Source organism: Argentina silus (assembly GCF_951799395.1).
Source record: "Argentina silus genome assembly, chromosome: 10".
Classification (NCBI taxonomy): Eukaryota; Metazoa; Chordata; class Actinopteri; order Argentiniformes; family Argentinidae; genus Argentina; species Argentina silus.
In genome coordinates, this window is record NC_139664.1 from 20,755,245 (window position 1) to 20,827,333 (window position 72,089).

General features: G+C 42.8%; 3 protein-coding genes and 1 pseudogene across 6 annotated transcripts in view; 1 reads left to right on the forward strand and 3 right to left on the reverse strand.

Moving 5' to 3' along the window:
* Window positions 1–4,136: 4,136 nt before the first annotated feature.
* On the reverse strand, window positions 4,137–34,087 carry gon4lb (gon-4 like b). Of its 3 annotated transcripts, none has more exons than XM_083678287.1 (31): window positions 34,026–34,087; window positions 32,998–33,254; window positions 32,019–32,120; window positions 31,585–31,817; window positions 31,343–31,417; window positions 29,491–29,541; window positions 29,194–29,244; window positions 28,860–28,958; window positions 28,478–28,600; window positions 28,045–28,221; window positions 27,551–27,761; window positions 26,379–26,483; window positions 26,066–26,106; window positions 25,730–25,839; window positions 23,164–23,383; window positions 22,686–22,772; window positions 22,219–22,405; window positions 21,835–21,985; window positions 21,132–21,282; window positions 20,242–20,358; window positions 9,952–12,120; window positions 9,431–9,704; window positions 8,835–8,998; window positions 8,375–8,572; window positions 8,014–8,157; window positions 7,548–7,856; window positions 7,348–7,458; window positions 6,240–6,465; window positions 5,570–5,942; window positions 5,148–5,250; window positions 4,137–4,980 (listed from the first exon to the last, which is right to left on the reverse strand). In XM_083678287.1, exons 1-31 carry the CDS (start codon window positions 34,037–34,039, stop codon window positions 4,861–4,863), a joined length of 6,753 nt encoding a protein of 2,250 aa, XP_083534413.1. In that variant the 5' UTR covers window positions 34,040–34,087; the 3' UTR covers window positions 4,137–4,860. The 3 variants fall into 3 exon arrangements, with proteins under 3 accessions (XP_083534413.1, XP_083534412.1, XP_083534411.1); XM_083678286.1 differs by having other exon boundaries at window positions 5,570–5,939; window positions 8,796–8,998; XM_083678285.1 differs by having other exon boundaries at window positions 8,796–8,998.
* Window positions 34,088–41,810: 7,723 nt separating this feature from the next.
* LOC310811346 (up-regulator of cell proliferation-like) lies at window positions 41,811–42,554 on the reverse strand (annotated as a pseudogene). Its single transcript has one exon. The product of its transcript is annotated as an up-regulator of cell proliferation-like (transcript).
* An 8,420-nt stretch (window positions 42,555–50,974) lies between these two features.
* LOC310810484 (cornifelin homolog) lies at window positions 50,975–55,951 on the forward strand. The gene is made up of 4 exons (XM_083678260.1): window positions 50,975–51,108; window positions 52,916–53,011; window positions 54,582–54,730; window positions 55,238–55,951. Exons 2-4 carry the CDS (start codon window positions 52,918–52,920, stop codon window positions 55,364–55,366), a joined length of 372 nt encoding a protein of 123 aa, XP_083534386.1. The 5' UTR covers window positions 50,975–51,108; window positions 52,916–52,917; the 3' UTR covers window positions 55,367–55,951.
* An 11,805-nt stretch (window positions 55,952–67,756) lies between these two features.
* The window catches only part of LOC310810889 (atrial natriuretic peptide receptor 1-like), a 76,822-nt gene continuing 72,489 nt past the window's right edge, over window positions 67,757–72,089 (reverse strand). Inside the window, exon 22 of the mRNA XM_083678782.1 lies at window positions 67,757–69,329. Coding sequence (XP_083534908.1) covers window positions 69,181–69,329 — 149 coding nt within the window. The 3' untranslated portion in view covers window positions 67,757–69,180. The remainder of the gene's footprint in view (window positions 69,330–72,089) is intronic.

Consider the following 72,089-nt stretch of genomic DNA (forward strand, 5'->3'; position numbering starts at 1 on the left):
ATGCAATGTTCTGTTATGTGGAGGACACATGCCTTGCTGGGGAGGTGCAGATCGACCAAGTTCCCTTAACTCCAACCATTGTTGTGTGTGGTAAGTTAACTTTTCTTTCCTTTTTTGGACTTTCTTTCATTCTATCTTTTGAATATCTCTATTTTTTCTTCTGTTTCCTTCTCAGTTTTGTGTTTATTTGGACACAAATTCATGTTGTATAATGTTTTTTTTGTGTTATGTTGTTTTGTGAAACATCTCATGAAAACAAGCACTGTTTTTAATTGAGATAAAATGTTTTCTTTTGTTTCTGTTTGTTTCTTAAGGACAATCCTGCTACTCTTCAAGACGCTTCATGCTGAGTGTGGATCGAACCGTTGTACATGACAACATCCACTCCTTCGCTTCTGCCCTGTGCATCCATTACTCATCAGAGCTGGCGTCAACCCTGGAGTTTCTGCAGAGGTGTGTCTTTTTGGATTATTTTATTTAACTGAAACTAATATAAAGTAGCTGCTACGGTGATTTAGGGGATTTGTCATCTCACCTATTACCATTGGCTTTAAAATAATAGCTAAAATAAGAATAATTATGGTTTTTTTTTGTGTGTGTGTTTGTAATTAAGCTATTTTATTATTAATACAGTCTATTTTCTTCAATTTCCCAAGGTGTTTCTTCTCTATCAACCCAGAGAAGGGCACAAAAGTGGAGAGGACAAGCACATCCCGTTTTCATGTGAACCCCAGAGTCCTGACCTTGATTCAGGATCTTTCTGATCATGAGTGGCGTGATGTCTGAATATTGACTAAAGGCAGTAAGATTTCATGATGTTTTTGACTGCAGTTTGACCATTAGTTTCATCTCTCAATTTTGTTTATATTCAATATTCAGAGTGTTATTGCTTTTGTATTGAGCTTTTACTTAAGGCATTGCCTTTCTTTCCTACAGTTTCTCTCCATATTGTTTTTTATAAAGTTGTTATGATTGATAATTGACAGATGTTTTTGTCTACGCCTTTGTGGCTAATAAATTCTTGGAAAGACAAGTTTGTATTGGATTTTTTTACAAATATTTCAGTATAGTAACTTTTAAGGGGACAGTGTTCGTGTAGCCATAGCGTTAGCGGGCTACTAGTTTAGGTGTAGTAGAGTATTACCCCCCTCTCCTGCAACACTGGTGACACTAACAGCTAATGCAAATTAAGATTTATATTAGAAAGAAGTCATAGAACAAGATTTAATGCCTTTAGTTTTACATGAAATTGCAGTATTTGGATGTTGCCTTTACTGTAAACATTTGTTATAATTGCATCAAAATACAGTAAATTATAGAATTTTTTTTAGGGGAATTTACAAGAAAATTCAGTTGAATGACAGTCTTATAATGAGGCTTTTACAGTTAAATAATGTTGTTTGTTTGTTCTTTTTCAGTTAAATTGAATGGGATTTGATGTACAATAAGCAACAACTCGATGTAAATCTTACTGAAAGATTTTGTTAAATAGCATAATGGTTATGCTAATTTAGCAGAAATCCAATGTTGAATTTACTGGTTTAAAATGTTATTTTATACATTTTTAAACTGTTATATTTACAGATTGTTCTGTAAAGAAGATTACGGTGTTGCCATATTTTTTACAGAATAATTCTGGCAACCCCAGCTGCCAGTATTATTCCGTAAAAACAACTGATTTTTTTTTACAGTGTAGCGGACGTATGAGCGCGGCTTTGGAATTATTCAATACAGCGCCCGCTCTAAAACGATCAAAGAGAATACGCGGTAGAGGTCCACCGTTTGAGGCGAAAAAAGACAGGGTTCGCAGAGGAATAAAAACGAAATAAAAATGAAATATCCCAGTGTTCCTAACAAAATAAAGAACCCAAAACCATTTCAATGGAAACGATCGGACTTTACCTTGGAACGTGGAACGTAGCGGACGCATGAGCGCGGCTTTGGAATTATTCAAAACAGCGCCACGATCAAAGAGAATAGGCGGGAGAGGTCCACTGTTTGAGGCGAAAAAAAACAATGTTCCCAGAGGAATAAAAACGAAATAAAAATGAAATATCCCAGTGTTCCTAACAAAACAATGAACCCAAAACCATTTCAATGGAAACATCGGACTTTACCTTGGAACGTAGCGGACGCATGAGCGCGGCTTTGGAATTATTCAAAACAGCGCCCGCTCTAACACGATCAAAGACAATACGCGGGAGAGGTCCACTGTTTGAGGCGAAAAAAGACAGGGTTCCCAGCGGAAAAATTAATAAAAATGAGTTCCTCACTAAACAAGGAACCCAAAACCATTTCAATGGAAACGATCGGACTTTACCGTGGAACGTAGCGGACGTATGAGCGCGGCTTTGGAATTATTCAAAACAGCGCCCGCTCTAACACGATCAAAGAGAATACGCGGGAGAGGTCCACTGTTTGAGGTGAAAAAATACAGGGTTCCCAGAGGAATAAAAACGAAATAAAAATGAAATATCCCAGTGTTCCTAACAAAACAAAGAACCCCAAACTATTTCAATGGAAACGATCGGACGTTACCGTGGAACGTAGCGGACATATGAGCGCGGCTTTGGAATTATTCAAAACAGCGCCCGCTCTAACACGATCAAAGAGAATACGCGGGAGAGGTCCAATGTTTGAGGCGAAAAAAGACAGGGTTCCCAGCGGAAAAATTAATAAAAATGAGTTCCTCACAAAACAAGGAACCCAAAACCATTTCAATGGAAACGATCGGACTTTACCGTGGAACGTAGCGGACGCATGAGCGGGCTTTGGAATTATTCAAAACAGCGCACGCTCTAACACGATCAAAGAGAATACGCGGGAGAGGTCCACTGTTTTAGGCAAAAAAGACAGGGTTCCCAGCGGAAAAATTAATAAAAATGAGTTCCTCACTAAACAAGGAACCCAAAACCATTTCAATGGAAACGATCGGACTTTACCGTGGAACGTAGCGGACGTATGAGCGCGGCTTTGGAATTATTCAAAACAGCGCCCGCTCTAACACGATCAAAGAGAATACGCGGGAGAGGTCCACTGTTTGAGGTGAAAAAAGACAGGGTTCCCAGAGGAATAAAAACTAAATAAAAATGAAATATCCCAGTGTTCCTAACAAAACAAATAACCCAATACCATTTCAATGGAAACATCGGACTTTACCTTGGAACGTAGCGCCCGCTCTAACACGATCAAAGAGAATACGCGGGAGAGGTCCACTGTTTGAGGCAAAAAAAGACAGGGTTCCCAGCGGAAAAATGAATAAAAATGAGTTCCTCACTAAACAAGGAACCCAAAACCATTTCAATGGAAACGATCGGACTTTACCGTGGAACGTAGCGGACGTATGAGCGCGGCTTTGGAATTATTCAAAACAGCGCCCGCTCTAACACGATCAAAGAGAATACGCGGGAGAGGTCCACTGTTTGAGGTGAAAAAAGACAGGGTTCCCAGAGGAATAAAAACGAAATAAAAATGAAATATCCCAGTGTTCCTAACAAAACAAAGAACCACAAACTATTTCAATGGAAACGATCGGACTTTACTGTGGAACGTAGCGGACGTATGAGCGCGCCTTTGGAATTATTCAAAACAGCGCCCGCTCTAACACGATCAAAGAGAATACGCGGGAGAGGTCCACTGTTTGAGGCGAAAAAATACAGGGTTCACAGAGGAATAAACACGAAATAAAAATGAAATATCCCAGTGTTCCTAACAAAACAAAGAACCCAAAACCATTTCAATGGAAACGATCGGACTTTACCGTGGAACGTAGCGGCCAAAAAGCTATTCTACAAATATGGGGTCTCTCCAGACTGTCCCCTACACAGCTTTTGGATCTCAGCCTTCCAAAGCATTGTATCCATGGAATGGTAGTAAAAGCTAAGATTAATAAGGCTATACACTCTACAGTGATGTCTTAGTTGGTCTTCGCGCAAACTATTAATGACTGCTTACGTGATGCATCGTATAATACATTGATATACAATTGTGCATTGTCCTTTATGTGTTTTGTTTATGTTTCTCCCTCCCTACACTTTTATTTGTTTGTATTATTGTGCCATTACTCTGTTTTAGTTGTTTGTTGAAATAAATAAATAAAAATAAAAAAAAACATCAAAAAGGCACACAAATAAATAAAGTTGGTTTTAATTTGTACAAAATATAACTCTGGCATGTCATTTCCTACGCATGTCTTCTGTATTGTGCCATACATTAGCAAGCACAACCTAGGCAATTTAAAAAAAATATGACTCATAAAAACACCCCTGTACATCACCCGATCCAACCCCAATCTTGTACAGTATTTACAATATTTACACATTCTGCTGCACTGTTAGTAACTTAGGCCTTAGTCTGAAGCTAGTGCTGCGATTCAATGATTCTTTTAGACACATGAAGGGTGCATCCCTTGAAATAACTTTATGCTATACACAGAGCCCACTTTTATAATATCTGACTATGGCCACATGTAATTGAGTATGAGTTTGTTTGCAGTTTTTGCAGGCCTCGATGTTGTATACACCTCCAGATTTCACTGGCTATGACTAGGTTTACAATAATATCTTAGATATGGTATAAATATACAGCAGTAACAAATAAAACATATCCTGTGCCTCCTCCCAAATCATATGCCTAATCCCAAACCACTACCCCTTTATGCACTTTTAGAGATCAAAGAGGATTGGACAGATGTAAGCAATATTGTGAAAATTCCACCAAGCCAGAGTTAAAGGTTATTGGTGCTATAACCATGAAACTTTATGTACACCTATGAAATCCTCTTAGACCTCCACAAGCTCATAGTGTGTAAGGGGATGGGGTCAATCCATCTCTAGTCAGTTTGAGACAGTTTGGTCCATTTCAGTCCTGCTCCTGGTCCAGGGCTGTCTGCTGCTCCGCGGCCACGGCCTCGTCCTCTGAGCTGACCTGACGGGCCGCCGTGTGGAACAGACGCATCAGGTCCCGAAACCGCCGTGAGACCTGAAGAAGAACGAGGAGGGAGTCTGAAGACTAGGGTACATTCCCAACCATGTTCTACCACATGTGCTGCATAACTGGTTGAACTTCTACATTAACATTAACATTAAACTGCAACATAATTTGGATTCCATTTAGTTGTGCAAATTAGATGAAAACAAGCCTTTCACCTCATTGGGTGTTTTGTTCCCGAGCTGAGCAGAGATTGCTTGAAAAGTATTCTGGTTGGCTCCTTGCTGCTGACAGATTGTTAAAATGACACGGTCTGCCTCCCTGTAAGAGAACAGGAGAAATGGAAAATGTTGGTAAACATGACAGACTTCATCACTAAAGCAAGATAGAACGTAACCACCACCAATCTACAACTTTGACTGGCTAGCGAACTAACTAGCATAATAAGGTCATTCACAATCTGGAATCTTAACAAGACGCAAAGAAAAATGATATATACATGTACAAGTCAAAAAGTTCTTCACCGCTCAATAAAACAGCACACTAACACAATCAAGACGAGGAAATGGAAGTGTCATCTCTGAAGTGGGATATTACTATGAGGTAGTGCAAGTTAAATGTGTAGGAACCCTTCTTTTACCTTGTCCAAAGGATGACCTTCTCCCCACTAGCAGTGAGGGAGATGTTCTTGGCGCAGACGGTGGGGTCAGACGGGGGGCTGGGGTGAGGTTGCAGGGGAGTCAAGGGGCTGGGTTGAGGTTGCAGGGGAGTCGAGGGGCTCTCCATCTCTCCAGTGAGACGGGTTGGGGGGTCGGTGGCCATCTCCGACCCATCTCCATTCCTCCTGTTCTTTTTTGGTGAAGGGCTGTGTTCTCTCTCTCTGTCCTTCCACTCCTCCTCCTCTTCATCCCCTTCCTCGTCATCCTCCAGTTCATCATCCTCCTCTTCCCTCTCCTCGGCGAGGGGGAGTGAGCCCTCTTCAGCACCCTCCCATGAATGCACGCCTTGCTCTGCTGAAAAGGGGGATGTTTTTTCATCTCTCAAAAAGTCAACCATGCACAGGCTGATAGCTGACAAATATATACTTTAAGTTGGGAAGTTAAGTTAATGTTTCTTCTACAGATATTGTGTCAGGAATGCTGGAAACACTGTGAAACAAGAATGTTTAAAATGTGGAAGCATTGTAAAAAATGTTCTTACAATGACAATAAGGACACCAAGGACCACTTTGGAAATAAGGGTTAGTAATCCTCTGGGATTTGTATTGTAAAAATGTGTTTCACCCAAAAATCAATCAATAAACATCTTACCAGGCTGTGGACTACTGGCCCCACTGTCAACTTCATCGTTGACTTCAGAGTCCACCCCTTTCTCCTCCTCTCTTTCTTCTTCCTTGTCTTCTTCCCTTTCTTCCTCTTTCCTCTCTTCCTCCCTCTCCTCACAGCCTGTGTCAGTATGGAGGTCAGCGGCGGGGCTGGTTGCCGTGGGGTACAAGGGGTCAAGACTCTTCATGGCTCTGGAGACGCCGTCAGAGGGCTGAAACAAGAAAACGGAATTCACACGTAAAAACTGAATCAGGCAACATAGAAAATTGCATTAGCATAATAAGAAAATAACTCAATTTGCTACATTGCAAATATATTTTATATGACATATTTGTAATGCTATTCTACCCTGCTACACCCCAATCATTTTGCAGAAATGCCCCGTGCGTGTGTTGTACACAAACTGCAGAGCTGGCTTTGTGTGTGTAGCCAGTTAGCGAAAATTTAATAAAGCAGAAATTGGAAATAATAAAACGCTAAAAATAAAACGGAATAAGGGACAAAAAATAAAACTGATTATATAACAATAACACTAATAACAGTACTGAATCTTCATAACCCACCCTCATTCCCAACACACAGCTTCATTGACATAACATAGCAAACACATCCTCATTCCACAAACACCTCCTTATTTACAGTTGTGATCAGAAGTTTACATACACTTGTAAAGAACATGTATGTCATGGCAGTCTTGAGTTTCCAATCATTTCTACAACTCTTATTTTTCTGTGATGGATTGATTGGAACACATACTTCTTTGTCACAAAAAACATCTTCTTATGAGTGATTATGATTGACTACAGCTGGTGACTTATTTCAGCCCATTTAAATAGGGCTAGTTTGATACACTCATTACACTCAGCCAAAATCCCTTATAAATCCATAAAAGAACCAAACTTCATGAATGTTTTTTGTGACAAAGAAGTATGTGCCCCAATCAATCCATCACAGAAAAATAAGAGTTGTAGAAATGATTGGAAACTCAAGACTGCCATGACATACATGTTCTTTACAAGTGTATGTAAAATTCTGACCACAACTGTACATAACATTCCCTTGTTAACCGTCTGAAGCTAGACAATCAAGCTACCTTGTTGCCATGGCAGCGAGAGCATCCTTTCCTCTTGTGTCTACGAAGTTTGTTGTCATGGCTGGTTTCATGACAGAGGCAGGAGCAGTCCTTTTCCGGCCAATCGCATTCCTGTGATGGAAGACAACCAACCAATAAGAGAAATAGCTGAAGATACAGCTAAAACAGATTTTAAAGCCCTATATTCCATTTCCTCAAACCTTGTAGATGCCATGGGAACCCATTTTCCTCCTCCGACTTCGGATAGTCATTGGTGGAATCTTATGCCCCTCCTCCTCTTCCTCTAGGTCAGGGAGAGTGACTTCTTCAAAACCACCACTTGCTCCTCCTCCTGACCCCAAACTGACGACCTCGCTTGCTTCTACCCCAACCCCTCCCTCCTCTGGCCAGCATGCTTCCTCAAACTGCCCTGGACGACCCGAGGGTGGGCGGAGCTCATCAAAGAATACCCAGAATTCCCCTTGCAGATGGGTGTGGCCTTTCAGGAGTGAGGACATCTGTGCTTTCAGCTGTGGGACACAGGGTGGACAGGGATTTTCTTATAGGGAAAAAAAAACTTAAAAAAATATATACATACAATCATTCAAATGTGTAGATCTGTAGTGCATCAGATCAGGCATCAAGCTGCACAGACATGAAGCCCTTTGTGGTGTGTTCATGACGTACCTCCTCGATGCTGGCTGGACTGAGGTCGGGGCCTCCCTGCAGAGCCTTGACGATCTTCTGGTAGTGAGACGGGTTCTCCCCAAAACTGATCTCCAATTGCCTCAGGAAACGCCGACTGCGCTCAAACGCCTGCTGTTCCTCAAACTGGATCGGGAGAGAACGATGGAGAACAAGGAGAAAAAGGGTAAGCGAGAGGAGGGGATTAGAAAAAGGAAGAGGGAGGCGAGGATGAGAGAGGTGCACAAAAATAAAAAAAATCACATGGATTGAAAGTATCATATAATTTTAGAAATGATTTGTCTTGTAATGATCTTGTTCTTAGATCAAAGGTGATGGGATACAGCTATGATGACATCCTTACCAGGCCACACTCCAGTGCCTGCTCAGGGAGCAGGAAGGCAGCAAAGTCCCTCAGGAGGTCCGGCCACTCCCCCAGGACTGGCCGCAGCTGGCCAAACAGCTCCACGGCACTACGTCCCTCGCTCCCCCGCTCAAACTCATACAGAAGTCCCAAGACCTCCTCCATCTTCCCTGGGACGTCCTGAAGGGCCTCCCGTACCTATGGGGAGAAGACGGGGGTGGAGGGTTAAACGGACAGCACCACCCATTTCACTTTCCACAAATTGCTCACTTTTTATGAATATCTAAAAAGCAGTCTATGGATCCAGAGAAGTCAACACCCTAAAGGTATTTTCAGACAGAGGCCGATTAATTTGTCTACGAAGAAGAAGAGAAAGGCACTTCAAATTATGCGGGTGCACCCCAGAGTGTTAGCTCCTCACCCTGTTGAGGTAGGCCTGTGCAAAGTGTCTGCTCCTCACCCTGTTGAGGTAGGCCTGTGCAAAGGCCACGTCCTTGCTCTCCCTCAGCGGGTCGTTGTCCAGGATATGGTCATCGTAGAGTAGCAGCAGTTTGGACGTGTCTTTGCTGTCTCGCTCCTGCCGCCGACTACGCCTCAGACTTCGAGGTGGAGGCCTGCCTCTCCCTGAGTCCACCAAATCGTAGAGGGAGACAAAAAAAAGTTTGAGAAAGGGGATTAGGATTGGTGACACCTGAATAGCAGAATGTTTTGATGAACACTGGTTGGCAGACTACTTTTTAATTGCCAGGTGAAGCGGCTCTGATTTAGTTCAGAGTTTGAAATAATTTCCAGTCTCATTTCCCAAAGACACAAAATAAGTGAAATTACAGAATGAAAAGTCCAGTGCAATGGTACTGAGTACTACAGGTAGTAAGTGTGAAGCGATTTGAATTCCAGAGACCATTTTACTCTCAAGCCGTTTTCTTGCTTACCCTTTAGTGTTATCAATTCATATAGAGGTAAAGTATTGCTTCTCATAAACACACTTTGAGACACTATTTTGTTTAAAACCATTTGTTGTGGCTCTCTTCCATCACCCCTTGACCTCAGACTGACCTCTGCCTCGTCCTGCCCCCTTCCCATTGGCTCTGGGAGTTCCTTCTTCTCCAGGAGGCGCGTCCTCATCTCCAGGCACCTTACTGGCCCCGCCCTCACAGGACTCCAGCTCCTCCCCCTTGGTGGGCCCCTCCTCCTCCTCCTCTGAGATCTCCTCCTGGGAGTTCTGAGAGACGGGGGAGTTGGGGGAGGTTGGGGACGTAGGAGAGTTGTCCTCCTCTGAGTCACAGAGTCTTCCTTCTGAGGCTAGCCAAGTCAGCTTCTTCATGGTCTCCTGTGGAAGGCAAGGGGGAGGATTTTGTCATTGAAGTGTAACATGCAAAATGTTCACAATATTTTAGTCAGAATTCAACAGTTAAGGCCTGTTTTTCAGCACTCCAGATTGTCACCATTTATTACGATCTCTAGGCACAACCAAAAGTATTCATGGATTTCTTTGCTTAATTTCTGTGTACCTGTGAGTAAAGAATATGCTCTGAGGAAGAGGAAATGGACGAGCAATGTTGGGTGTGTAAACATACCTGCAACTCTGGCACTGAGAGAATAGACTCCTCAGAGGCTGATGACATCACCTCTTCCTCATCTTCATCCTGAGTGAGGTCGTCAAAATCCTCCTCTTCCTCCTCCTCACCTTGCCTCTCCTGCTCCCCATCTCCGTCTTTCTCTCCATCGCCATCCTTCTCTCCACTGTTCTGTCCTCCATCTCTTTCTCCATCTTCCTCCCCCTCTCCTTGTCCACTCTGCTTTCCCTCTCCTCCCTGCTCCCTGTTACCCTCCCTTCCTCCATTTCTCTCTTCCTCTCCCCCTCCATCACTTTCTCCTTCCCGCCCCTCCCCCTCATTCTTGTCTCCTCCTCCTCCAGTTTGTTCTCGTGCCGCAGTCTCTCGGCTCATCATGACCGTGCACTGCACAACACAACTTCCCCCCTCCTCTTCTCCTTTCTCACCATCTTCCTCTTCTTCTCCCCTCTTCTTCTTCACTGGTAGGGTATTGGGACTGTGTGTTGATGCAGCTGCCATGCACCACCTCTCTAATCCCACCTCCATCCCTTCCTCTCCTCCCTCTATCCTGTTCTCCTCCGCCCCATCCCCCCCTCCTACTTTCCCTCCCACCATCATTCTCTCCAGGGCATCAGCCTGGCTCTCCAGACTTGAGCAGGGGCTTCCAGAGGAAGACTCAGAGAGTGTCAGGAGAGGTCCTTCTAAGTCCAACCATCCTTCCTTCTCCTCCTCATCTTCCTCTCTCATCTCCCCCTCTCCCCGCAATCCCTCCACCAACCGGTGCAGCTGCTCCTCTAAACTCGGTCCTGGTACATCTCTGGTCGGAACGCCACCGGTTGGCAACCGGACACTCAGTGCTTGCTGGTAGTCCAGGGTGCCATTTGGTAAATATGTGGGCGGCGAGAGACACGAAGGTACGCCAGGTGCAACAGTGGCAAATTGGTGTTGGGGTGCAGCTGACTGACCAAAAGGAAGGCTATCACACTGGTGAAATCCATTCTCCGAGGCGTTGGACGGCACAGACCCGTTTGTGACCAAGCAGTTTTTGGGCACCCAGAGCATCTGTGTCGAACCATTGGACCCAGTTTGGACCAGTACATATTGAGAGCTGTCAAAAACTGAGGTCATTGATGGGTCATAGCCAAGCTCACCTTTGGCCTCTTCTGGGATTGGCTGTCTCCAGTCTCGGTCCTGATTGAGTTGGGAGGTGATAGGTGGGGGCGAGGGTGTGTGAGAGAAGAACACAGGGCTGGACTTGGGCTGAAGGCCGCTCTCTGGGGGATTGGGCGTGTAGTTGGGGGCTGCATCAAAGCTTGGTGGGGCCGGCAGGAGGGGCCTGGCCAGCATACGTTGGCGGGAAAGACTCGCTCTGGACCTCGCAACAAGGTCCTGCTGTGGGGTGGAGCACGGGGTGGAGCGTGGCGGCCGCTTGGCCAATCTGGAAGCAGCACGGGTACGACGGGCAGAGTTAATGACCAATGGGAAAGATCCGCTGTTTGGCTTTGGGGGAGCCGGCTGGATGGGAAGCAGTTTGCGGGGTGGTACCCGGAAGTTTGTCATCTCTACTTGGTTGGACATTGTTTGTATTACACATGCTGCAACCACACTCTGACCTACAAGGGGGGCTCCCATGGGGGCGGGAGGCGAGATCTGGACCAGGTTTGGGGTCAAGGAGCATGGAGCAGGTGACAAACCAGCATCAGCAGATTCTTGACTGAGATACTGAGCTGGATGGAGCCCGATAGGATACGTGGCAGTCAATGGAACAGCTCCGTGGGCAGGAGTGGCAGGGGCCTGGGCCAATGGCAGGGCCGCTTGGATTGGAGTGCAGGGGGCCTGGGCCAATAGGATGACCCCTTGCGAGGGAATGGGTCCAGGGACTTGGGCCAGGAAACTAACAGCGTCTGTAGGGGCTTTGGCCAGGGGTGGGAGTGGGGCAGCACGGGTGAACCCGTACAGGGGACGAGGGGGTTTGGGCACAAGAGGTGGGCGCTCGCCTTTGTAGGTCATGCTGGGATGTAGGCGCAGGACAGCATTTCTGGGGCAAGACGGGGGGTATCGCGTTCCACGGGGGAAGGTGTAAGGGGGTGCTGGAGGAGGCTGAGGTTGTGACTGGTTAAACGCTGGAGGAGGCTGAGGCTGTGGCTGGTTACATGCCATCACTGCCTTATGTATGATAGGTAGACTCTTCTGCAGAGGAAAACAATTCAATCACACATCAACAACTTTTCCTGTAATATTCTCACCATTTTCAGCTCTCTATTACATTTAATATCATTCAAATTGTTGCTAAATCATGGCCTGCTGACAGGAAAAATGCTTATAACAGGCATAACATAACTTCAGCTCTTCTTAATTGTGGTGTCAAAAGGGCTTTATTGAACCCACCAGCTTCAGTTCATCTCTAGGAACACTAAATTGGTTCAACAACTTGTATTCCAGCTAGAGCTCTAACATGACAGACTGAACTAAAAGCATAGACAACTTCACACCAGGACTGCTATTATAACTATGCAGTTAATTATCAATTGTAAATAAACACTTTTCTTTGAATGTTGAGTCAGAGCCATATCATAGATGCTGAAACTGTACTTTTGTACTATTTAACTCTTATCAAACTACTACCAATTGATATTACTTTTCAACTTCTCTTTGTGAATAGTAATTCTTTTTTTTTATTCCCAAAGAAAGAGACTCTGTAGACATTAGTCAGTTTAGGCCTATAAGCCTTCTTAATGTGGAAGGGAAGGTTTTCTTTAGTGTGGTGGCACAGAGGTTGTCTAGTTACTTAGTAAAGAATAGCTTAATTGACACTACGGTGCAAAAGGCTGGAATTCCAGGCTTCTCCGGGTGCTTGGAACACACCAGCATGATTTGGAATCAAATTCAGACAGCTAGACATGAGAAGAAAGACCTTCATGTGGTATTTTTGGATCTGGCGAATGCTTTTGGGTCAGTACCGCATAGTCTGTTATGGGAGGCGTTTGACTTTTTTAAAGTGCCAGACAGTATAAAGAGGTTAGTTAAAGCTTACTTTTGTGACATTCAACTCTGTTTTACTACAGCAGAGTACACTACAGCTTGGCAACAGCTAGAGATAGGCATTATGGCAGGCTGTACAATTTCCCCTTTGGCCTTTACCATGGCAATGGAAGTCATAATCAGAGCCTCGAAATGGGTAGTGGGTGGGGAAAGGTTGCAGGGAGGGCTGCGCCTCCCACCAATCAGGGCTTACATGGATGACATGACAACTATGACATCAACAGCCCCTTGTACTAGGAGGCTACTGGATAAACTAAATAGCAACCTAGAATGGGCTAGGATGAAAGTGAAGCCAAGCAAGTCTAGGAGTATCTCCATTGTCAAAGGGAAGATAGCTGATAAAAAGTTTTTCATTGGTGGGGAAGTGGTTCCAACAGTGTTAGAGAAACCGGTTAAAAGCTTAGGAAGATGGTATGACGCAAGCCTCAATGACAAGAGTCAATGTGAGGAGTTGAGGCAGGAGATGATTCAAGGCATCAAAGGTATAGATAAGTCAGGGCTCCCAGGCAAGCTAAAGTTGTGGTGCCTACAGTTTGGATTGTTGCCTCGGCTGATGTGGCCACTGACAGTTTACGAGGTTCCCATATCGAAGGTTGAAAAAATGGAAAGGTTGATTAACTCTAATATTAGAAAGTGGCTTGGAGCCCCGCGCTGTCTGACCAGTGTGGCCCTGTATGGAAAGGGCATGCTAGAGCTGCCGATTTCTAGTCTGACAGAGGAATTTAAATGTGCCAAGGCTAGACTGGAAATGACTCTAACCCAGTCAAAGGACCCAGTTGTTAGAAGTGCAGCGCCCATAGTTAAAACTGGAAGGAAGTGGAAGCCTAAAGAGGCAGTGCAACAGGCACAGGCAGCCCTTAGCCATAGGGATATCATTGGGCAGGTTCAGCATGGACGTGGAGGTCTAGGGCTGTGTGCAGGAAAACCTGTGTGGAGTAAGGCAACAGCAGTAGAAAGGAGGAAACTGGTAGTGGAAGAAATACACAGACAGGAGGAGATGATAAGATGTACAAGGGCGGTGGCACAGGCAAAACAAGGCCAGTGGGTAAACTGGGAGAGTGTAGTGAAGAGAAGCTTGAAGTGGAAGGATTTGTGGAGCATGGAGGCAAGCAGAATTAAATTTATCATAGGGGCTACTTATGACGTACTGCCATCTCCCCAAAATCTTAATCAATGGTTGGGTGAGGATGCTGCCTGCCCGTTATGTTCCAGCGTATGCACACTTAGGCATATAATGACTGGGTGTAGAATCAGTCTTTCTCAAGGGCGATACACGTGGCGTCACAATCAAGTGTTGAAATGTTTAGCTGCTGCAGTTGAGGGAAAACGGCTAGAAGTAAACTCGCTAGCTAGTAGTGGCCAGCGGAAAGACATTGCATTTATAAGAGAGGGAGAGACTGGCGTAAGGAGGCCAGGGCGCAGCTGCGCGCAGGGACAGTTGCGAACTGGCGCAGATTGGAAGTTAAAGGTAGATTTAATTGAACAGCTAATCGTACCGGCTGAAATTGCTAGCACTAATTTGCGGCCAGACATGCTGCTGTGGTCTGAAGCACAGAAGCTAGTTTATATTATCGAACTCACGGTCCCTTGGGAAGACCGGGTTGACGAGGCTTATGAACGAAAGAAAGCTAAATATGCAGAATTAGCGGCAGACGCGACACAGCGTGGGTGGACCGCTTTTGTTCGCCCAGTGGAAATTGGTTGTCGAGGATTTGTGGCCAAGACAACCTATGCACTGCTAACGGAGCTGGGTATTCGCGGACGAGAATTGAAACTGGCGATAAAGAATATGTCGGTAGCAGCGGAGAGCGCTAGCCAGTGGCTGTGGCTGAGGCGGAAGATCAGTAGCTGGGGTTCCCGTTAAAGGTAAGATGCAACAGCGACTTGACTAGAGCATGAGGTAGCATAGCTTGGCATTGTTTGGCTATATTAATGAGAAGGCATCGTGTCATATTGTGGTGGTGAGGGGTTTTGTACTGCCATTGTTTGGCTATATTTATGAGAGGATATCGTGTCATAGTGTGGTGGGGGGGGTTAGTACTGCTAGCCAGTGTAGGCTAGCCATGAAGTTGCACGGACACAAACATTCCCCCACAACATAAATAAAGGGCACACTCACCCCTCCTTTCCCTAATCCGGGACCGTATCCACCCGGGGGCTTCCCCACCTCTAACCCTTCCCTCTACCCTAAATTAGGGTTTGAATCCCTGCATCTACACTTATATAAAGACATAAACATAAACACATGCACACACTATTTAGGCCCCCACATACACCGTTCCCTTACCTTACAGAAAACATTTACCCTAGATAGGGCATCACACACACACACTGATGGGGTGGGTAGGCTGATAGGTTGGTTGTAGGGTTTAAGTTAAAGATAGTATTGAGGTAGTGGTGTTGAGGGGGGTGTTTCCAGGACGCTGGACTACACAGTTAAGCCTTCTCGAGGTGTCGTGGGCCTAACTTAACGAAACACCGGTGACAGAAGGTGCCCACTTGATAACCCCAATGACATGCTGCTTACCTCAGTTGGCTAGAGTAGGTAACCGGTGAATGGTACCACCTGAGGAATGACTCCGTAGACCTATGACGGCGTAGCCTGATGTTTGCTATGGTGTTGCATCGAATGGTGGATATATCACTCGCTTTGTTGGTTTGATTTGGCCTTCTACATCTGTTTTACCTTGGATCATGGCACAAGGGATTATAACATCTTGTCCTGTGTATTAATAAATGCTAAAGCTAGCTTAGGCTAGTGACTGTTGTGAATAGAGCAGCTGACAACTAGGGAAAGACCTTGTGACAGAATGGAAAGACAGCTGACAGGAGGAAATAGACCCCACCGGGGCGGCATTGGGTTAGCAACTCAATGCTGCAGTAACCAAGGTTGTATAAACCTAGTGGTTACACCCTACCTAGCTACAGAAACGACTTTGAGAAAAACACCCCTAGAGTCTGCGAGAGCGGGGGCGGAAGATGACTCATCTATGGCTAACATGGTTATTGACTCTGGAACGGACCTGACTACGAGTAGGGAAAACATGGCTGTGGAAGGCACTAGATCAGAGATGGGTGGGAAGAAGCTCCAAACTTGTTCATGCGGCTGGCAAAAGGTAACAACTTTGACGGGTCTTAGAATCCATCAAGGGAGGAGGAAGTGCTTGGTAGAGGGAACACAGGGATCCCGCATTGACAATTATTTCCTCAGAAGTATGTCAAGTCAGTCGGTTGAAGTCCAGCGGCAGGAAGTAAACCACAGTTCGCAGGACATCAGCACCCCTGAAGTAGGTCCTAGCACTGAAGAAGACAGAGAGACCAGCCAGCCCAAAAGGGAAAAGATTAGTGCCCAGAAGCCGAGAGTTAAATGGCCAGGGGCTTCAGAAAACAGGGTATGGGAAGGTATCAACAGTGACTTGAGTAGGATTTTAGACAAGTTGAAAGGTACTGCCGAGAGTAAACTGGAGAAAATGGGCGATATTATCTATGATTATGGAGCAGAAAGATTTGGCGTGTCCGAGAAAAAGAAGAAGACAGGTACTGAGGTAATTAAATCTAGGCGCCAACAGGAAATGGATAGACTTATCAGGGAGAGAAGACAGCTCAGGAAACAGTGGAGGAAAGCTACAGAGGCTGAGAAGGAAGGGTTAAATAGGCTGCAGGTAGATGTGAAGGAGAGACTGGCAGTGTTAAGAAGAGCAGAGAGCATTAGGAAAAACAGGAAAAAGAGAGAGCGAGCTAGAACAGCATTTTACAAAGATCCATTTAGATTTGTGAAATCGTTATTTAGTAAGGGGAAAAATGGTAGCCTTAGGGCTCCAAAACAGGAGCTTGAGGGACATCTGGAGGAAGTGCATAGAGACAGAGAAAGGTCTAGACAGCTACCCCTCCCCCCTGACATTCCACCTATTGGAGAGATAACCAGTCAGTGTGACGATAGCCCACCTAGGTGGAAAGAGGTACAAGAGATAGTAAGGCGGGCTAGGGCGTCTTCAGCCCCAGGGCCCAATGGAGTCCCTTACAGGCTGTACAAGAGTGCGCCAGATGTGCTGAGGTTCTTATGGACATTGATGAAGGTAGTCTGGAAGAAACAGGTTATTCCTAGGGCATGGCGTAGAGCAGGGGGAATTTTTATTCCCAAAGAAAGAGACTCTGTAGACATTAGTCAGTTTAGGCCTATAAGCCTTCTTAATGTGGAAGGGAAGGTTTTCTTTAGTGTGGTGGCACAGAGGTTGTCTAGTTACTTAGTAAAGAATAGCTTAATTGACACTACGGTGCAAAAGGCTGGAATTCCAGGCTTCTCCGGGTGCTTGGAACACACCAGCATGATTTGGAATCAAATTCAGACAGCTAGACATGAGAAGAAAGACCTTCATGTGGTATTTTTGGATCTGGCGAATGCTTTTGGGTCAGTACCGCATAGTCTGTTATGGGAGGCGTTTGACTTTTTTAAAGTGCCAGACAGTATAAAGAGGTTAGTTAAAGCTTACTTTTGTGACATTCAACTCTGTTTTACTACAGCAGAGTACACTACAGCTTGGCAACAGCTAGAGATAGGCATTATGGCAGGCTGTACAATTTCCCCTTTGGCCTTTACCATGGCAATGGAAGTCATAATCAGAGCCTCGAAATGGGTAGTGGGTGGGGAAAGGTTGCAGGGAGGGCTGCGCCTCCCACCAATCAGGGCTTACATGGATGACATGACAACTATGACATCAACAGCCCCTTGTACTAGGAGGCTACTGGATAAACTAAATAGCAACCTAGAATGGGCTAGGATGAAAGTGAAGCCAAGCAAGTCTAGGAGTATCTCCATTGTCAAAGGGAAGATAGCTGATAAAAAGTTTTTCATTGGTGGGGAAGTGGTTCCAACAGTGTTAGAGAAACCGGTTAAAAGCTTAGGAAGATGGTATGACGCAAGCCTCAATGACAAGAGTCAATGTGAGGAGTTGAGGCAGGAGATGATTCAAGGCATCAAAGGTATAGATAAGTCAGGGCTCCCAGGCAAGCTAAAGTTGTGGTGCCTACAGTTTGGATTGTTGCCTCGGCTGATGTGGCCACTGACAGTTTACGAGGTTCCCATATCGAAGGTTGAAAAAATGGAAAGGTTGATTAACTCTAATATTAGAAAGTGGCTTGGAGCCCCGCGCTGTCTGACCAGTGTGGCCCTGTATGGAAAGGGCATGCTAGAGCTGCCGATTTCTAGTCTGACAGAGGAATTTAAATGTGCCAAGGCTAGACTGGAAATGACTCTAACCCAGTCAAAGGACCCAGTTGTTAGAAGTGCAGCGCCCATAGTTAAAACTGGAAGGAAGTGGAAGCCTAAAGAGGCAGTGCAACAGGCACAGGCAGCCCTTAGCCATAGGGATATCATTGGGCAGGTTCAGCATGGACGTGGAGGTCTAGGGCTGTGTGCAGGAAAACCTGTGTGGAGTAAGGCAACAGCAGTAGAAAGGAGGAAACTGGTAGTGGAAGAAATACACAGACAGGAGGAGATGATAAGATGTACAAGGGCGGTGGCACAGGCAAAACAAGGCCAGTGGGTAAACTGGGAGAGTGTAGTGAAGAGAAGCTTGAAGTGGAAGGATTTGTGGAGCATGGAGGCAAGCAGAATTAAATTTATCATAGGGGCTACTTATGACGTACTGCCATCTCCCCAAAATCTTAATCAATGGTTGGGTGAGGATGCTGCCTGCCCGTTATGTTCCAGCGTATGCACACTTAGGCATATAATGACTGGGTGTAGAATCAGTCTTTCTCAAGGGCGATACACGTGGCGTCACAATCAAGTGTTGAAATGTTTAGCTGCTGCAGTTGAGGGAAAACGGCTAGAAGTAAACTCGCTAGCTAGTAGTGGCCAGCGGAAAGACATTGCATTTATAAGAGAGGGAGAGACTGGCGTAAGGAGGCCAGGGCGCAGCTGCGCGCAGGGACAGTTGCGAACTGGCGCAGATTGGAAGTTAAAGGTAGATTTAATTGAACAGCTAATCGTACCGGCTGAAATTGCTAGCACTAATTTGCGGCCAGACATGCTGCTGTGGTCTGAAGCACAGAAGCTAGTTTATATTATCGAACTCACGGTCCCTTGGGAAGACCGGGTTGACGAGGCTTATGAACGAAAGAAAGCTAAATATGCAGAATTAGCGGCAGACGCGACACAGCGTGGGTGGACCGCTTTTGTTCGCCCAGTGGAAATTGGTTGTCGAGGATTTGTGGCCAAGACAACCTATGCACTGCTAACGGAGCTGGGTATTCGCGGACGAGAATTGAAACTGGCGATAAAGAATATGTCGGTAGCAGCGGAGAGCGCTAGCCAGTGGCTGTGGCTGAGGCGGAAGATCAGTAGCTGGGGTTCCCGTTAAAGGTAAGATGCAACAGCGACTTGACTAGAGCATGAGGTAGCATAGCTTGGCATTGTTTGGCTATATTAATGAGAAGGCATCGTGTCATATTGTGGTGGTGAGGGGTTTTGTACTGCCATTGTTTGGCTATATTTATGAGAGGATATCGTGTCATAGTGTGGTGGGGGGGGTTAGTACTGCTAGCCAGTGTAGGCTAGCCATGAAGTTGCACGGACACAAACATTCCCCCACAACATAAATAAAGGGCACACTCACCCCTCCTTTCCCTAATCCGGGACCGTATCCACCCGGGGGCTTCCCCACCTCTAACCCTTCCCTCTACCCTAAATTAGGGTTTGAATCCCTGCATCTACACTTATATAAAGACATAAACATAAACACATGCACACACTATTTAGGCCCCCACATACACCGTTCCCTTACCTTACAGAAAACATTTACCCTAGATAGGGCATCACACACACACACTGATGGGGTGGGTAGGCTGATAGGTTGGTTGTAGGGTTTAAGTTAAAGATAGTATTGAGGTAGTGGTGTTGAGGGGGGTGTTTCCAGGACGCTGGACTACACAGTTAAGCCTTCTCGAGGTGTCGTGGGCCTAACTTAACGAAACACCGGTGACAGAAGGTGCCCACTTGATAACCCCAATGACATGCTGCTTACCTCAGTTGGCTAGAGTAGGTAACCGGTGAATGGTACCACCTGAGGAATGACTCCGTAGACCTATGACGGCGTAGCCTGATGTTTGCTATGGTGTTGCATCGAATGGTGGATATATCACTCGCTTTGTTGGTTTGATTTGGCCTTCTACATCTGTTTTACCTTGGATCATGGCACAAGGGATTATAACATCTTGTCCTGTGTATTAATAAATGCTACTTAGAGTGGTGGCTGTTGAATTTCATACCTTAAGCCAGTTGGGCAAAACAGATGGCTCTCTCTCCACCGGGGGGCGCTCCTCCCCTGGTATTACCCTGAGAGAGGCCAACGGGATGTCAGGAAACACATTGTGCAGACAGTACGACTGGAGGAAAAAAGAAACAAAATTAGACAGTCCATCCAAAATGTCAGTACAAAGGAATTGTACATGTTTGCATTTACAGAACAGAGATGCCCTTAAGAACCAGTTAAGGGTCCGATGACCATTTTAATGGTTAAGGTTAGGATTGCAGATAGATAGCAGGTAGAACACAAGCTTTGCCGATTTGGGCACCTTTGAGATAACATGATGAGCATCAATTAATTTAGCCACATTTGGGAGCTTGTATTAATTCTATATTTTAATTTGGGTGTTAGTATATTAATGAGTCCCAAACAGGTATTATTAATATTATAGTAAATTATAATTATAAATCGCAATTTATAATTAATACAAGCTCCCAAATGGGGTGACAATTAATTGGGTGTCTAACCTTGACCATGTTCTCAGGTGCCTAACTTGACCATGTTCTCACAGTCCCAACCTTGACCATGCCTAACCATGACCATGTTATCAGGTGCCTAACCTTGACCATGTTCTCACAGGCCTAACCTTGACCATGCCTAACCTTGACCATGTTCTCACAGGCCTAACCTTGACCATGACTAAACTTGACCATGTTATCAGGTGCCTAACCTTGATCATGTTCTCAGGTGCCTAACCTTGACCATGATCTCAGGTGCCTAACCTTGACCATATTCTCAGGTGCCTAACCTTGACCATATTCTCAGGTGCCTAACCTTGACCATGTTCTCAGGTGCCTAACCTTGACCATGTTCTCAGGTGCCTAACCTTGACCATGTTCTCAGGTGCCTAACCTTGACCATGTTCTCAGGTGCCTTGCGGCTGCACATCTCCTTCACGCGGCTGCGTAGCTGCTCCTGCTTCTTGCCGCGGACGAGGTAGCGACTCATGAGCTGGTAGGGGAGCTCCGTCTCACTGAAGTGCTTTAGAGCCAACACTAAGAGACTGGAGAGAGAAAGGACAGGATGAGGGAAGGGTCATTATTCATATTTGGTCTAACATTCAACATTTAATGGTCTTCATAATCAGAACTACCTCTGCTCTCAAGGTGAAGGGTTGTAATTTTAGGTTGAGTGGTTTCAATAAGAGTACTCATGCCTTCAAGTAGAGAGGTTTTTGAATATGGATGGTTAACATTATGTTTAGCTGTTGGACTTTTTTTTTTCATTGTGGGCTCCTGTTGAATGAGATGCGACTTTTGACTTTGCTTGTTGATGAGAGAGAACTTATGAGAACTTGGGGAAACCACATCATCATGTCACACAAACCTCAAACCAAGGGCCCGTACCAGACGACATGGTTTATAACTACAAACTGTTACATACCTAGTGTGTGTGTGTGTGTGTGTGTGTGTGTGTGTGTGTGTGTGTGTGAGACTCAGTGTCCAATGACATCCTCCTTCTCAAAACAAAGCGTGTAGCCTACACAGTAACACTGATGCATGTGTGTGTGTCTGTGTGTGTGAGTGAGTGTGCATATGTTGATGTGTATTTCTACCCGTCTTCCCCGCTGGTGTAGCAGTTCTTGGTGCGTGGGGGGTGCAGAGCCGGGTCCAGGCTGCAGTGGGGCAGGAGCTCTGGGTAGAGAAACACTGGTCTGGTGGCCAGCAGCCAGGCAGTCGCAGGGGGCAGCAGAGCATACGTACGCACTGCATGGACACAACACCACAGGACCATCACATACCACCCAACCATTCACCAAAGCTTCACCTCCTCATATATGTTACTGTATAACATGCAAATAAATAAACAATGCAATTCACAAAACGCTAACAAGACAGAGGTACAGTGTCATACAATGATGGGAGAAGGGACACACAGACATGGCCAAGTCTCTCACACACACACACACACACACACACACACACACACCGCAGTTTACCAGTGTTGGAGCGTGTTGGTGGGGCGGTGGCCTGAGGAGGAGTTGAGGGTTTAGGAGCCGAGCCCTCCTGATCCTGGATCAGAGACAGTGACTCCTGGAGGTTACAGGCCCTAAAGATGCTGTTGAAGCCGGGGTTCTGGGACGACCTGCTCTCTTCCTCCCGCTTGGCAAATGTCCGCAGCTCCTCCTGGGGAGACAAGGGGTGAGGAATGAGGAACGGAGGAACGGAGCAATAACGGCATGTTGAATACCAAAACGGATGCAACCTATGCTGTGTGCAAAAGAGGGAGAGAAACAAAGAGAGAGAGAGAGGGAAAGAGAGGGGGATAGATAATGGAAGACTGAATAAGGATGAGATGGTTAGAGAGGGAAGAAAAGAGAAAGGGAGAGAAAAGGGGAGACCAAGACAGAGAGGATAGAAAACACAGGAGGGATGGAGAGAGAGTGAGAGCGACTCATTAACTCACTAGGTACTGTTTGGTGGTGTGGGCCTCGTGGCGCAGGGCCTCCACAGGACTGCTAAGCAGATGGACCTGGGTCAACAGCTGGACGTGCTGAGGCGGGGTAAGAGAGAGAGACAGAGAGAGAAACTGGTTTAGTCAATAGAATAATTATAGAATCATTATTAGTCAATCATTTCAATTTTATTCCTTAGGCTATTTCATAATGCCATTTTTATGGTGAGAGTTTTGTATGAAACAAGGGCTAGTTTCCCAGACCAAGACAAAGCCTATTCCTAGACGAAGACCATGCTCAGAATCATCTAACAATCTCTATTGAGAGTGATGTGTATTCCACAATTAAGCTCCAAGTGATAGCCCACCCAAATTACAAGTTATGGAACCATCTGACCAATTTTGTAATTAACTATCCTTTTAACATGTGTCTGGGGAAAACTCCCCTAAAAGGTTGCTGGGTTGTTTTCCCCAGTCCACCCCAGGCTACCTGTTGGACTTGCTGCTGCAGCTGGAGTTTCTGGGCTGAGTCGAGCGTGAGGGCGGGGCGGGGAGGAGATGGCAGCAGCATCATGGGGGGAGATCTGGAGGCGTTGGCAGGGGTGCGGCAGGGGGCGTCCTGGAGGGCTTTCCTCTGCTGCAGAGCCTCCAGCTGCTCCCTCACCGTACGACGCCGCTCTGTTAGCATGTTAGCTAGCGGCTCCTCAAACCTGTGTAGAGAGCGGTCATAGGGGTGAAAGGTATTGGGGGGGGGGGGGGGGGGATTCTATGGCACTACTCAGTACAACACCACCCTCACCGCCAGTGACGTCTAAACCGAGGTCAAAAACTTTCTGAAGGACATTCCCCCGCCTCTGGATGTAAATCCCACAGACTGGTGGGAAATCAACAGAGACAGATTTCCTAGAGTGGCAAAACTGGCACGACATTTCTTGCGCATCCCCGGGACATCGGTCTATCCGAGCGGGTGTTTTCAGCTGCTGGCCTTACTATGGCTGGCCTAACAGGCTGCACACACGACTCACCCCTGAGCATGTTAACATGGCAATATTCTTAAATAAAAACCTAGTTTTATTCTTAAATAAAAACCTAGTTTTATTCTTAAATAAAAAACCTAGTTTTATTCTTAAATAAAAACCAGTAAGTAAGCTCAGGGGTGAGTCGGGTGCGCAGTTTGGAGAGCTAAATATATATAAAGTTATTATTGTTGTAGGCTCCGAGCCTTGGGCGAAAAGTATTAAAAATATAGCTGACGGCTCATAAAATTGCCGCTCTTGACCAAAGATGTGTCCTATCCCAAAATATAACATTGTATCAGATCTGGATTGGAACTTGTATAGACAAAGAATTATTTTAAGTATTAAAAATATCACCCTTCATAATTGTTTATCTATACAGGTTCCAGTGATACAATGTTATATTTTGCAGAGAGCGGCAATTTTACGAGCCGTCGGCTATATTTTAAGCCCTTCATGATTGTCTGCTTTTGTTTTGCTATCAAAATATGCCGTAAATGTACAAATAAAGCTTTGATTGAGGAAAACACACATTTTGTATTTTCTGTCATAAGCTACAATTTGCTATTTAAAAAAAAAATTGATTGATCATTAAGGTTATCGACTACCAATTAGGGACATTTCTTATAATATGCAACCCTATTTTAGACCTCAAAATCATTGTCCAGATCTGCTGTGAAAACAGCTTCTAAATGCATTCTGTAGATCAAAACAGACATCTGTGATCTTGTAAGTGTTAAAACAGCGCTTCAGCTACCACAACGGGCCATAGAGCAACACACGGTTAAACTCCTAGCTCAGACTGACATTGCTGGATTGACATATGAATGTCTCTTCTCTCCCTCTCCTTCTCCCTCTCTCTCCCTCCCTCTCCCTTTCTCCCTCTCTCTCGTCACCGAGCTGTTCCTTGAGAGGTGGAAAAACCCTGCGTCACACTGCCTACTTAACATTTTGAACCAATCATTAGAGACACCGTGACGCCAACAATCGGCTCCACAAACAAACAGACGTGTGCGCCAACACAAACACGTACCTCCAAGATGAGTGACTGATTAAGGGACTGTGGGAGAGGATGATTAGAGTGTGTCTGGGCATTAGCCCGCCTCTGTTCCCATCAGTTCAGAGAATTGTGTTGAAAATGACACATCGCATACACTCAGGGCTCTCCACAGACATCAGTTATCACACTCAAACAGGGCACAGGTGCACTGAACACCTGGCATACTGGGTGTGAGTGAGAGAAAGTTTGTTAGCTTAAGTGCGTGCGTGTGTGTGTGCATGTGTGCGTGTGTGTGTGTGAGAGAGAGAGAATAGGTGACAAAGCATCGATGAGCAACTGCAGGCCAGCTGTATAAACACTACCAAAAAAACTGACCACAGAAAGCAATGGTTTTAAAAAAAATAAGTCATTCTCGAAACAACCTATTGAGATAATCATGTCAGTGTGACTTGTAGCTCTTCTGTAGGAGTTCTCTCATCCTCCACTCTCTTCAGAGGGAGAGAGAACCCCCCCAGAGCATTTCTCTGCCTCCCTACCCAAACAGACACAGCACCCCTCTGCTGGCCTGTCCCAAAGGGAGGACTAGATAGAAACAAACACATCTGTAGCTGCAGTCACGTAGCCGTCTGCACATACAGTCAGGTGTGTGCAAACATTTACATGTTACATTTATGGCATTTAGCAGACGCATTTATCCAAAGCGACTTAAAACAAATACATTTGTTTAAGTATGTGAATCATCTATCCAACAGTCATCATAAGACAGAGTAATCAATGCTCACACCAGGGGCCATTGGCAGTCATAATGCCAGAAGCCAAACGCACGCACACACACCAAGGTTTTCGTTACCCGGTAATTGCGGGCTTTCGGCCGATAAAAACAATGAAAAGCCGATAAATAAAATTGTTTCTGGCCAAATTGTCCGGGTGAAAACAAAGACATGAACGGACAGACGCATGAACCCCTGATGGGTCCGGGTCCTGTGTGTGTGCCACTGTCAAACACAGAAACTGGTAGAGGGTGAAGAATGGTGGTGTACCGGATGGCTTGTGGAACGTTGAACTGGGGAGCACTCGGAGGTGGCACCTCTTCCTCCCTCTCTTCGTCTTCCTCATGCCCTTCGTCATCCTGCTCATTCACTCCCTGGAGCTGACGGGGGGTTTAAGAGAGGGATTTAGAGGGAGGAAGAGAAAATGGGAATAGATAGTGAGAGAAAAAGAGAAAGATGGTGTCTCCTCTATTCCCATCTTCCTCCCCTGAGATGTTCTCCTCCAATGCTTTTTGAGAAGCAAGCAAGGAGGGAGGATGGGAGAAAGAGGGAAGACTACTGGGATGCAACCAGAGAGACTTGGTTTTCCCACAGTTCCCTGCTCACCGTCTCAAAAAGCTCCTCCATCAGCTCGTTGACTTCCTTTTCTGAAAAAGGACGAAAAGTAAAAGTGAGTGAGTGATAGAGACAGAGAAGGATAATATTACGTTTCTTCAGCTACTTTCTTTTCTAGTTCACGTGTCCATTAACCCTTTCAGAGAACAGTGTTTCCCCCAGTTATTTCTTTGACGGGGTACACAAACATTTGAGTCGGTTGCATTTGAACATGCTGGTGCTGACATGGTAGGGTGGGCCATGTAACGGTCCCTGTGATGGGGGGGGGGGGGGGGGTTCCACACAGGTCGACAGAGAGACTCACTGGGGATGCGGACAGCCCGGTCGTTCCTGTAGTCTTCCCGGTCAGGCTCGTCTAAATCATCCAGGAAATTATACTCTGGGTCGTCATCGTCATCATCACCCTCTTCTAAAAGAGAGAGAGAGAGAGAGAGGGAGAGAGAGAAAAAGAGAGAGAGAACAAGTGTGGGTTTATTTTTTCGTCACACCAATGCACAGGCAGTACTTAAAGTAGTCCACTAAATGAATAGCAGGTATGTACATGAACACACTACATGGGCACTGCACTAGAGGGAGAGAGGGAGGGAGGGATGGAGGGAGAGAGAGAGAGAGAGAGAGAGAAAAGAGGACAGAGAGGGGCGAGGGAAAGCGAGAACAGGACGAGAGCACTCTGCACTGTGTGTTCTGTGCAGCGCCCTGTACAGTGACAGATGGGGAGTTGCGTCGTGCTAGAAGTCCTTAGACAACAGGACGGCGAGGACAAGTGGAGGTCATAATGAGCAAAAACATGACAGAGCAAACATACGCAGAGCCATTAAACCTGCGACACACACATCTCACTCACCTAAAACACATGTACACACACAGACTGGGAGAAACAAACACATCTGCAGCTGCAGTCATGTAGCCACCTGCACGTACACACGCAATTCCAAGCATTTCCATATTTCATTATTTGGGCATGTTTCTTTTCTCAATATGCCATTGAATTAGAAAGAGTAGAACTGTGTGTGCTGTATCAATAAAAGTAGATGAACACGTGCGTTCTACCAATCCATTTCTATGGCTATAGAGACCCAATTGTCTGCCTTTCTTCCAAAACACAAACAAACAAAACACACACATTCAAATAGTGGGTTGAACTCTACTTGTCCATAGACTGGTGACACAGTAAGGAAACAAATGTGTCATTTTGGAATTTGGGTGAACTATCCCTTTAACCAAATCCCAAGCTCTTAAATCCGTGTGAGGGGAGTGCACTTCTCCCTATTCCAAAGCTTCTAAATCCAGCCAGGGGAGTGAGCAAGGGCACAATTGTAGAGAATTGGGACACAGTGCCCTCATCTGTCCCTCGTCCCCCAGTCCCACCCACACCGTCCCCTCACGTCCCCCAGTCCCACCCACACCGTCCCCTCGCGTCCCCCAGTCCCACCCACACCATCCCCTCACGCGCCCCTGTGACCCTCAACCTCTGACCTTCATTGTCCATGTTGGAGGTGACGAGGCCCATCAGCCACTGGCTCCAGTCGCGGTCCTCCAAGCCGTAGTCGTACATGTCGGCCGTAATGTCCGGGGCGCAGAGCTCCGCCTCCAGCTGGCCCAGGGGCACGTCTCGGAGGGTCCGTTTGGAGCGGGTGCGGCACGACACCAGGCCGGCTCCCGACGATGACGACGCCCCACTCAAAGGCTGTGGAAATAAATGGAGAAATGCAACAAGGACGAATAGATTGAGACACTAGTTGCTTTCAGTTGCTTTCAATTGTGGAGCTTTTCTCTCTCCTTTATATAAAATCTACAACTCAATGTCATTGTTTTTCTTCCATGAAAATATCGTTAATTTGGGCTACATTTGACCAAACAGAAATTGTGATTAATTTGTGACTGATCACAGCAAACCATGCAATTAACATGTTCAATCATTTGACAGCCCTACTAAGAACCTGGTATGGTCCTACTCCTAGTCTTAGTACCTGGTAGGGCTCAGTACAGACGGAGCTGAGGGCCAGCTCCTCCTCCACGGCGTGCAGCTTCTCCAGGAAGGTGCAGTCAGGGGCCCTGAGGGGCCGCAGGGGGCCGCTGGTGGACGGGGGCGCTGGGGGCCCCATGGGAACAGCCTCCACCCTCAGGTGTCTGGACTGCCTTGGCTTCTGAACACAAAAGCAGGGGATGATATCATGTTTAACCCTTAATCATCCCTCACATTGTTGTTTAAAACGTTGCCGTTCTCAAGTGTAGAAGGCACAAAATGTAAAAAAAGAAAAAGAAAAAAAAAAAGAAAGAAAAAAGAAGTGCAAGTCTTTGTGCCTTGAAGTTTGATATTGTTTAAACATGTTTGACAACCTGCAATGAACATGTTTCCCATCTTGTGTGTGTGTGTGGGAAAGGTAGATTGCAGTGTGTTACCTGTCTGGGACTGTAGATCCTGTCCTCTTCAGATTCTGAATATGCCATAGGGGTCCTGGGCCGAGACCCTCGGGCACATCGTGGCGATGAAGCTGTGCTGTCAACGTCACTCTCCAAAAACGACTACGGGGAAAACGTCACAGAAAGACATGCCAACTCAGGTATTAAGCCAACTATCTTCCCCATAATGCTGAGTGACTGCAAACGAGGAGCAAAAACGTAAAACTTCGTATACCCAATTTATAAACCAGAGTTGGGTATGAGCTTTGAGTGCATCACATGCTTTGTGAGAATGACACTAAACGATACCACAATACATCACATTTAATTGTGCTAAATACAAATAAATTGACTGATGGAGCAGAGCATTGTACTTCCTCACCTCCTCTGCTGTCTCGTCCTCCTCGTCCTCGTCGGGGCAGTACTCTTCATCTGAGGAGTCCTCTTCCTCCTCCAGAGGGATGTCAACAAACTGAGGTGGCTGGGGATAGAGGGATAAGACAACAGGGAGAGACAACATTGACAACAAAGACAGGCGATATGTTAGAGATGGATAGAGTTGTAAATGGGTTTAATCTATGATCTGAGACCAACGTTACCCAAACTACCCTCTCCGAGGCAACTTAAAGAATGCAGAGATGTTTCGAAGAAAAAGGTACCAACTTTATTCAAAGCATGTAACTTGACACCAGGAATCTTAAGAGTCAAGGACACACCTTTACTTCCTTGGCCCTTTTGATTGGCGACATGTTCCACGTGGGGATGACCTGCAAGGGGAGAATAACATGTAATAAATTACATTTTGCAGATGCTTTTATCCAAAGTGACTTACAGTACAGTGAGTGCATACAGTTTTCAGTATATATGGTCACAGCAGGAATCAAACCTCTCAACCTCAGCGCCATGCTCTACCAACTGAGCCACAGAGGAGCACTGACTCCACTTTAGTCAACTGAGATGTACCCAGGAAAACAATCTTTCTTTTCTGCCTATCACACGAGAGGGACACTCACCACCCCTTTCTCTACCACCTCCTTCAGTCTGGACCGTGTCATCTTGGGCTCCTGAGAGAGAAAAAGGAGCGAAGGACAGTGAAAGTAAATCACAGTGAATTCAAATACAGAAGCAAGAAATCTACAGTCATGAGAAAAAGTTAGGACACCCCCCAAAATATTAAGTTATTCTCTTAAAAATATGGACATATCAATATGTTATCTTCTTTCTAACAATGTCTATAGATAAAGGGGATGTAATTGAACAAAAAACTATGAAAATGTAACTTTGTAATCATTTATTTAACGAAAAATTAACAATAATGCCAATTCCTACTGAGGAAAAAGTTAGGACACCCTATGCCCTAATAGCTAGTATTGCCCCCCTTGGCTGAAATAACCTCAATTAGACGTTTCTTATAACTGTCTACAGGTCTCTGACATCAATTGGGAGAAGGTTTTTCCCACTCCTCCTTGCAGAATTCTTTCAGCTGTGTGATGTTCGAGGGGTGTCTTGCATGCACAGCCAGTTTCAAATCAATCCACAGCATCTCAATAAGATTAAGATCCGGGCTTTGACTTGACCATTCCAGAACTCTCAATTTATTTTTCTTGAGCCATTCCTTGGTAGATTTACTGAAATGTTTTGGGTCATTGTCATGTTGCATGGTCCACATCTGCTTCAGCTTCAACTTTCGAACAGATGGTCTCACATTTTCCTCAAGCACCCTCTGATACAATACAAAATTCATAGTGGATTCTATGATGGTGAGCTGACCAGGCCCTGCTGCAGAAAAGCAGCCCCAAACCATGACATTTCCACCCCCATGCTTCACAGTTGGTATGAGGTTCTTGTTCTCAAATGCTGTCTTGGTTTTGCGCCAAACATGTCTACTCTTACTGTGCCCAAATAGTTCAACTTTGGATTCATCTGTCCAAAGCACATTGTTCCAGAAGTTCTGGTCTTTCTCTAGGTGTTCTCTGGCAAACTTTAGTCTTGCCCTGATGTTCTTTTTTGACAGCAGGGGTTTCCTCCTTGCACACCTCCCATGTAATGCAAACTTGTTCAGTCTCTTTCTTATGGTGGATGCATGTACTTTGACATCAATTGTGGCAAGAGATACCTGTAGGTCTCGTGATGACATTCTGGGATTGTTGGAGACTTCTTTAAGCATCTTTCGGTCAGCTCTTAGGCTGAACTTGCTTGGGCGGCCTGACCTGGCCATGTTGGTGGTGGTTTTAAATGTTCTCCACTTGTAAATTATTTTCCGGACAGTGGAATGGCCAATTTCGAATAGTTTGGAGATCTTTTTATATCCCTTCCCAGACTCATATGCATCTACAATTTTTCTTCTGAAGGCCTCAGAGAGCTCTTTTGATCTCGCCATGGTGATGCAACTCACTTCAACAATCAAGAGCAAACCAAACTAAATATCTGAGGTTTAAATAGGACAGGCTCCTCCAAAATCCTCTGTAACGATGTTCTAATCATTTGCACCTGATGTGGTGCTCTTTATTATAATTTTAGGCATTTTAAGTGGAACTAAATGTAGGGGTGTCCTAACTTTTTCCTCACAAGAAGATTGCATTTCTATTAATTACATTTTACCAATAATTTTTTAAATAATTTGTTTCAGTTGTATTTGTTTAGTTATATTACCTCAATTTTTCAATATTGTTCAAATGAATATCAAATGTCCATATGTTTGAATATGTTGAAGAAGACAAAGGTTTTCATAGGGTGTCCTAATTTTTTCTCATGACTGTATATAACCCGCAAGTTAATTTCTGTGACGGTAGCAAACGTTTTCTACAGCAAGTTTGAGTAGTAATACATGATGTGCATGGTGACTTGCAGGAAGTGGACACTCACAAACATAGGCAGATCCTGTGTGTCCTGGATGGCTGCTTTCATCATGGCCACCACATGTTCGTTTGTGATCACCTCCTGAGAACAAAGATTTAGACAAAAATTGGCTTTACTGGTTTGTTTATGGGAGGTCTCAGAAAACTAACGCACATAGCAGTAAAAGACCATTAAATGACTGGAAATGTCAATGTTTTGAAGTTTGCTGGGAAACTCAGTTGTTTTTTAAAGTTTCTTAGGATACTCACGTGGAGGATGGTGCGAACGTTGACGGAGGTCAGGTTGAGTTGCTGTGACTTCCTTTCCAGTTCGATGTCCAGCTGCCCCAACTCACTGTCCTCCTCCTCACTCTCAGTCTCCGAAGTATCGGATGACTTTCCTGCCCCGGTGTGCCCCTCTCCTTGTCCACTGACTGAAACTCTCCTTGCCTTTGCACAATTCTTCCTATTCATCACCCTCTGGCCCCCACAACTCTCTCCATCTAGTTTTCAAATCAGAAAAACAAATTTACTTCAAAACTAACATAACTACTAAATCCTGCTTCATCATTCAAGACCACAAAATCAGATTGTTTCGGCCAGACCTAGCTAGCTACTTCTTTCATTTGGTCCGGTACGGTGAATGTAAGGGAACATTCACTGTAGTAGTCACTTAAAAATGTGACCATCATTGGGTAGCTCACCTAAAGTGATGACCAGGCCCAGTTCTGTGTCCTCTTCAGCCTCTGATTCGCTCTGTGAGGGACTCGGAGATCGTTGACCGTCCTCCCCATTCCTAACTTGGCCTGCGGACACAACACAATGAGAGAATAGACAATGAGAATTTCATTTTCCTCCTCCAACAAATTAATTCTACCTTTGGATGTATAATTGGGCTGGTTTATCACTGGATGTCGAGGCCAGTTTGTAAATACAAATGAGTATAAAATTAGTATGAAACTCAATATATACACTCACTGAACACTTTATTAGGAACATAATACTAATATTGCTAATAATTGCTCTCAAAACAGCCTCAATTCTTCGTGGCATGGATTCCACAAGATGTTGGAAACATTCCTTTGAGATTCTGGTCCATGATGACATCACGCAATTCCTGCAGATTTTTCAGGTGCACTTTCAAGCTGTGAATCTCCCGTTCTACCACATCCCAAAAGTGTTCTATTAGATTCAGATCTAGAGACTGGGAAGCCCAGTGAAGAACACTGAACTCATTATCATGTTCATGCAACCAGTTTGAGACGACTTTTGCTTTGTGGCATGGTGCATTATCATGCTGGAAGTAGCCATTAGAAGATGGGTAAATTGTGGCCATGAAGCACATGGTCAGCAACAATACTCAAATAGGCTATGGCATTCAAGCGATGATTGATTGGTATTAACGGGCCCAAAGTGTGCCAAGAAAACATTTCCCACACCATGACACCACCTCCACCATGAGACGGTGTACAGGTGTTCCTAATAAAGTGTTAAGTGAGTGTATATCATATACACTCCAGTGTACAGTCATATCTTTACTAGATAATTCCCACACTGCCTTGTTAAACACAGACACTATACTTAGGGGTACGCCTATCAGATATCATCTCTCGGCTCTCCCAGATGTTAGAATCCCACACTCTGTCAATACATTTTCCCCTCCATCATCTCATCCCTCCATACCTGGCGCAAAAGGCCTCTGCTTGATCCTGGGAGAATGTCTCCTTGGTGACAGCCCATCTGGGACAACCATTCCAGAGCCCTTCCCGTTGGTCTGGGTGAAGATGGGCTTCCTTCTCTTATCTGGGCTGTGCAGACCACCATTGGAAACCTGGGTCTCACAGACAGTTTCATCCCTTTTTAAGTAAGTTTTTGTACACATGGGCCTCTGTTCTGGAGAGCTGGACTTGCGTTTCCGGGCCATGTTCATGCTTGCGGGCCTAAAATGAAGGTATGGAACGTACACAAGTGGTTTGAATCGGAGGATAAAAGGTCCTCTGAGACAATCAAACTAACCGCTATGATTTGATAAATAAGACACATACATTTTTACTAGAAGTAGCAAGCTAGTAGCACCATAAGTGGTTGGTTTTCAAGATCGGTCTTAATGTTGACAACAAGGTAGCCTAAACACATTATGGTTAGGAAAGTGACCTTCTTTGCTATCCTTATGCTACACTCTGAACACCTAGTCCAACACTCTCCCACACTTGCCTAGCGACCCCAATAACTTGATTGAGGCTATGCCAACACATGATAACGATGTCCAAATGTATCCTAATCGCCTAAAATATGCTCTAATTGGTTTGAAATCGAACCTAAAACACTGCGATATAGGCTACAGTTGCAATACACAGACAATATTTGTCTTCATACTAAATAAGGGTCTACCGGATAAATGGGGCCACTTTTATGCCTACTCTGTTAGCTACAATCAATGCACAACTGAATCGTTTTGTAAACAACGTTGATGCGATATCCAGAGATCTTGATTAAACTGCTTATGAAACAACTCAACCCATTAGCTAGCTAACGTTAGCTATTGTTGTTTTTAGCTTGCTAGCTAGCACTGTCCGGCTAGCATACCATAAACTCAAAAGGTCATCCGTTTTAGTGCCCGTGTCCTTGTAATTAAAGAACCTTATTTCTTTAACTATACACCGCTGTCAAAAATACATTTAATAAACAGCGACAACGTTTGTATGTCTTACCCGCAAACGGGCATTTGTAGCCATGAGAAGCAAAGAAAAATCTAAAAAAATTACGGCGCCCTTTCCCGTGTGTCACACACAAACTCGTCCTACACTCCTTGCTACATTTTGCCATTATGGATCCTACCCTATTGAAGCCATAAATGTATGGCGTTGATTCAGTGTGCTAAATTCTTTACCAGCCTATACTAGTACAGTATCCTACAAAGTTGTTGAAGGGCATCATTTATAAATTAACTTAGGCAACGTTTTTCGTGGTGCCCTCTTTAAATAGTTTATAGCCCAATTAACCTTATGAAATAATGCCTATTGCCTACTATCTATAACCTACTGTTAGCCTGATATTGATATATCTATATATATTGACCAATATCACTCTGACTCTCAACACAGGGCCCCCTCCAGGGCTGTGTGTTCAGTCCCCTGCTGTACTCCCCATTCACCCACAACTATGTGGCCACACACAGCTCCAACTCCAGTTTGCTGATGACACCACTGTGGCTGGCCTGATCACTAACAATGACAAGACAGCCTACAGGGAAGAGGTAAGAGTCCTGGCAGACTGGTGCCAGTAAAATAACCGTTGCAGTGGAGAGTCAACAGCTTCAACTTCTTAGGTCTCTACACCACTGAGGACTTAGCATGGTCACACCACACCCATACAGCGTCAGCACCTGTTTTCCCCCAGATCCTCACAAACTTCTACAGGTGCACCATAGAGAGTATCCTGTCTGGTTGTACAACCACCTGGTATGGCAGCTGCACCGCCCTCGAACCATAAGTCTCTGTAGAGGGTAGTGAAAATGGCCCAGGTGCAAAAGGAAGGCCAGGAAGATCATCAGGGACTGCAGCCACCCCAGCCACGCCCTGTTCTCTTGGTCACCATCTGGCAAACGGTACCGGAGTATCCAGACCCGGACCAAAAGGTTCCAGGACAGCGTCTACCCACAGGCCATAAAACTGCTCATCTGACACCACCTCATGCCCCCCCTAATACTATTTCAGGTAATTAGGATATAAGAACATTTACAAATCCTTCTGGGGCAATACTATACAAAATATTATATGGTGATGATGATATATATTTGTTAAGATAATTAGCATATTGTTTGTGGTACATTGATCCCTATTTACCATGTTTAAATGCTAAATAAAGTTCTCTTATTTTGAAGAAATCCTCATTTACATTTAAATTAATTCATAGGCAAGACTAAACATTCATCATCATTTGTTAATAAGGGTTAAAACTTTGTGATCATATTTTTAGCACTTCCGAAATAGGTAGGCTATAAAAACAATTACACACGGCCACAAAGGTAGATCTACACTAGCACATGAGAGCATGTGGTAAAAAAACACACAAAAAACGGAATAAGGCACCATAACCCATTGACGTCATTAACTGGGTAATATTGCCTGGCCACTGATGCATGTGACACATTTGCATCTTAAACATCTCTGCTGTGTGTGTCACGTCAGAAGCGCATGTCCGGACAAACACTATATTTCTTCCTCATTCATGTTCTGTCTCCCCTACAGTCGAACATGGTCCGCGAGTCTAAAGAATATCACCAGGAAAAGATGAGAAAGTGCACAGAAGTCAAAATCAGCAGAGCAACAAGCAGGTATATTCGCTAGATTAACGCCGATTGGTGTGCTAAAAACATCAATCTCTTTCATCCATTGCGCGCGCACCAATATGTCGACGAACCCAAAACTCCAAGGGCTCCAGAGAGCTGCCAAGACTAAAAAGGTGTCTTTACGGGACATGGCAATGACACCTGACCGCGTCCCAAATTTTACAATTCCGTCCCTGGGGCCGCGCAAAACAAGGCACCTGCAAACTCCGAGTGACCGCGAAGGATGCGCAGGCTACTCACGTCGGTATACGATGCCATTGTTGCCGCGGTCCACATGTTTCTTCTGTGGAAACCTCAACCACAACGGTCACGTCGCGGAGGACCAGTTAATGTCAGGAGAAGATTTATTGGATCCAACGACGCGGGCGGCAATGTCTCTCCCCCATCTACCCAAAATCACAACGCCATATGGCTTTCTCACTCTGGGCGAAAGCCCCTGCGTTCACAGAAGGGAATCGTTATTTTTCGAGGATTATTTGCCACGGTCATGCATTAACGGGACACATTTGGCTGCAGTAGGCGTCCCCCCGTACATTGTAGGCCTATCCAATATCCAATACCCACTTTCAGATTTCGGAAACATTCCAGGCGCCACGAGGAGATTAGCGCGCTCCTTTTCCTGTGATGCGACGACAACTAATCGGTGCGCATTTCGTCAATCGGAGAACTATCCCTCGCATCGCGGTGTTGACTCTCACCATACCACACCATTGCCAACAGGTCCCCCGGGGAGTGGACGATTAAAGCGGCTGCTGAAGAAGCGCCTGACCAATAAGGTCTCCGACACCCGGCCTCCTGTCGACGAGATTGGCTTCATTTTTACGCACATTGGTGGTGACAGGGACATAGGTTCTTTATGACATTTTACACTGAATGTATCGAACATATGAATTATGAAGCGAGGCAAATTATAGTAATCCGCAGCTTTCTCTTTATTATCCTGTGGTAAAATGTATGCCTGCATTGTAGAGGCCTAACAATACATTGTTCATAATAACATAATCTAGGTTAGAATATGTGGCCTTCTGTGCAAACTAATTCATGTATGCCCTAGTTTTATTTCCTTAGAAATTCTGGCATTAAACAATTAAAAACTGCCTCTGTGTTGAGTTTCTTATATTTTCAAATGTTCCCACCTGGTCTTTGATCTGGGTCAAGGGTTACAGCTGATCCTCTGGAAAAGAGATGATTGACTGAAAACATCGTCATTGTGTGAGAAGAGGAGAGGCTGCCACGGATTAGAGGAAGTTTTAAGAGTGCGAGAATGAGGATATGGATAGAGTTTAAATGAGACAGGGCCTGGGTGAAATTAAAAGGGTGTTAAGGGTAAAGCATATCCTTGGACCCACTGTGATTGTGAAGTTTTCAGTCAAGGTAGCTCCTCTCATCTAATCTTTCTCAGTGCCTGTATCATTGACTTATAGGCATGTACACACACATGCACACACTAGCTTGTTTCACTTGTTCCTTGTTACTTTCATTAAATAACTTTTGTGAGATCCACCCCTCATTCAATACTGAAGACAATTCCTGAAGAAACTTTGAGGGCTTGCAAAGTGTTATTTTTTTATTAGTTGATAAAGTTAAAAGGTGGTTTGGACTATAGATTAATATATATAGTGTAAATTGGTGATTCCATAAATAAGGGGGCTAAAGTGTGACATTGGGGTCAAAGTGGTTCAAAACAGATAATACACAGATAATTTAGTATGTAGCTTAGATGTATAGTTTCATACAGTTCATTATATGCAGAATTGGACTTCAAGTTGTCGTAAGTGTGACAATATACACATTAACATTCAGATTAAACAGGTGACTGTGCAACAATTGATACTGCAATGATAACAAATTAATGAATAAATAAATTATCTAATTCACATTTCAATGTAAAGTTATAATCTAACAAGAAAATAGAAATGTATGTGTGTGCACATGTGGCTCTCTCTTACACACACACACACACACACACACACACACACACACACACACACACACACACACACACACACACACACACACACACACACACACACTGCAGGAAGTAGTACACAAGCAGAACACAGAAGAAGGCAATGAATTCAGGTTTCTGTATTTTGCGCAAGATACTTGAGAACAATGTCATCAAAAACTGACCCAATGTAAATTTCATATTATGGACTCGAGATCCAATCGTGTGTGTGTGTGTGTGTGTATGTGTGTGTGTGTGTGTGTGTGTGTGTGTGCGTGTGTGTGCGCAGTAGCGGACTGGCCATCTGGAGCACCAGGAATTGTGTGCCGGTCGATCTGTGGGCTGCGGGGCCGGTGGTAAAGAAAGATATAGCCAGAAAAAAATGAAATAAAAGAGTAAATGAGCGATGCAGCCTATTGCTACATCTCCCCCGGCGGGTCCATTCCTCCTTTTGCGCAGCCCTGACCGGGTCAGTTGAAAGTCAGAGTCATACTTCCCCAACACTGTTGAGTTGATGTTAATGATTGGATTAACTAACTAACCTATATTTGAAAGTAGGTTATTGATCTGAGAAGAAATTCTCCTCTACACTACAGACACAATCTGGCTATCCATTCTCTTTGATATTTAATCCGTGTATTAATTCTCAGGTCCAACATTTCACCACTAGAGGGTAATGTTTTACCTTACATAAAATGTATAACGGCGCAAAGTGTTGACGCTTGTATGTGTGGTTGTAAATGTACACCATTAGTTCCCAAACTATTACTAATGTATAGATACTGTATGATGTCTTAATATGAAGGCCGTCGTAATACGAAGCCTACATTTTCAATAAGACCTAAAAGCATTTCTCAAATAAATCCAATATTTTTTAGCATCCTTTTTGTGGGCTCCCTTTTCAAGAGGTGTACAGTTGTGAACTGAATATATATTGCTAGACCAGACAGTTCTTATTTCGGCACACGATGCAGGCTTGAGCAGCTCTACTTGTAGCCCCAGAACCACAGGGAGGTAGAAAAATGAAATGAGGGATTTTACAACCCAAGATGCCTCCTGCCCTCTGAGATCACACAGGTGGATAAAAGTCAAATACACTGTGTTAAAGTGTGTTGGTCATTAAGGGTGGAACGCTATTGGTACACCTTAGCTTCATTTCTGGGTGGAAAGGTGTGTGAATACTCTTCTTTATCAACTGCCACTCCAGTGGCTATAGTTACGCTGGTATGAATATACGTGCATGTGTGTCTACTTTGTTGTAACCTTTTAGGATTTATTAACAGGGAATAGATATTCTTAGTTTAGAATGATTTTGAAACCATTTGACATTTGACAAAAAAAAACATTCCTCACAATCTGACCCAAGACACGAGTCATTATCTTTGGAGTTTTGATGCAAACCAATTTTGCTGACAGTACAGTATGTCCATTTTCAATGATATCACACCCGACTTATATGAGTTAATTATAGCAGTTCTGTAGATATATCAGAGTTCTGTACTGCATTAAACAGCTGTCCTGAAATGGAGAGGTAACACCATAAAAGTGACCATAAAAGGTGACTTTCCTGCCTTGTTTATAACTAGATGTTGTAGTTTTAATTTCTAAACAGAAAGCGGTTGGTTAGGCCATGGTTAAGGTAGCTGAGAGTCTGGTTATGCTGAAGCGCATGACCAACACTCTGGACAACACATAATGAGCTGGGTGCCAGTTCGGTCTGCATCGCAAATCTTATTTTTACTTTCTTTGTTGAATTCAGAAAACCAAGACTTGAGATGAAGAAAACATGTTAATAATGGATTTGAAAAAATATGATTATTTAAAAAGTACAACTATATAAATATGGTGATATTTCTGTTTACTTTAGAAGTTACAACACACGGTATGCTGTGATTCTAAACTGGGGGACATTATCAGATTATTTTCCATAGAAATAGAACAAGGTGATTAATGAAATCTGGATTCATATTTATAGACACAGACATGTAAACAGAATGAGCAGTTATCAAAGGAACATTAAACTCAAGAATCAAAGTTTGTCATATGCTTTCAGACGTTACATCTAATGTCAATATGACTTCTTTCCCATGCCATTACTTGTGTAGATCCAGCTACATGCCTCAACCCCAAATGAATGGAAAATATGGGGTGATGTACAGATGTATAGTTGTTTACTTACGACAAATGTACTTACTGTCGCTCTGGACAAGAGTGTCTGCTAAATTACTAAAATGTACAGTTCAGTTCACATTTTTCTCATTCTTTTGGAGTTGAGATATATAGCTTGACATACACAACATATGGTGTGGACTTGATATTCGACTACCTTTGAATTCTGAAAGCACCTGAAACTGAGTTGAGTGTAACAGAAGGAAAAAAACGGAGTATATTTGAGAAAGGAAAGGCATTAATATCGAGGTCTCGGAAAGTTAGCAATGGATTTTCAAGAACATTGCAGTGCATTTGAGAACATTGCAATTGCCAGGCATGGTTTTAAACTCTTTCTTGTATCACATAAGAGTCAGCAATGATAACGATGATCGCCTTTATCCCAAGTTATAACAAAATGAAAGAAACCCCATTCACCACATAAGAACCAAAACATTGAATGAATAGCACATAAAAAACTAAGCATGGGGAAAAAAAGATAAGCAGTCAATGCCAATAGTGATACACTCACCGAACACTTTATTAGGAACACTATACTAATATTGGGTAAGGCCTCCCTTTGCTCTCAAAACAGCCTAAATTCTTCGTGGCATTGATTCCACAAGATGTTGCAAACATTCCTTTGAGATTCTAATAAGTTCTTGTTTTCCATTTTGGCTGCTGTCTCTCATGTTCTTGCTGACACGTCAGCTACATTCTGATGCACAAACTGACACTTGGGGTTTCTCCCAACCTCTTTCATCCTGAGGAAGGCGTGGACCACAATCTGCAGGATGTCCTTCATCTCAGTTGAGTTCTTCGTGGCAATGTTGATTATTGTGACATCACTTAACCTCACAAGTTTAGCTAGTTTGTTGTCATGCTCATAACTATCCTCCAGTTGTGCAAGCTCAGGTGACTTCAGTCCCTCTGTGTCAATGATCATTGTACAAAGTCACAGTTCAGCTGTTTTTTAATGTCTTCTTTGACTTTGATTAGCAGCATAAAGGTGTGCTAACTGACTGCAAACTGCACCCCAAACATTGTGTTGAGGAGAGTAGATTTCCCTGTGCTCTGGGAAACCCTAACCCTAACAACTAAAACAGTAAACACCAGAATCTTGCTCTTTGCCTGCACCAAGGCATGCGGCTGACATTGTTACTCGTGTGAAGTCTGAAGAACCAAAATGACGGCACACACAGAGAGTTGAATAGCCCGAAGGCATATTTAATAATAATTAATAGGGAGAGGGGTAAGGGAAAGAAGGATAATCCAAAGGGGGGTCGTCGGGGTCCAGTCCAGGGTTCGGCAGGGGGAGATCCAATAGCGGAGAGGGGTCGGGAAGAGAGGGATAATCCAAGTGAGAGTCGTCGGGGTCCAGTCCAGGGTTCCGTTGCGGGAGATCCAGTACTACAGAGGGGTAGGGGTAGGTCTGTGTAATTGTAAGGGAGTCCAAGGGGAGACGAGGGTTCTGGGGAGGCACAGGAGAACATGGTGAATCACAAACAAACACAAGGGGATATCATGGCTGAAGCATCTGCAGGTTACGTGGAATGTTACCATAGACACAGTACATTCTGGGACTGAAGCAAAGACTGGGCAGCGTTCTTATAGGAGGGTGATTGGGAATGGGTCGCAGGTGTGCTGATTGGAGATAGGGAACAGATGCGCTGTCGACCGGGGCCTCAAGGTGGTGCCAGAGGACTGGTTAGGGAGAGGGACCGTAACAGACATAATACATCACTCACCCATCTCAGTGGTATGTTAAATGCGTCTCCATCCACCAGTTCCCAGGGAAACCCATCCAGAAGTTACTTGGCAGGTGGTGCAATTGTTGCTTTGACTTTTCAGTTTCTAAGGGTGAGACTGAAGATTCGTAGAATTGACCCATCTCATGTAGATAATGTTCAGTTCCCAATGAACTATTTGAAATCTGTCTATCAAGGTCTGCAATTTCTTCTTTGTTTTCTGAAGAGTTCTGACATTTCTCAGAAAAGTTTTTGCAAGACAGATTTTCCAGGATTCATTCTCATGTAATGACTGGAGTACTCAGGCAAAGGACTCAAAGATGGCATCTGCGTTTTGCTTGGCACTCTGACATTCTGGGCAGTCCTCATCAACCAGGATTCTGAGCTTGTGGGCCACTTCACTCATTTGCTCCAATTGCATGGTAAATATAGTGTTCTTGATTGCATCACTATCGCAGGACAAAGTCTGCATCATTCATCTGTTTGTTCTTCAGGATGATTTTGCTTTTTTCAAGTTCAACCCTGCTGCTGTTTTTTTCAGGGCATCAAGGCTGAAGCTCTTGCTCTGAGGATTACCAACCAAAAATAGCTGTGACTTGATGTGTTGGCTGGTCAGTAGCTTGTATGTGGTGTCCAGGTTGTCGAAGAAAACAAAAACTGCTGCAGAAGTCTGACAAAGAAAAGAGTATTGTGTCTCAAATGAATTGATGCCCCCTCTAAGATTTGCTACAGCGACAGGTTCACCAAAGACGTCAATGTTTTTGTTTCCACAGGGCAGTTACCAGCTGATTTCAACCAATCCATTTGATATTCTCCTTGGTCTCTTGCCATATTTCATGTCATGGTACAAATGTGTCATGATACTGTTGGGGATTGCTCAAAAGCTTGTCAGAATCTACAACTTGGACAAGGAGCAATCTCCTTATCTGACAAAAGACGCCAAGGGGAGGTTAGCGAGAACAATCCTGTCCTCAACAAATCCTCTTGGATCAGCCAATGAATGAGGTCTGAACTTCTTAATAATGTCTCTAATGGCCCAAAGCATAATATATAATATATGATTTATACCTTCATATATTGATGAAGGTATAAATCACTGGCATCTTCAAAGTCCTATAAATGAAGAAAAACATAATTTTTTAAAAAAAAGGTCAGAATTAGAAGGGGTTTAATCATTTATAAATTCTGGTCAACTGAATAATTTTGGAAATAATATAGAAACGGATACTGGATACAACATTTGTAAGGACAAATACTGCCATAAATAGTATCATATTAATTCATAAATATAGATTACATTTCTATCTGCAAAGATCTGAATGTTCTAGCCCGTTGGGTCAATGATCTGATGTCAAACAGCGCCCCGTACCTCTTCGTCTGAGGGATTATCCATTTTCAGGTCTTCATCAGCTCCTCGGTCAAAAGCCAAAACTTTTAGACCGCTGCTCACTGTAATACGTTTGGAGAAATGTATAAGCTACGGTAATGTAACAAATGGCCAAACAATAAATCACTTATATATAATGTACAACTTATCAGATACTACTAATTCATATATGGCAGTAAAGAGAGAAACAATAAGTATCTTACTTAACTAACTGACTGTTGTTTTTGTTATTGTATTCATGTACATCATGTACTGTATGGTTATGATGCTGCCTCTTGGCTAAGGCTCCCTTGAACCTCACCTTATGCTCACCTTACTACTCTTTGAGTCCTCAAATATGTCACAGTCAAATATGTTATTTTGGCCCAATTCACCGTTTATTCAGTGTCACAAGAATATAGATGAATAATACATCAGTCAGGACCCTCGCAGGCATAGCATGCATAGCATCAAGCAGCTTGGGCATGGACAGGAAAAGGAAAAGTGACATTATCGAACGTTGACAGCTAGCCAACACAATAGAGTGAGGAAGGATGCCAATCACCCCACAGGTAAATACATTGTCAAAACACATAGAACACCTTATTGTAAACAGGTCACATTTCATCAGCAGAATATAGTGGGAATGTACACATTATTATTTTTATTTTTTTTTCAACACAATATCTAGTTGTCAACTTATATCGTCAATATAACAGATGCATGTAACTTTCTCTACATACCCCTGAGCTGGCATCAAAAGACTGGGGAGAAGGGTAGGGGGCTTACTCCCCAAGTCTGCAGGGTCAACAAATGGCCGTCTCTGGGGGGTGACAACCAAATAAGGGCCTGGCAAGTGGAAGAATATATCAATCTGCCACACATGGTCAGTCCTAGCATCCATGGCTCCGTCTATGTATTTGAGAGTGGTTACATTTCTCCATGTCAAGTATCAGAACTAGTGAACCCAAGTGCAGCACACAGAGTCGGGACACAGGTATAAAATAATATAAGGAACAAAACAGGGAAAGGGTAACGGGGTGACTGGGTATGCAGGTGGGCAGGGCAGGCAGAGCAGACGGGACAGGAGGGCTGGGCAGGCAGGGGAGGCAGGCGAGTCGATCAGGCAGCGGTCGGTACACGAGAAGGCAGTCCAAAGACAGGCAGATAATCCGATAGAGCGTTTTCAGGCTGAGGTCGAAGCACGATAAGGCAGTCCTAAGAAAAGCAGATAATCCAGCAGGGGTTAGGCAAAAACACAGTTCAAAAACACATCGTCAAAAAACAGGAAAAACAACAGGCGTGGAATTGCTGGGACGTATAGGGGTAAGCACTATAATGAACTGGCGGGGAATGAATGGAAAACCAGAGTACAAATCACCGAAGGGTGATGAGGAGACAAGCTGCAGGTGTGTAGAAGATGACGTTAACTATCGGCAGCCACGCCCACATCAAACACCCAGGCTGGGAAGCGGGAGAGAGACTGACATCGGCTAGGTGGAAGTGGAGGGCGTGACATTGATTGGTTTCACCATTTAGAAATTACAACCCTTTCTATACATAGTCCCCCTATTTCAGAGCACCAAAAGTATTGGAAAATTGGCTTGTTTCTGGTTAGTCAGGTGTATCCCGTCACATAATTTGTGCAGGCATAAGAGAGCTGTCAATGTCAAGTATTGATTTTTTATATTTGCATCTGCCTTTGGAGTCTGCTATTGGTGTCTGTCAACAAGAGGACCAAAGAGACGTCAATGAAGCCATTATGAGGCTGAAATATCAGAAACATAGCCAAACATCTACAGAAACATAGTCAAAACCTTAGATTTCCCAAAATCAACAGTTTGTAACATCATTTAAAAAGAAATAAAGCACTGGTGAGCTCAGCAATCGCAAACAGGCTGGTAGGCCATGGAAGACTTCTACAGTGGATGACCGAAGAATGCTCACAATGATGAAGAAAAATAAATAAATAACTGTACCACAGATCAGGAACACTCTCCAGGAGGCAGGCATGAGTGTGTCAGAGACTACCATCCGCAGAATACATCACCAGCTGAACTACAGAGGCTTTATTGCAAGGTGCAAACCACTAGTTATCCTAAAAAAGGATGGTCTGGTTAGAGTTTGCTAAAAAAGTCCCCAAAAAGCCTGCAGAGGTCTGAAAAATGGTATTGTGGACAGATAAGACAAATATTATCATGTACCAGAGTGATTGCAAGAGGAACATTTTGAGAAAAAAGTTGCATATGTAGGTAATATGTTTTGCGTATGAAACAGTCTGCTGAAGCATACTTGACTGGTTCCTCAGCCACAATCACAAACATTATTGACTTCAGCAGGTATCTGAAGTGGACTTCAACTTCTACACTATTGGTACACCCTTCAAAATGGCGACCTAAAAATGTATTTCTGGGTCAAGAGGAGAAATGTGTATTGGTTGTGGAAAGGAGATCTTTTTTTCGAGTAATGGGACGCACATATTAATGTTGTAAATGAAGCTGATTTGCCTCTACCAGGTAGACAACTTTAAAGAAAGTGTAGTGGAAACATATCATCATTCTATTTCTATGCGAGTGGTAGTGGTAAGTGGTAGTGAAAAGGAGAAGTGAAAAGTTTTGGTACACACCTATGGTTTAATCATCTATACATTTAAAAATATACATACTACAATTTCACTTTCTTAAATACTTGTTCTACTTCATACCTTTCAGATGAATGTATGGATGACTCTTCCAACAAGATCACAAGGAATAGCACCTACTTACCTCTGATAAATGTATTGAAACCACTGGGAGAACCACATCATGTAGCGGGATGCAACATTGACCTTGTAGAAACTCAACAATGTGCAGGGATACAACTACATCACAGGGAGACGACTACGTTGCAGATGCACATACAGTTAGGTCTGGAAATATTTGGATAGTGACACAATTTTCATAATTTTGGCTCTGTACGCCACCACAATGGATTTGAAATGAAACAATCGAGATGCAATTGAAGTGCAGACTTTCAGCTTTAATTCAAGGGGTTGAACAAAAATATTGTATGAAACGTTTAGGAATTGTAACCATTTTTATACACAGTCCCCTATTTTCAGGGGTTCAAATGTAATTGGACAAATTAACATAATCATAAATAAAATGTTCATTTTTAATACTTTGTCGAGAATCCTTTGCAGGCAATGACTGCCTGAAGTCTGGAACCCATGGACATCACCAAATGCCAGGTTTTCTCCTTTGTGATGCTTTGCCAGGCCTTTACTGCAGCTGTCTTCAGTTGTTGTTTGTTTGTGGGTCTTTCTGCCTTTAGTTTTGTCTTCAGCAAGTGAAATGCATGCTCGATCAGGTTGTGATTAGGTGATTGACTTCCGCCATTGCAGAATATTACACTTATTTGCCTTAAAAAACTCCTGGGTTGCTTTTGCAGTATGTTTTGGGTCATTGTCCATCTGTACTGTGAAGTGCCGTCCAATCAACTTTGCTGAATTTGGCTGAATCTGAGCAGACAGTATATCCCTAAACACTTCAGAATTAATCTGGCTGCTTCTGTCTTCTGTCACATCATCAATAAACACTCGTGACCCAGTGCCATTGGAAGCCATGCATGCCCATGCCATGCCATCACACTGCCTCCACTGTGTTTTATAGATGATGTGGTATGCTTCGGACCATGAGCAGTTCCATGGCCTTCTCCATACTTTTTTCTTCCCATCATGCTGGTACAGGTTGATCTTAGTTTCATCTGTCCAAAGAATGCTGTTCCAGAACTGGGCTGGCTTTTTTAGATGTTTTTTTGGCAAAGTCTAATCTGGCCTTTCTATTCTTGAGGCTTATGAATGGTTTGCACCTTGTGGTGAACCCTCTGTATTTGCTCTCGTGAAGTCTTCTCTTTATGGTAGACTTGGATAATGATATGCCTACCTCCTGGAGAGTGTTCGTCACTTGGCTGGATGTTGTAAAGGAGTTTTTCTTTACCATGTAAAGGATCCTGCGATCATCCACCACTGTTGTCTTCTGTGAACATTCAGGCCTTTTTGTGTTGCCGAGCTCACCAGTGTGTTCTTTTTCTCTCAGAATGTATCAAACTGTTGATTTGGCCACTCCTAATGTTGCCGCTGTCTCTCTGATGGATTTTTTTGTAAGGACGGCCTGTTTCACTTGCATTGAGAGCTCCTTTGACCGCATGTTGTGCGTTCACAGCAACAGCTTCCAAATGCATGTGCCACACTTGGAATCAACTCAGACCTTTTACCTGCTTAATTGATAAAGAAATAACAAAGGAATAGCCCACACCTGTCCATGAAACTGCTTTTGAGTCAATTGTCCAATTACTTTTGGTCCCTTGAAAAAGAGGGGGCTACATATAAAAGAGCTGTAATTCCTAAACCCTTCCTCCAATTTGGATGTGAATATCCTCAAATTAAAGCAGAGACTCTGCACTTTAAGACCATATTCATTATATAACTGTAACTTGATTATGTTTTGGTAAACAGTTGTGTCAGAGTCAAATTGTTAGAGGAACCCCTCTCTGTGCTACCCAGTATGTTTTGAAAAGTTTAATACTGTTTAAAAAAATGTGGTCAAGCTACCGAGAAAAACTGTGAGCCTACAGTACATGTTAATAATCTAAGGCTTAGAATTGAACTGCCAAGATGCTACATATGCCTGCCTGTGTGGAATTGAACTCAACCTGTGTAGGGGGTAGGCTGCAGGATTTGACTATGAGGATTTGACTGAGCCATAATGACAGTTTATTTCAACAACTATTCTATCTAACATTCTATCCTATAAGGGGATAAAAGGACTGACATATAGTGAACACAGTAGATACAGTAGATAGTTATCACAATTGTCATCTGGAAAACAAGTCTGTATGTACCATGGTTTAGGTCAAAACAACTCCTCACAACATTCTAACACAACTTGGCAGATGTCTACATCAGTAGCTTTTATTTGTCATTTATTTTGGTGTGATGTTGTAAATGTTTTGTACAATGTTTTATACAATTTTGTTTGGTGTCTGTCTTGTGTGCATTCCGAGGACCACAGTGAAAATAAGTGTTTCACACTTAATTGTGTTATCCTCAGGGATGTATTCTGTATTCTGTGTTTCTCCCAAAATAAAATAAATCCCTCAACCAACCTGCTTAATGGCATCAATGCCAATCATAATAAAGTCAGTCAAAGTATGAGAATATGTTTCATAAACAAGGACACTTGAGACAATTATTCAAGGTCTATAGGCACAGTTGTAGTCACATTATGTGGTGTGGGAGTAAACTGAGCTGTCAAACCAGTCTATAACTGGCTTATATCTGCCCCCTCTCGCAGAGGTGTGGCACGTGGCCGAAAGCAATTCTTTGTTTTATCATAAAGCTGGTGTTGATGGAGACATCTGCCAAGTTGTGTTAGAATGTTGTGAGGAATTTGTTTTAGGAGTATTCTGAGCACACCCTGGAAACAGAGAGACATTCCAGTTTATAAGGAAATGTTTTTTCAATCATAACAATGTAAAAGATGATCTACTGTATCTACTGTGTTCACTATATGTCAGTCCTTTTACTCCCTTACAGGATAGAATTGGATAGAATATTGGGTAGAATATAAGTTGTTAAAATAGATTGTCAATGTGGCTCATAGTCAAATCCACTTGAACTCAGCCAAGTCAGTTAATTAAATCATTTGAAATTGTAACTCGACTTGTGAAATGCATACTTTCCACATTGAAAGTAGTATGCAGAATCCACATTTATATTAACCCAACATCCACTAGTAACATGTAGGCTTACAGTTTTTCTTGGTTGGTTGACCACATTTCTTGAAACAGTGTTCAACTTTTTCAAAACATACTGGGTGGCACTGAGAGGGGTTGTTCTCAAAATTCTACAAGGTCTATGTTGCTTCCCGCTACACGATAGGGTGTGCTTTTCTCTCATTGGCTTTAATACAGTAATCAGAGGTTAGTAGGTGCTATTCTTCATGACCTTGTTTCTATTAATCATCCTATTGACGGTCTGAAAGGTATGAAGTAGAACAGTTACGAAAACCTGGAAGACAGTCAGTACTGCCTGTCACTCGGAATCTTGTCAGGTCATGAACGTAACTTTGTTGATATAATTGCTCGACCTGCACGTAGCATGAGCAGCCATATCTGTTACGGGTCCTCCGACTGACCAACCCTCTGGCACTACCTCGAGGCCTCGGCGGTCATCACCGGAGCGCACGCTTCCTGGTTCCAGCCGACAGTGCACCTGGATGAGATCCTCAATCAGCACACCTGCAGACCATCTCCCAATCAGTGCACTATATGAGTCCTGCCAGAACTCCACTCCAGGGCCAGAACATACTGTGACTTCCACGGTATTCAGCCCCAACTCTTCCACGGACCTAGCCCCTCATCTCCACGACTCCTCTCCCTCCCCGTATCCTGGACCTCCCTCCTATCGACCCTGGACCGGCCCTCGACCATTCTCTTTTGGATTACGGATTAACCCCCTTGGATTATTATTATTCATTACTATTCCTTTCATTAAATACGCCCACTGGCCTAAATGTTCCTATGCCTCTTGTGCCGTCTTTGGTTCCACCAGTCGTTCACTGCGTAACAATATCAATAGACTGACAGATGTTTTATTAACCATCAATCCAAAATACATTTAACTATTAAGATCTACACCAAATTGTCACAAGAATCTCATCACAAATGTTTCAGGAGATGAGAATCCAGATGAGATGAGAAACACAAAGGCAACCTGTACTCAGTCAGTAGTATTTAAGATCATTATAGTGGCCGTATTGGACTCACAGAAAAGTTAAATTGTACCAAAATACTCTGTATGGGCATAGATATATAAGACAACTATGAAAATTCTGTTTTATCATATTTTATTTACATTTATAGATGATTCAACCTTTATTAAGTGGTATTATGGCAACCATATTGGATTTTATGTGTGCAGTCATAAGAGAGCTGTCAATGTCTAGTATTGATTCTAGGCTTTGTGTTTGCTTTTGGAGTCTGCTATTGGTGTCTGTCAACATTAGGACAAAAAAGACTTAGCCAAAACCTTAAACCTACCAAAATCAACAATTTGGAACATCATTAAAAGGAAAGAAAGCACTGGTGAGCTCAGAAATTGCAAATAGCCTGGTAGGTCAAGGAAAACTTCTATCGTGGATGACCAAAGAATGCTCGCCATGATTAAGAAAAACCCCAAAACAACTGTCCCACTCTCTGGGAGGTAGACGTGAATGGGTCAGAGACTATCATCCGCAGAATACATCACCAGCCGAACTACAGAGGCTTCATTGCAAGGTGCAAACCACTAGTTATCCTCAAAAAGGATAGTCAGGTTACAGTTTGCTGAAAAGTACCGAAATAGCTTGCAGAGGTCAAGAAAAAAGAGCTGTCTTGTGGACAGATAAGACGAATACTATCTGCCAAGATGCTAATACTATGTACCAGAGTGATTGCAAGAGGAAAGTTTGGAGAAAAAAAGTAACTGCCCAATATCTACAGCATACCACCTCATCTGTGAAATATGGTGGAGGGGGTGTTATGGCTTGGGCATGTACAGTATGGTTTTTGCTGAAACTGGCTCACTTGTCTTCAGTAAAGATGTAACTACTGTTGACAGAAGCAGGATGAATTCTGAAGTGTACAGAAACATTGTGTCAGCCCAGAAGAAGATGGACAAGAAAGACTGATATGAGGGGAAATGCATTATACCAGGCAAGAGGCTACAGGTTGATACATGATAGGTAGGTACATACAGGCTGAAGAGGATGAAGTGCACCATGAAGTAAAATATTAGACCAACTAAGTAAGCAGTTAGATAAACCTATCTAGAGCCTACCTCATAGAATTGCTAGGTGGTTAGTATTACAGAGACAAAGGAAACATTTATTTGAGAACACGCACTAGAGAACACACCCTAGAGAACATGAGAACACGCACTAGAGAATATGAAAACACGCACTAGAAAACATGAGAACACCCATTAGAGAACATGCATTAGAGAACACGCACTAGAGAACACGCACTAGAGAAAGAACACCCACTAGAGAACAAGCATTAGAGAAATAGAACACATCTAAGGGCACATGACTCCCAGGGCTATGACACATCTGTCACACCTTCCCATTCCCAACTGAACACTTGCACACACCCCGCAGCTCTTTCAAAACCGTCTCTTTTACGAACACTGCAGTTGAAGAGGGCAGTAAAAAAGGTGGGAGATTGCATTTTTCTGTGAATTACTGTAGTTATAACTGAGATAGATAACAATTAGTCGGCTATTCAAAATGTGTGCTATAAAATGTGATGCAAAGATTTACTTTCGTTGAGTTAGAATGGGCAAACGTGATTTAATGTGAAATAGTTTAATTGAACACAGTAATATCGATTGATTATCCAATTGAGGTGTCATGATTATATATGATTTCTAAAATGATATCTAAAGTTGCCTCCAATTCCTTAGGGCCGATAAAGTAAAAACCTGTAATAAGAGATATAGTATATGGTACTGTAGTCATTCAAATAATTGATCAAACATGGGTTCAATCTATCCACTCCAATCTACTCCAATTTAACTCTAACCCAAGTTTTGTCAATATTCAATTTGAATATTTATAATAAATATTTTCATGTTTTATTTTCGCGTTGAATTCAGTAGCTTCCCAATGTTACATAACAGAGGAGAACCCCTCGCAATGTTCGACTTCTCCTGAGTGTGCGGAGACTTCCTTCAATTACATTGTTGCTTTTCATCTCTTGCACCTCAGCTACAATCAAAGATCCTCTAAATTAGGCTATATCATAGAACCAACTGTATTTCAATCGTCGACAGCTTATCTCCAAACTACGGCAATTCTCATTTTTCACTTTAACTTTTTGAAAAAAAAAGACAAAGCAAAATAATCAAAAGGTAGCTTATCGTGGGGAAATAATTTAAGCAAAAACAACATTTACAACGTTAACTTCATGTGCACAACAGTGCCTACTGTATATGCTTTCTCAAGGAGGCACATTGAAACAATTACACACTTGCTCTAAATCTTGTGCGCGACACTGACTCACTCTCTCCAAGTAAAATATGCGCCCTTGATATGACACTAAATTGACGCAGGATAGGCTCCGTATCAAGCGAACATAGATGTAGCTGTAGAATTGCATGAAATGCGCTTACTAAATGTCAAATTATCCTGAAAGAGGACTCTCTGACCCTCCTCCCAAATTTGGATTATGAATTTTAGCACCAACGATTCTATTATAGGTCTACCCTAGGTTTAGCTGAAATGATACCACTGTCAAAAACACTATTTTAGGACACGTTTTGTTTAAAATTACACTTTTCTCATGCATTGCGAGACCTCAGGTCAAACCCTCTCTTGCGCTCACTTTTCACTGATTTACAAATTAAGCACTGACCCAAAATGATTCTACTCTGCCCCCTGCCGCATGCAAAACAAGTTAGATGTCTTTGTTTGCTTTTTGAATAGATGGATAGCTAAATAGCCTGTTAATGCCACTGGTATTGGGTCTAAATGTGTGTGCATATTGTTGATCATATTGTTGGACTATAATAGGTTGTCTCGTCCTAGGAGTAAACACTGTAGGTGCTTTGCTCTCTACTTAATGTTTGAATCAGTATTTAAAAAAAAAATAATTTGCTTGATGGAGGGTCATCAATTTTTATATTTTAGAGGTTAGATTTCCTCCATCTACCCCTCATCATAATTAATTAACATTGGGAAGCTATTATACTCCCTGACGAAGGCCATGCCAAAGCATGTTTTTATAGTGTTTGTTCCATTGAACATGCCACAATAAAATAATAAAGGCATTTACATTTTATAAAGACTGCTCTGGTCCTCCTTGTGGTGTGGGTTGTTCTCCATCCTCGCCTGATTCAGAATATATCATTTTTAACATCCTGGCATGCAATAGCTATTGAAGAGAGAAAACCGAATATCCAATATCAAAACAGAATATCTAATATACCTCCTCTTCCTCCCTCCCTTCTTCCTCCTGGATAGCCATGGCGGTCCAGCAACAGGTCACCACAGTGATCACGACCCAGAGCAGGAAATGGAGTTCAGAGTTGTGTGACATGTGCTCTGACATGAACATCTGTAAGTCATGACAGTCATGAAACATCTGCCATTTTGTGTCCAATGGTTTGTAACCATAATGTTATGGATTCATGTCCTGAGGGTCACATGATCTCTATAAACGTGTTATAACCAGTGGTTCAATAGTGACCAGTGACAACATCTCTACAGTAGATGAGTTTAAAGGGTTAATGGTTGAGTGACGGTAGCTAATATTAATTGTATATTTTAATTTCATTTGTGTTATTGTTATTCATGTTTTTTTTTCATTCTGAATTAACAATAATGGCAGCCTGGATGAATTACATGAGGAGTAGCCTATGAGTTGGAAAAGGACAAATGATTATCTAGTTGGAGAAATTCGAAATTATGTCCTTGGATAAACCTTCATTTAGAACAAATCATGTCTTCATGGACACTTGATACAATTATGTCAGACATGGAATACACAGTGCCCTGCCTAAGTAATGGGATAGTAAATCTATGTTTTTTTCTTTTGGCTCTATACTCCAAATGTTTGGATTTGATATCATTAATCTAACAATTACTATGAGGTTAAAGTAGAGATTCTATATTTGATGGTATTTGTGTACATATTGGTTTCACCATTTAGAAATGATCCCAACACTTTTTATACATAGTCCCCCTATTTCAGGGCACCATAAGTAATGGGACAGATTCATATAATGTGCAATGGAATCCCTATAAAAGATTAGGCTTTCATATCAGCTGGGCTATTGTATAATTCTTCATATAATCATTCACTAAGAAGGACACATTAGTAGATGATGGACATTATAGATTTGCATTCATATTTCAGTGCAGTTGCTAGTCTACACAGCATTTATTCTGCCTTTGCAATAGGCATCTCCCATGTGGAAGAGAATTGCGAGAGTATGGTTGGTTCTCAGCTTTTATTTGAGGGTAAACGACAACAGTTTTTAAGTATTTGGACAATTGGCTTGACAGGTGTTTCTGGTGGTTAGGTGTGTTCTGTTGCCTTTGTGCAGGCATAAGAGAGTTATATGTTTATTTGTGTGTATGTTTATGTGTGTAATTGCAATGTATGTGTGTTGTTGTGTCCATACTTTTATACATTCATTCTATTGCATTGCATTCTTTAATTGATTATTTCATTATTACATTGGATTACTGTACAATGCATTGGTGTGGTTTTACCTGCTGTAATTGCATAAGGATCCTAGAGGGCGCTCTCTAACATATATAAGCTACATGTAGTGCATTGTGGTTGTTGAGATGGACAGCATGGCTACTCAAGTACCTGTTCCCCTGTTCCTCTGCTTCTGTGTCTGATTTCTAATTATTTCTAAACTAGCTTCAGCTACACAACATGTGTCTACATTGGTCATTTGTTTATGGTTTGTTGATGTCTCATTAGTTTTTAGCGTGTTGGTCTTGGCACCTACCAGATCCCTCTGACTCTCCCTCTGTTTGTCTCTCTCTTTCTGTCTTTTCCCCCCTTTCTCTCCGCCCCCCTCGCTCTGTCTCTCTCGTAAAGCTTCTTGCCCTAGATATACTGTAATTATATGATTTCATTACAGTAACATGTGCATGCCTCTGTCACCCCCAGGTTGCTGCGCCTTCTGGTGCTTCCCCTGTCTGCAGTGTAAGACGGCCTCCGATTTCGGATGGTGTTTCTGCATGCCCTTGCTGGACGTCTTCTGCATGGCGGTCTCCTGCCACCTCCGCCCCTCGATAAGGAAGCGCTACGGCATTGATGTAAAATACATATATCATGCCATGCACTTTGGCGTTTCAACGTTTTGAATCTACTTTACATTTCACAATACGAGACCAAAGCCTTCTTCATCTCATTCTAATATAGTGGTGGGATAACAAAATAGTAGTCTAAACCATGTTTTGAAACATACACCACTTTGTAGAGGGAAATGCCTTTTGGAACCATTAGACGTTTCAGTGTCTGATCAGGTTGGAAACATAAAGAGGGACGGCACTGGCTGATTTCGTCTTGATTTTCCTTCTCCTCATTTTAAAAAAATGCAACTGAGAACCAGATTTGTGGTGTGGTTTGATGAAGCCCAACCTTAAAAATTGTCAGGGAAAAGAGAGGCATCACAACCTGTTCTTGGACTGACTTGATTTAGACTGAACATGAAAATACTGGGTTTATGTCCAAAGTTATCATTTTTAGTACATTCTGGGGCTAGAATTGATTTCTGTGACTACTACCGATGCTACATAGACTGTTTTCTCTCTCTTTCTCAGGGCTCGTGCTGTAATGACGTCTGTGTGCTGTGTTTCTGCTACCCCTGTGCCTGGTGCCAGATGTCCAGGGAGCTCAAGGCCAGGGGCCACACCCAAACAGTGGTCACCCAACAGATCCGCAGTGTTTAGGACCCCCAAGGGTATAGTGGGGCCTAAATCCTAACCTGAGATCCGCGCACATAACGCTGACTTTCCCGTAATTCACAATTAATCATTTCACTTTCACTTTCACTTTCACTCTTTCCATGTCCCTGGGTTTCTTCTTTTTTGGTTCAGTTTCTCCGAAAACTATCCTAAAGTAAACAGCTGCCTGGATGAGACCCAAAAATATTTGAATTCTACTGGAGACGCTCACAACTGCACAACAAAACTTTTGATGCATAGGCTCTGTCACAACACTCTCTATTTTCTAGCCTGTATCATCTCCATCTTTAAAAGTCTCTGGCAGTGTTGCCCCGCTAGTTTTTGCTATGGTGTCATATCCCAGAGTCTCCCTTTAATCTCAAAGAGATATTTTCCTTTTGAGAACATGATGATTTGATGATTTTACTGTATGTAATGGTGGACTGCTATTTTTGCTTCCTTGTTTTAGACCTGCATACCTGCATATGTATCTGTGAAGTGAAGTGTATTTATAAGTGTATAAGTGTATTACTTATCATGAATAAATTACCTGCTTCCTGTGTTTGAAAAAATAAACTATTATAGGAGAAAGTGAATGTGCTATATAATTGAGGTCAATGTCATGATGTCCATTTGTTTACAACAGTCTGTCTGCCTGTCTCTTCCATCTTGATCAACCATGATGCTAATGGCTCCTTTGCTTAGCTTAGCTTGCACATTGTGTTGTTGAACAAAGAAGTAGTCCACAGCTCTTTTACTCGCTTTATTAACAACGTCTGAATCAAAATCAAACCGTTCACGTCAACACCATCCTATAGTTCTCTAGGTCCCTGTCTCTAAATCACGCCTAGGTAGGTTCAGTCTCACGATATCAAATCCACTGTACTACAGTTATCAATCATTATTAATCATATTATATCTTTTGAGTCCGCTTCCTTATCCTATCCCAAGTTATTTTGTTTTCCAAGTCTACAGGGCATCATGCAGTCAATATTTTAAAGGGGGCACCATGTACGTGAAGGGGGCACCAAAGGGGGCACCATATTTTTTAGGTCCACTCATGGCATCTTGGACACTTACGGCTCAAATGAAAACTTTTTGTCTGACGTTAAGCAAATTACATAGCTAGCTACCTAGTTAACTGGTTCACAGTTCAGCTAATGAGTTTGTCCGCTTGAGTTTAACTAAAATATAATGCACGCCAGTTAGCTAGCCAGTGAGTTTACAATTGGTGCAGTTGTAAGGAGCTAGCAACTCATCTCAAACTGAAAGCTCTATCCACCTTATCATTTAAGGCATGAAAAGTATATATATATTATGATTTAGCCTTCAAAATAAAGTGAAATCTGTTAAAATCCCAAAACAGCCCATGTAAGGGTTTTTGACTAAACTGGTCATTATATGCTAATTAGGGGCAGTGATATGCGACTGGAAATGACAGAACACACATGTTAAGAATTGAAGCTATTTTAGTCAATTGTATATGACCAGTCCAGTGTGCCCTTTCCCGGATCATTTTCTCAATAATTATGATAAAACATGGACATAAACTTTAAAGTATAGTCATTAATTTAACATAAACATATTTGCTTATAGGTTAACGCAGATAGAACATGTTCCCTCCCTCTGCCATGTCCCTGCTGCCAGAAGTTACATGGTCAACTGCTGAGAACAGTGCTGCCTGATGACACTATGAAGTGCCTGGCGTGTGCCCTCTTGGTCTTGTTGCTGATTCCACTGCTCCTATGCTTATCTGTGACACATTCCCCCTGTTTCATTCAGGTCACTCAGGTCAATCACACAGACGTAATGTGTTCCGCAAATGCAGATTTGACAGTTATAACGCTAAAGTGTTGTATTGAAATTATTGGATACCTACACAAAGCAATGCTTTTATATATAAAAAAAAAATTATTCACACATCGTGACAGCAGGAACAGCATTTATTAAAAAATCTTTTGCCATATTTCCAAATCATTTAGCATGTATTAAAATAATAGGTTACAAGTACAAATCAAGAGGTGCTTGGTGTTTTTTGTTTACGGATCTTGGTGTACATTTTGAGTTGTACTCTATTTATTTACAATCATATCGGCAGTGTTCTATCTCAATACAGTCTGAGCAGAGGAAAATCTATAAATGAATTAAAGCTGATTTAATACATTTTGTTGTTACTCTGACATAACAAAAGCATAAAAATAAATAATTTCAATCCAACTTTAAGTGTATTAAGTATGGATTAAAGTGATTGAAATATACTCATGTTTTTCTCTACTTTGTATTTCAGTGTACTTACTTAAAGGCACCATATGCAGGAATTTGCCCTCTTTTGACTGCAAGGGGGAATTTCAGTGTCTCCCCTCCCTCAATGCAGACTACTTCTAAGTGAACCAATGAATTTGGCGATTTCTTACAGTAGTTACATGGCTTTAAAAGTAGCGACGGATTTTTGTGGTTGAAAGTGCAGCCGTTATTTATTTTGGAAATATACATATATTCACATAAACATGAACATGGAAATGAGCCAGCCAGGGGTATGGGATGGGGCACCGGGAGGTGTTGCTCACCATCTCCACATCATTGGGGAATAGGCTTGAGGAGCATGGAGGGTAGCTTTAGACACCATTTGCTCCATGATTCGAGTCAAACACAGGGGTGAAGGAATAATGAAAGGAAGAGTTTCCAGCTGAGAAGACAAAATATCACACAAGTGGAAGTGGAGTTAACATTCCTCATGTCTTTATTGCTGACTTTCTCATGACAAGCATTGCATTTTTCTGTCTGTATTGAAGTTTTTTGTTGTTGCTACTATTGAATTCTCATACACATCAAAATATTTGAATACGTACCAGGGTAATTATTCTGATCCAAAACACTGATGGATTTCATCTTGTTCATGGTCACTTGACATAAAAAAAAAATGGACCAGATAGACCATTCCAATGTCTGTCCAAAGATTTGTGTGAAATTATTATTATTATATTTTTTTTAGGTTGAGTTTTGTAATGTTGACTGTAGATTGCATCTATGACATCATAATGCAATTCTTTATTACATTATTTTGTGTCATACTGATCCATAATTAGTGGGCTATTCTTATTGCTCATACTTATTCTTATTAGGTGGGCTTGCTTCAGCAAGTCCAACTATTGTTCTTCAACATACTTATTATTATTACTCCAATTAACCCTAACCCGCTACTCCTCCTACAACTTAAGCTATTCACACCAATACAACTGTAAAATGTGCAGAGAGGTCTAACTTGCGTTGCTATGACTTTTGGTTTTGATACCTATTAAACCTTTAAAACGTTACAAACTTGAAAGTGCACTTCTTAACATGGAGGATGGAACTATGGAAACCTGTTTATCAAAACTTGATTTAGACCAACATTCTGTGAGCTCCTTTGTTACTGCACGGAACATTCTGCTACGGAACATTCAGGACTATTCAGGAAATTCAGTTTTTTTTTTTTTTCCATACCACTCAACACACTACCCACTCCACTAGAACTACCATAGGCTTATCCTATTTATCTATCTATCTATCTATCTATCTATCTATCTATCTATCTATCTATGACTTTCTAACCTTCTATCTTTCTAACCTTCTATCTATCTAAACCTTCAACTACTTAGCATCATCCTTTCTTCCTTTCACCAGTCACTGCTGCTTCACTCAGTATAACCCACGCTGGTTAACCTTAATTGTTTTGATCTTTCTATACCTTCTTTCAACTACCCAGAACATCTTCATGAACCCTGATAAAAGCTTTCTGATACCTGTTCAACTTTTTAAACGATTACGCTTTTTGTAACTCCAAAAACACTCATCCAGTTAACCAACCAACTCTACCTCTCAGCCAGCCAACTCTTTACCCATTCCAGTGAAGTACCCCTGGGCTCATCCTATTTGTTGTTCAGCTACAAATGCGGCACATTACAAGCATTGATCATTCTGCATGTGAACTACATCTACTTGGACAGGTGTCAGACATCAAATTGAACAAACACCGCAACATACTAATCTAACTAATCTCTAGCCTAACTAATCTCTCAACCAGCCAACTCTTTACCCATTCCAGTGAAGTACCCCTGGGCTCATCCTATTTGTCTATCTATCCACTACCAAAATAAGACTTTGCAAGCCCACAAAGTTTCTTCTGGAATTTATTTCTCTCGTTCTAATTCTAATGCACCAATACAATTAATTTGGCATGTTGTAGTTCTTTTTTTCATTACTGTGAAACAATTTTGCAAACAAAAATGCTTGGAAATTATTGGAATTATTGTTTGTATCTGTCGTATACAAACTTAAATATTTTATTTTTTTGTGTGTAATTTACACAAGTGTAGTAAGTCCAGGGAAATAGAATAACCGTAAAAATGTTTGGTTTACTGATAATATGAATATACTAGGACACAGTCAATCACAGAGTGCCATACGTTTTAGTTATTTACGTTATTTAGCTGCTGATGTTATACACGCATTTCATCAGCGGTTTCTGGTCAGTCAGGTGTGTTCCATCACATCATGTGTGCAGGCATAAGAGAGCTGTCAATGTCTATTATTGATTCTAGTATTTGCATTTGCCTTTGGAGTCTGCTAATGATGTCTGTCAACATGAGGACCAAAGAGGTGTCAATGAAAGTCAAGGAAGCCATTATTAAAATCTGAAAAAACAATTCAGAAACATAGCCAAAACCTCAGGCTTGCCAAAACGAACAGTTTTTAACATCATTAAAAAAGAAAGAAAGCATTGGTGAGCTTAACAATCGCAAATGGGCTGGTACGCCGAGGAAGAGTTTTACAGTAGATGACCGAAGAATGCTCACCATATTAAGAAAACCCCCAAAACAAATCTCCCACAGACCAGTAACACTGTCCAGAAGGTAAGCCTGAATGTTTCAGAGAGTACCTTCCGCAGAGTACGTCATCAGCCAAACTACAGAGGCTTCACTGCAAAGTGCAAACCACTAGTTATCCTCAAAAAGGATGGTCAGGTAACAGTTTGCTAAAGAAGTCCCTTAAAAGCCAGCAGAGGTCTGGAAAAAGGTCTTGTGGACAGATAATATTCGTCTTATCATGTATCAGAGTGATTGCAAGAGGAAAGTTTGGAGAAAAAAGGATCTGCCCAAGAATTACAGCATACCACCTTATCTGTGAAATATGGTGGAGGGTGTGTTATAGTTTGGGAATGTATAGCTGCCACTAAAACTAACTTAATTGATGATGTAAATGCTGACGGCAGCAGCAGAATGTATTCTGAAGTGTATTGGATGGTGCTTCATGATACAGTAAGACAATGACCCCAAACATACTGCCATAGCAACTAGGGAGTTTTCAGGGACAAAGTGGAAAGGTCTTGATTGGCCAAGCTAATCTTCAGATTTAAATCCAATTGAACATGTATTTCATTTTCTGATGTTAAGATTTTAGGCAACAACCGAAGATGGCTGCAGTACAGGCCTGAGAGAGCATCACCAGAGAAGATACAGTACCTAATGTCTGGTGGGGTCAATGGGTAGCAGACTTCAGGCTGTAATAGTTATCACAATTGTCATCTGGAAATACAAGTCTGTACAGTGTGTAACATGGGAGGGGTTAGGCCAACAAAAAAAAAACCCGAAACAAGGCGAAAACTAAAAACTGGTTTGATACAGTTGCCAAACACCATTCCATTAAACTAATCCCACTTAAGAGTGGGTTTACTGCCACACCACAGGTATGACTTTGCATATACAGTGGGTGAAATAAGTATTGAACACGTCACCATTTTTCTCAGTACATATATTTCCAAAGGTGCTATTGACATGACATTTTCACCAGATGTTGGTAACAACCCAAGTAATCCATGCGTACAAAGAAACCAAAAAAAATACGTTCAGAAATTAAGTTATGTGTAATAATGTGAAATGACACAGGGAAAAAGTATTGAAGAAAGGGAGGTGCAAAAAGGAATGAAAAGCCAAGACAACAATTGAAATCTATCAGTAATTAAAAAGCAATCCAGCCCCTTGTCAGTGCAAATTAATATCAGCTGGTACTTTCTAAATGGAAACTCGTCACCTGGGAAAACACAAAACAGATGTTATGAATGGAGGTGTGACACGCAGCAGAAATTCCAAGTAAACCAGGCTTGTGATCTAGACTACACTTTTATTAGGTTATTTGAAGTACTTAATTGAAATAATATTTATCGAACTTGCATCAAAGGGAACATTTCCTGATTGGATGTGTCACACGGAATGAGAATTAAGTATTTGATGCGCACTCAGGCAGCTACTGTACACGGCTTGGCATGAAACACTTGTTCAGCTACAAATGCGGCACATTACAAGCATTGATCATTCTGCATGTGAACTACATCTACTTGGACAGGTGTCAGACATCAAATTGAACAAACACCGCAACATACTAATCTAACTAATCTCTAGCCCTTATCTTTGTTGCAAGTAGGACAAATGGTTACCAGGGCAGTGGTTTGGACGTTACCGTAACTTCTAACACAAGGACGTTTTGTGGGAATCATGTCCAGGGACAAGCCCTAGTTTAGATTGGAGCTCTCATGGGCCAAACATATACAGTGGGGGAAATAATTATTTGATCCCCTGCTGATTTTGTTAGTTTGCCCGATTACAAAGAAATGAGCGGTCTATAATTTTTATGGTACTTTTAGTTGAACAAATAGAGACAGAATATCAACAAAGAAGTTATAAATTAATTTGCATTTGATCGAAGGAAATAAGTATTTGATCCCCAAGCAAAACATGACTTAGTACTTGGTGGAGAAACCCTTGCTGGCAAGCACAGAAGTCAGACGTTTCTTATAGTTGGTCACCAGGTTTGCACACATCTCAGGAGGGATTTTGGTCCACTCCTCTTTACAGATCCTCTCCAAATCCTGAAGGTTTCAAGGCTTTTGCTTGGCAACTCGAAGCTTCAGTTCCCTCCACAAATTTTCGATAGGATTAAGGTCTGGAGACTAGCTAGGCCACTCCATGACCTTAGTGTGCTTCTTCTTGAGCCACTCCTTTGTTGCCTTGGCTGTATGTTTTGGGTCATTGTCATGCTGGAAGACCCATCCACGACCCATCCTCAGTGCTCTGGCTGAGGGAAGGAGGTTCTCGTCCAAGATCTTATGGTACATGGCCCCGTCCATTGGCCCCTCAATGCAGTGAAGTCGTCCTGTACCCTTAGCAGAGAAACAACCCCAAAGCATAATGTTTCCACCTCCGTGTTTGACGGTGGGGATGGTGTTCTTGGGATTGTAGCATTCAGCATTTCTCTCCCTCCAAACACGAAGAGTTGAATTTATGCCAAAGAGTTCAATTTTGGTCTCATCTGACCACATCACCTTCTCCCAAGCCTTCTCTGAATCATTTAGGTGTTCATTGGCAAACTTCAGATGGGCCTGTACATGTGCCTTCTTGAGCAGGGGGACCTTGCGGGCACTGCAGGATTTCAATACGTTACGGTGTAGTGTGTTACCAATGGTTTTCTTGGTGACTGTGGTCCCAGCTGCCTTGAGATCATTACCAAGCTCCTCCCGTGTAGTTCTGGGCTGATCCCTCACCCTTCTCATGATCATCCTTACCCCACGAGGCAAGATCTTGCATGGAGCTCCAGGCCGAGGGCGATTGATGGTTATTTTGTATTTCTTCCATTTTCTAATAATTGCACCAACAGTTGTCTCCTTCTCACCAAGCTTCTTGCTGATGGTCTTGTAGCCCATTCCAGCCTTGTGCAGGTCTACAACTCTTACCCTGATGTCCTTTGAATGTTCTTTGGTCTTGCCCATGGTGGTGGAGAGGTTGAAATGGAAGAGATTGATTCTATTGACAGGTGTCTTTTATACCCATAACAAGCAGAGATTAGGAGTACTTTTCCTAAAGTGACAGGACTAATCTGTGTGCGTCATGGGCATATAACCGGTCTGTATGAGCCAGAATTCTTGCTAGTTTGTAGGGGATCAAATACTTATTTCCTTCGATCAAATGCAAATTAATTTATAACTTTATATAATGTGTTTTTTCTGGACTTCTTTGTTGATATTCTGTCTCTATTTGTTAAACTAAAAGTACCATAAAAATTATAGACCGCTCATTTCTTTGTAATCGGGCAAACTAACAAAATCAGCAGGGGATCAAATAATTATTTCCCCCACTGTCGATCAACTTGAGGTGCGGGTGGAATATTGGCCCTGCGCTTGGGATAGCAAATCGCTGCGCAACGGTTGGCACCAAGTTGTGCGTAAAGCTGTGCTATCTCTGCTCGCCAAGGTCTCCCGGGCCAATGCGGGGCAGTTAGTGAAGGCATAAACCGTGCGCCCTCACTCTGTCCAGAGTGGGAGAAATTAGGCTGACAGGAGGGATTGCGTAAAGGAGCGTGTCTGGTGAGTCATTCCCGTGCTAGGGTCAGTTGCCGTTGACGTACGCCACTGTGAACGTGTTGTCCGACGCATCTGTTGTCACAACTTTGAACGATAGGACTCTCCCCATGTTTATCCTATCAGCAGGAGGGAGGGGTCTCTCCAATTCTGTTGTGCCGTCAGGAGACAGAAACGTGACTCTGCCGATGCGGAGAGGGATCCAGACAGAATGCTATGACCCAAAAAAGGATCCCAAGCAGGACTACCAAAATCAAGAAGACTATGAGCCCAAATAGCCTCAGGCACATCCAGTACAAGACTGTTGTGGCTGGACGAAACACCTTGAGACATAGGTGAAAAGCCTTTTGCCTGTCCATGGTGGGGGCAGCTCGAGACTGTGACCAGAGTCAAACTGACAAAGTTTATTGCTTGGATCAGTGTGAGCGAGCTTTTGGGATAACGAAAGCATAACGAAAGCTCACCTACCAGTTAGCAACAAAACTCATGTGCATGAGAGAAGGTCTTGTGATTAATTCAATCTCTTGTTGCTGAACAAAGCTAGAGCTAGAACTAGAACTTTACTCGTTAAGAATGAAGCCAGAATCAGCAGGATTCCTGTGAGGAAGATTAACCTTTAGATGCCCGGACCCAGTTTTCATTGCATGAAAATGAAGCAGTTATTATACAGTAACTGCCCAAGGAGACCACCAAATAACACATTTCTGGGAAAGAAAAAAACACTTTTCATATCAATAAGTTATGCAGTGTTGAATGATTTATTCATGTCTCTATGGCTTTTTAAATAAAAAAGATACATGGAAAAATATTTTTTTATAGTTAACACTCACTCACATTGTGAGAAAGAGATCCACAAAAGTAAGTTTTCATTCAGCTTTTGAGACATGAAAACATTATATTATATGAAAGCCTATGCAAAGCATAGTGTGATTACAGGCCTTAACGCCTGATGTTGCGTATACAGATCATTTACATTTCAAGTGACTATACCTTTGCCAAATATTAATATTTTTACAAATTTACTCTGGCATCTCTGGACATTTTATGAGCATTTTGTATCCATTGATGAACCCTTTTGACCACATGCAAGACTCTTTCAGGGGAGCAGAATGTCTGTGTTAGAAAACGCATTCTAGTGTAATTACAACAATAGGTGTTTATTAGGATCTTTTGTTCAAGAAAATACTTTCCTTTTATGAATTGATCACGTACAGACATTTTACTAGGTGTTTAACCCTTGTGTGGTCTTCGGGTCAAATTGACCCTTTTTAAATTTTTACCTGAAGAAAAAATATACAAGGAAACATTTTTTCAACCTGAAACTCCATGGCCTTGGCTTATTTACTGTGAAGAACATGTCAAAGAAAAAAAAATCATTGAGTGCACATGCTACACCCCCCCTACACATTTATGTCCTTCACAAGGTCTTCGGGTCAATTTGACCCGCATATACACAGAGACACACAGACTCACAGAAACATGCACACACACACTCACTCACACACATACAAACACACACACACACACACACACAGAATCTGCACAATGTTGTTACAAAACATTCTGGGAAGCCAGAGGGAGGAGACCCTGAGAGACATCAGGGGACACGGGTGGTACTGGATATGTCACAGGGCCTCAGTGGCCACAACATCACTTGGGATAATTTTTTCACATCGTACAGCCCGGGACAGGAACTTCTCAAAAGAAAGCTGACAATGGGTGGAACAGTCAGAAAAAATAAGACAGAGCTCCCACCTCAGCTTCTAACTGTAACGAACAGGCCAGTCCATTCCTCCCACTTTGTGTTTACGGCCAACATGGCCCTGGTATCCTACATACCCAAAAAGGGCAAAAATGTGATGCTTATGAGCACTGGTGACACCGCACATACAGAGGAGACAACATGTGCCCAGGAACCCAGCTTCTCTAGCCATAGTGAGGCGGGTGGAGGAGGATCCTGCTGTCCCACCTGAACGACCCACACAACCACAACCTCCAGTGCCTGAAGTAAGTGTCCTGTTGTTGTTGTTGTTTATGTGTGCATGTATCTGTGTGTGTGTGTGTGTGTGTGTGTGTATGTTTCTGAGTATCTCATGTATGTATGTGGGTCAAATTGAAATTGACTATTAGAAGATGTGGTGGGAAAAAGATCCTGAACTAATAAAGTATTTTCATTATTCTAGATTGCAGCTGGTGGCAACAAGAGGAAGCACAGCGAGGTGTGTGAACCCTCAAAGGACTCAAAGACACAAACCACATGCAGAAACTGCTAAAAGTACATCTGTAGGACACATACTCTCAAATTGTATGTATCCAATATTATTTCAGAATTGTTTGAAAGATGTATTTTTCAGTGTACTGTATTTCATTGACAGTGAATAAAGCAGTGTACATTTCGTTCATGTTTTGTGTTTCTATTTATTGTAAATCATCTCAAATTATTTTTGAGACATTTTTGAGAGATGTATTTCATATCCAGTGACTAAATCGATCTAAGTTTGGTTCTTGTGTTTCTATTGTCGTTCATCACCTGTATTTGCTTTTCACAGCTTTGATTATAATAAGATAAAGATGAAAATCAAATGAGAATATCTCCTCAAAAATAATAAACATCAATGAAAACATTGTTTCATTTCAACTTTTCAGAGATAAGCATTCCACCCAAGTCCTTATTATAGCAGATTTTTTACATAAATTATAACTTTATCACAAAAAACGAATTACACTTCCACTGTTAAATATGATCTAGCAGAGATTAATTGCAAATATTAATCATACATGTTATCTATATTGTTTGGAATTGAGATGAAGACAATATATGTTAAAGAGTTTTGAATGGAAATTTGTATTTTTGTATTGCTTTTAAAGCCCCAATAATGTCCCGGGTCAATTTGACCCGAAGACTTCCAAAGGGTCCAAAAAGTGAAGACAATACGAGGGTTAAAGACATTGTTGTCGATATGCAACATCGGACATTAAGCAAGGGGATAAGCAACCTAATGCCCCGGGGAAATCTTTCCAGTGGAACAGTTAAGCTAGGTAGCTAGATTCTATCGAAACACTGCAGACGGGCTTGCGAATAAGCGAGTGAAGAGTGAAAAGAATGAAACTGGCGCGCTGTGCATTAGCCGTTTTAAGCTGGGCTGGAGCAGGTTCAGCCATGCACTACCGGCCTGTTCCAGTTGTGATTGAATTTTGTTTCAGCGAATACGGTACTATGGGTGCATATCCCATAGTGAGATGTCGAACTGAGTTGATAGAAAGAGATGGTAATAGTCCGTAGAGGCCAATGCTTGAGCATGACAGCACTTTGTCTGGACCAGCGCTCCACTGGTCATTCTTTATCGATCTCATTCCTTGATTGCTACAGATTTGTCATGGCCATTTAGCACCATTAGCTCAAATCTACACTGGACCTTTAACAAACCTCTTTAGCGAAATGGTAAGAGAATGCATCAAGTCAGGGGAATGAAGTTGAACTGGTTCATGCAAGAGAATGGGCTTCCACCCATTGTGGTTCAACTTTTGGAAAGGAGTCGCCGCACATCAATGTCACTTTGGCCCAAGAGACAAATCAAATTGATGGTGGGGCGGGACAAACTAAAAAAAAATTCAAGAGATGGCGCTACTTCAGTGGAAAATTAGGATGTCTTCTACTACAGTTTCTGAAATAAATATACACCCTTTGTGTATGAAACAAACACTCTCTAAATGTTTTGTGTTCCTTCTTACAAGCAAAGTACTCTGTTACTAGCATAGAAATGGTCATGGTGACTGCTCTCATCCCATCTAGCTCAGTCTCTGTGTATCACTGTCTCTCTCTTGCACGTGCCAACACGCAAGCACACACACATGCACACGCACACACACATACATACATACACACACACACACACACACACACACACACACACACACACACACACACACACACACACACACACACACAAATCATTCTCCATTCTCAGTCTGCCAAATGCCACACAAAACAAAAAACACCACTTAAACACATATACCATTTTTTACTAATGCAAAGAAGAAAAAGACAATAAGGAAATAACATACAGTACATGTTGAGAGGTGATATTCGTAGTCTTACAGACATTATTTTCTAGTTCAACAAGTCAATACTGGTAAACGCTGCTGGTTTTCTCCCCAGTAAAAAAAACAATACCTCAAGGCAGATACCATGGGTCTCACACTCAAACACTACTGTGACAATCAAACCAAAATATGGCACTTTCCATTCACATCTGCTGACCCAGAGTTCTTCATAAGTCATTCTCACACCTTTTGCAAAAGTTGAATTTCTCCATGTACATCTTTTGTAAGATAAAATAGCAGTATTGTCCCTCTGTGACTTAATTGGTTAATTCCCAGGCTGCTTATGGGGAAGCAGTTCAGACAGATCCATTTAAACACTAGGGGTCACTGTGTGTCCACTAGGGGTCACTGTGTGTCCACTGATTCCAATGCCAAAGGCCATTTTGTCCATGAGTGTCACAGGAGTAAGGTAAACAGCACATATCTATCTCGCACACATACACTCACATTCACACTCACACTCAAGCACAAAAAATACCTCAGCTCTAGAGTAGGCTTAGTTAATTTGGTTTGGATCTGCGGCTACATGACCACAAACGCTAAATCACCATAGAACTAATATAGGTACTCATAACACATTAATAAAACATGTGACACTTACATAATGTGACCACCAGGTGGCACTGTTCACCACCTCCCGTAAAAGCATAGTGAACCAAATAGTCTTATTCATATCTCATCTGGTCTGGTGGATGGCAAGTTGAAATTATCATTAAAAATACCATTTGTGCTGCATCAAAATGTAAAAAACTGAGTAAAGACATACACTCAGGCTAGTGTCAAGGCTGTGAGAGCACAAAGTTCTAAGATGGTGAAGTGAGTACACGATGGAAGCAGTGTGTTGGAAAAACACTCCACTCTCATTTCAGTCTCCTCGACTACGTCTTCCCTCTTTTCCTCCATATAAACTCCAACCTCACTCGTTTGCCAGTTCTCTTCATTCATTCACTCACTCCAGGACATAACAACTCTAGCTCCCTTGTTCATTAGTACTCCTGTCCAGTCCTCGCCTCCACTTGTTCACCTGTGACGACAGTGGCCAAATCTCAAAACTCTTTTCTGGATTCCTCGCATCCTCTTTCCTCGCCTCCTTTCAAAATGCATTGGGAAAGAAGGTCAAAGGAGAGGAACCTCTGGTATTTTTAAGGATACCTTTTGATACATTTTAAGGAGACAGTAAGGAGAGAGGTTGCGAGGAATCAAGGAAAGAGTTTTGAGATTCAGCGCATCTGTCCTGAGAAGACCTGCCTCCCCTACACTCCACTTGTCCACTCATGGCCTCCATCACTACTTCACTGATTCCCACCCCTTGTCCCCTTCCACTTGTTCATTCGGTGCTCTTGCTCTCTCCCAGTAGCCAGTAAGTGGTCATCTTTCCTTTCCCCTTCATCTCCACTTCTCCCCTCAGCTCTAGCTGGAAACAGTTGAACTCCTGCAGGACGTCACGTGTGGCTGCAGACACGTGGATCTTCAGCGCTGCAAGGAAGAGAGGTAAAGTAGGGAAAGGGTGGGAAAAAATAGGTTTTCAGAATGAAATCTAGACATATTCAGTTCAGATTTCTTAGGGATAGTCATCAAGGGCAAAAGGTATAGCACAGGTTTTTAAAATGGAATCTGTTCAAGAATTTCCTTCAGATGTAGTACGTAAAATCAAGTGTGGTAGAGCAGGATTTCAGAATAGAATCCAGCATTTAAGAGCAAATCTTGTTTGTTCCTATGTGCATACAGTGCTGACAGAAAGTCTACACCCCCTTTCAAAATGTTCACCTTTTGTTGCCTGCAATTAAAATATATTAAATCTGACTGATCTTCACAGCCTACTAGACACTTTCAAAGTGAAAGACACCCTGTTTCTGTGGCTCTCCTAAAATGAGCTCAAATGCAAAAATGTCAAGACCAAGTTACTCAATAAGTGCAGGGATAATAGTTAATGTGATTTCGGAATTAATATCTTTGTCTTTGTAGGGTCCCTGATTTGAATAAGAATAATTTACACACTGTGTTGATTAGGCTGTCACTACCAACTCAACACATTTCTCCATTTGCTGTTGATCCTGATAAATTCCCCAGTCCATGCCAGTGATTAGCAGACTAATAACATGATGCAGCTACCACTATTCTTCACAGGACATGGTGTGGAATTGCACAATGCTTTGTAGTCAAAAGAGGTGCACCCCCCCCCCCCCCCCCATATGTGTATGTGCAGGTTCACAATTAGATTTGAGGCTGTCTCCACTTAGCATGGTCTCAAATGTCACCAGTAATGACATGTATTAGCCTATATTTCAGGGTTTTAAGAATACAGTTCCCTGTGTGAGTAATGGGACAATGTAACATTTTTTCTTCTGTTGGCTTGAAATCAAACAAATGCTGCTCTCTATAAGTATTGGAAAGAGGAAGCATTTTGTCTTCTTTTAGCTCTATACTCCAACAGTTTGGATTTGAAATCAAACAATTACTATGGCATAAAAGTAGACATTCTCAGCTTTAATTCAATGTTTTTTTCTTTCAGATTGGTTTCACCATTTAGAAAGTAATTTTTTAAAAACATACTCCCCCTCTTTCAGGGCTCCTTTTTGGGGAAAAAATCATATAATGTCCAAATAGACCACTCATGTTTAGTATTTGGCCTTTATGTGCAATAACTGCCTGAAGTCTGCCACCCATTGACCCCACCAAATGCACCCCCACCAAATTCCTCCCTCTGCAACTGGATTCTGGACTTCCTAACCAACAGGCTGCAGTCTGTTAGGCTACATAACCACACCTCCTCAACCCTTACCCTAAACACCGGTGTTCCACAAGGCTGTGTGCTGAGCCCCCTCCTTTACTCTCTCTTCACCTACGACTGCACACCTGTACATGGCTCAAACATAAGTTCGCAGACGACACAACGGTGATTGGTCTCATCAGCAACAACGATGAGTTGGCCTACAGGGAGGAGGTCCAGCACCTAACAGTGTGGTGTAACGACAACAACCTGGCTCTCAACACCAGGAAGACCAAAGAGCTCATTGTGGACTTCAGGAAGTCAAAAGCTGGCACACACACCCCCATCCTCATCAACGGGACTGAGGTGGAGCGAGTCACCAGCTTCAAGTTTCTGGGTGTCCACATCTCTGAGGATCTCTCCTGGACCCTCAACACCTCTACCATGATCAAGAAGGCTCACCAGCGTCTCTTCTTCCTGAGGAGACTAAAGAAGGTCCATCTGTCTCCTCAGATCCTGGTGAACTTCTACCGCTGCACCATCGAGAGCATCATCACCAACTGTGTCACAGTATGGTATGGCAACTGCTCTGCCTCTGACCGGAAAGCACTGCAGAGGGTGGTGAAAACTGCCCAACGCATCACTGGTTCCTCACTCCCCTCCATTGAGGCTGTCCAGGGCAAACGATGCTTGCGTAAGGCACGCAGCATCGTCAAGGACATTTTTCACCCCAACCACAGACTCCCCACTCCCCACTCCCCTCCGGGAGGCACTACAGGTTTCTCCGCACCCGAACCAGCAGGTTCAGAGGAAGCTTCTTCCCTGTGGCTGTCACCCTACTGAACTCTGCACCTAGGTGACAACCTACCAACCCCTACACCCCCCCCCCGGACAATTGCACTACTCTTACCCTATAGTATTACTATAAACTGTACATACTGCATCCTCACTTGTACACACTGCTCTTATACTACATACTACTGCTCTTCTGTACACATCTGTCTATACTGTTCATAATGCACATATCCTTATTTTTTTAATGCTACTGTTAATACACTGCACATCTGTACATACTGTACATATCTGTTTATACTGTTTATACTGCATTCCATATTTATTCTGTTTATTTACTTTGCTTTAATGTTACTGTTAATACATATATACTGCTTATACTGCACTGCCTATACAGCTCATATGCTGCTTATACTGTTCATACTGCATTCTATTTATTCTGCTTATAATGTTACTGCTAATACATATACTGCTACACTGCACTACCTATACTGCACTACCTGTATATATTGTTCACACTGCACTTTTCTGCTTTTTTGCACTTCTGGTTAGACGCTAACTGCATTTCGTTGTCTCTGTACTTGTACTCTGCACAATGACAATAAAGTTGAATCTAATCTAATCTAATGTTGTGGATATTGGGCAGTTCCTACCTTTCTTTTTAATGGTGTTCCAAACTGTTGATTTTTGTAGGCTTAAGGGTTTGGCCACGTTTCTGATAGATTTTTTCAGAT

What these genes read in the sequence shown, in the direction of transcription:
- gon4lb (XM_083678285.1), bottom strand. An exon ending in CACAGGCCTACCTCAACAGG is followed by an intron (nt 8,573 to 8,795) that starts GTGAGGAGCTAA and finishes TTCTCCCCATAG; the next exon opens with GTACGGGAGGCCCTTCAGGA. An exon ending in GTCCAGCCAGCATCGAGGAG is followed by an intron (nt 7,857 to 8,013) that starts GTACGTCATGAA and finishes TGTGTCCCACAG; the next exon opens with CTGAAAGCACAGATGTCCTC.
- LOC310810484 (XM_083678260.1), top strand. Translation starts at nt 52,918, where the DNA reads ATGGCGGTCCAGCAACAGGTCACCACAGTGATCACGACCCAGAGCAGG. An exon ending in GTGCTCTGACATGAACATCT is followed by an intron (nt 53,012 to 54,581) that starts GTAAGTCATGAC and finishes TGTCACCCCCAG; the next exon opens with GTTGCTGCGCCTTCTGGTGC. An exon ending in GGAAGCGCTACGGCATTGAT is followed by an intron (nt 54,731 to 55,237) that starts GTAAAATACATA and finishes TCTCTTTCTCAG; the next exon opens with GGCTCGTGCTGTAATGACGT.